Raw genomic sequence first — 72,089 nt, 5'->3', positions numbered from 1 at the left:
GAGGAGGTTTAAGGGGGATCTGAAGGGTAAATTATTTACACAAATAACAGTTGGTGTCTGGAATGAGCTGCAAGGAGGTGGCCAAGAGAGGGAGAATATATGTAAGATGCCTCTGAACTGCTACCTAAATGAGCAATATACAGAGGGATATAGAATTAATGTAGGCAAGTGGAATTCGTACATGCATTGTCATATGTGCTGAAAGACTTGCTTCTATGCTGCCCATTTCTGCGACTTAATCAATAAAAATCTGAGAGTGGGGTTAGCTGCACCCTATTAATTGTGGAAGACAGGTTTTTCTGATAAGGAAAAAAAAAATCTGAGAATGGAGATATAAAATTTGAGTAAGAGGAGTATCCCGTGACCTTCTCCTTACAGATTCAGGTTAAACAACACACATAAAATGCTGAAGGAATTCAGCAGGCCGGGCTGCATCTTGAGAAAGAGTACAGTCGACATTTCGGGCCGAAGCCCTTCAGCAGGACCCGAAGGCTCGGATTTTCGGATTTCCACATCTACAGATTTTCTCCTGTTTGTGGTTCATGTTGAAGGCCACTTTTTGCGGAGGAAGCATAAAATTTCAGCTAACTCCTATATATTCTGTGAGGTTTGGGATCACTATTCACCCAAGAGGCAGCAAAAGGGGCCTTAGCAATTCAAAAAATAAGCCTCTCATCATTCAATTATTCTTGCTGTTTCTCTCCACTTGTACCATTCACCCACTGAACTTGACCTGAAATGCACTGTGTTTCAGTACATTGCAGATAGGCCTCAACTACCCTTTAAAAGAATAGCTATTAATTATGAGAGTTCCAAAATATCCTTAGTCTCTTGCTGATTTTATTTCCATTAAAGGTTTAGTATTACATTACCTTCACTCTTTCCAGTTCATTCTCTGTCTTGCTTTCTTTCTGTAAAGTATTATTGGCAAGATTTCCTATCTTGGAATGGACACTATTCTATAATTTATCTCCCATTATTATGAATGACAAAAAAGAGTATTACAGAAAAAATAATGAATAAACAGAAAGAATAAAAAAAAATGACAAGAAACAAAATTAGATAGGCACTGTAGTTAAAGTCATTCATTTACTTTAGCTAACCATTTTTTTTGTCAAGCAAAACTCGCAGGAAGGAAACCATCAAAAACAAGAAGCTCCAAATGAAAGGGGGCAATAAAAGCATAAAAGGACTGAAAAACAAAAACAAAAAAATACTTAATATGCTGAAGCCCAACAATGAACTAAGCAGGCTGTTGTCCAAGACAGCTGCATTGTGGATTTCACAACAAATGTAGAATCCATTCTAGAATGAAGTTGCTCAGTAGCTGTAGAATATCATAATACCTTTAAAACTAAAATTAGTATGTTCTAGTGACTCATGAATAATTTACTGTATATGTAAATTAAACACTAAGACATTTGAGAAGATGTTTTAGGGTAATAATTGCCAAAATCTTTATGAGATATTTCTCTCTTATTTGATGCTTAAAAGTCTTTTTAGCAAGACCAAAAACGGGTGTTAGAAGGTTCATGCACATTGGGCACCATTCAGGTTTTTTCTCTACTGGCTTCGGCCCAATTTCATAAAAGCTTCTACAAAAATCCCTTTTATTTAAACATCTTGATTACTGCTTAGACTTGTGTACCAGCCACCCGGACATCCAGTGGAATTTGGCACCAATGCTCTACTGTTGTGAGATATGCAGAACAGAGGATAAAAAGTAAAACTGACTAGGTTCAGAACTGTAGTCATACCCAGGGAGAAAGACCCAGCTGTGGCTGTGGCTTGTGGCATATCACAGGAGAGGCTGATCGGATTAGAGTTACATACTGGATTGGTGGTGTAGTGGTTGTGGTGGCCCACTTCACTAGGGGACAGATAGTCAAGTAATCAACAGGTGGAGCTTATGGAGCAGGTGAGGGGCGAGGGTAAAGCTCGGCACTGTGCAAGGGGAGTGTTTGAAAGCCTGCTACAGAGCTGGGAAGCAGACAATTTAACTGAGGCCACCTGATTTGGGATCTGAATCAGCTGAGGCACTGTTAGTGCATGCTTCTACTGGAGAAAATCATAGATGGCACAAGCCTCTCTAATATGAAGGAAGTTGTACATCCAGATAGTAATTCCATTGAAACACGGTTAATGCAGGAAACTGGACATTACTGTGCATCAACAGGATCCTTAACTTTCAAAACAAATAAGGAAACACAAAATACACTCCAGACCTGTAGGTTTATCCAGGCCTAGAGCATTTGTTTATCAGCATTAAACATCAGCAGTGTTTCAATCATCACAAACAAAATGTGTTATAAAACAACTCACCAGATTAGGCAGTATCCATGAAAAGAGAAACAGACAGCAGTTCAGGTTTGCACCCTTCATTCTCTCATTCTGGAAATCATTCTTTGCCATAACAAATGCCTGCATACCATGAATTCGATGTCATAAACCTCAGTAAAAGTACATTTTGTAAGATGGGATCAATATACTTGTATACCTAGAGCAAGCATTTCTAAGAATAGCAGTAGCAATATGAAAAGAACAATGTAATGATCTTGGTCCTCTACCTCAAACCTACAGAAGAAAAATTCTATTGGTGACTGTATCCACGTTAATTAATTTTGTATCTTGCCCATTTTTTCAATGGTTGTTATGGGTACTTAAACAAAGTCTTTTCTACCATCTTACGTGCATCTTAGTTTGGCAGGGAAATTGTAATAAAATATTTTATGACAATTGTTTTGGTTCTGATGGAGGTATCACAGATATTGCCAAACATCGAAAGTGTCCCTTCATCAAAAGCAATTTCTGAAAAGTCCCTAGAAGTAAATTCATTGCCAACACTTCATTTGATGAGAGTTAAATAGCAGTAACAACTCAAGATAAGGTAAGTGCAGATATGTAAATATAGCAAGGTGGAGAAAAAATGGTAAACTTTCCAACAGAACCAGACGACGTCTTTCCATCCAGGTTTAACAATTTACAGTAAGTTGAGAAGAAAGTGCACCCATATTCTGCATGCAGCATCTTGGCAGGACTTACCATCAAGAAGACGGAGATGGCAAGAAGTGGGTCAGGCAGCATCCGTGGAGGGAATTGTACAGTCAATGTTTCCACAAGACCACAAGACAAAGGAGCAGAAGTCGGCCATTCGGCCCATTGAGTCTGCTCCGCCATTTTATCATGAGCTGATCCATTCTCCCATTTAGTCCCACTCCCCCACCTTCTCACCATAACCTTTGATGCCCTGGCTACTCAGATACCTATCAATCTCTGCCTTAAAGGTCGAGATCTTTCATCTTCACAACCAGTATTGGCTATTTCCCCTTGTTCTTTTAATCCAGATGAAGAGTCCTAACTAAAACTGTTGACTGTCCGTTTCCCACCACAGACTCTGGCCGATCTGCTGAATTCCTCCACCTTTTAGTTTGTGGCTTTAGATACCAACACCTGCAATCTCTTATGTATCCATCTTGTTAGGACAGAAGTTTAATATGCAGCATAGGCATGCAGCAGACAATTTCTATCTGGATGTACAACTTCCTTCATATTAGAGAGGCCTATGAGCTTCTCCAGTAGAAGCATGCACTAACTGTGCCTCAACTGATTCAGCCAAGCTCTCAGATCCCAAATCAGGTGGCCTCAGTTAAATTGTCTACAGAGGCAGCTGGAAGTGGCAGCAGAGCCTCCCCCGTCACTCGGCCCGACCTCGAGCGCCCGATGACGCGACCTGCCGATCGATCCCTGTGGGACACATCCACCAACCTCAAAGAGCTGCCAACAACACACTGCATCGATGGAAGCCAGGAAAGATGCACTATTTACCGAAGAAGTGTGGGAAAAGAGCTGGGATGCTGGTCAGATTAAGTTTTCAGACTAATAACTTTGCAATTCGCCTACCAGAGCAACAGGTCAATGGCAGATGCCATCTCTCTGGCCCTACATTCCTCCTTAGAACACCTGGAGAATAAAGACGCATACGTAAAGCTCCTTTTCATTGACTACAGCTCTGCCTTTAATACCATCATTCCAAATAAACAGATTCCTAAGCTCCGGATCCTGGGCCTTAGCACTCAGATCTGCAGCTGGATCTTCAACTTCCTCACAGACAGGACCCAGGCTGTAAAAATAGGGGACAAGCTCTTCTCTACAATCACTCTGAGTACCGGTGCCCCACAAGGCCATGTACTCAGCCCTCTGTTGTACTCACTGTACACCCATGATTGTGTAGCCAAGTTTCCATCAAACTCAATATATTAGTTTGCTGATGACACAACAATTATAGGCCATATCTCGAGTAATGATGAGTTTGAGTACAGAGAGGAAATTAAGAACCTGGTGGCATGGTGCGAAGACAATAACCTATCCCTCAACGTCAGCAAGACGAAGGAATTGGTTGTTGACTTCAGAAGGAGTAATGGAACGCATGACCCAATTTACATTGGTGGTGTGCAAGTGGAACAGGTCAAAAGCTTTAAGTTCCTCAGGGTCAATATCACAAATGACCTAACTGGGTCCAACCAAGCAGAGTCCACTGCCAAGGAAGGCCCACCAGTGCCTTTACTTCCTGAGAAAACTAAAGAAATTTGGCCTGTCCCCTAAAACCCTCACTAATTTTTATAAATGCACCGTAGAAAGCATTCTTCTAGGGTGCATCACAACCTGGTATGGAAGTTGTCCTGTCCAAGAGCAGCAGAAGCTGCATAAGATCGTGAACACGGCGAAGCACGTCACACAAGCCAATCTTCCGTCCGTGGACTCACTTTACACCGCACGCTGTTGGAGCAGTGCTGCCAGGATAATCAAGGACACGACCCACCCAGCCAACACACTTTTCGCCCCTCTTCCCTCCAGAAGAAGGCTCAGGAGCTTGAAGACTCGTACAGCCAGATTTGGAAACAGTTTCTTTCCAACTGTGATAAGACTGCTGAACAGATCCTGACCCGGATCTGAGCCGTACCCTCCAAATATCTGGACCTGCCTGTCGGTTTTTTTTGCACCACCTTACTTTCCATTTTTCTATTTTCTATTTATGACTTATAATTTAAATTTTTATTATTTACTATCAATTTGTAATCCAGGGAGTGGGAAGCGCAGAATCAAATATCGCTATGATGATCGTACGCTCTAGTATCAATTGTTTGGCGACAATAAAGTATAAAGTATATGTGGAAAATGGCACTATCTAGACATAAAAATTGAAAATAGGAATATTCAAGGATGGAGGCAATGGAGTGGAAGCAGGATGAAAGACATTGCTTGGCTCTGTGCCTGTGATTGGACAGATAAGTGACTGCAGTCCCACCCAGCTGTAGAAGAAAGAGGTGCTAAAAGAAGTTAGTACAGTTAGTGTGTTATTAAAGATGCAGAGATACCAGCACAATTTATCATTGTCACAACTCTTGAAGACATATGACTGATTAAAGCAGATTCAATATTGTGAAAGAGGAGAAACCAATTAGAGTAATTCAAACCCCAGATTTAAAGAACTGCAAAATTGCTGAGCAAATTGACAGAGTTTGGACATAATGAGGGTTTCAGCAGCCTCAGATATAATCACTAAAGGAACCATTGACTGAATCATCATCAGCAAAAAGGCAGTAGTTGTTAATTTTATTGAAAATTTAAATACTGCAAATGCTGGTAAACTAAAAAAAACTGTAGATATCACTGGAAACCAAATCACAAACAGGAGAAAATCTGCAGATGCTGGAGGAACTCAGCACGCCGGGCAGCATCTATGGAAGAAAGTACAGTCGACGTCTCGAGTCAAGACCCATCAGCAGGGCTGGAGAAAAAAAGAGTCCAAGTCCTGTTGAAGGATAAAGCTGGAAGCGGATTTTTTAACTGCTAAGGACTAGCTGGTATTGGCAGAGCCCCAAGCCCTGAGTTACAGACTTCTGATTTCCTGTAGCAAGGATGGTGTGGCACAGTAGCACAGCAGTTAGCGTAGAGATAGATAGAGCTCTTAAAGATAGCGGAATCAAAGGTTATGAGGATAAGACAGGAACTGGATACTGATTGTGGATGATCAGCCATGATCACAGTGAATGGTGGTGCTGGCTCAAAGGGCTGAATGGCCTACTCCTGCACCTATTGTCTATTGTCTATTGCTATTGTGGTGCCAGTAACCCAGATTCAATTCCGTAAATATCTGTGAGGAGTTTGCACGTTCGCTCCAGGACCTCTTCTGGGTGCTCCGGTTTCATCCCACATTCCAAAGGCCTGCAGTTTAGCAGGTTAATTGGTCACATGGGTACAATTAGGCAGCCAGAGCTTATTGAAGGGCTTGTTACCATGCTGTATCTCTAAATTTAAAAAAAACTAAATTAGGTCCAATTGGGAGCTGGCTACAAGGCAATATGTTCAACCTATTCATCTCACAACAGAAATTGGCACAAACTGAACTTCTCCCCATCAGTGTATAGATGAAACCTGTTTTAAGCAGCATTTTTTGCAGCTCTGTTAAAAGCAGGAGTCCTATTTTGTTCCACAGCCTTTGCAGAACAGTAGCAGAACCACCAGTAATTAATGATGAAAGGTTTATATTGTTCATTGCTGCTTTGTGTCCAGTGGAGCAGCAAAAGACTATCAAATCTGACATAAACAATGCTGTGGAAGCTAATGAAACAGCCAGCAGCCTTATTATATTGTTGGAGGGCTCACATCCAGTGTTTGTTTTTGAACCCAATCCAGCACTTGTCCAGAAAGGTTGCCGAGAAAAGACTGACGGCTTTCAGTGCGATGTCAATTCTTTCAGAAGAATAATTACCACATAACCTAGTCAGTAACACTGAAAATCTTTCATGTCGATTAGGATAGAAAGTGTCCGAATGTCTTTAACAAAACTCAAGGTTGTGAAAGAACTTATGGTGTTCATTCTAGGACACAAAGGACAGAAATGAGAAAAAAAGGTCATCAACATTAAACATTGGGGAAATTTTAACCCAACCAACCCATGAGGATTCTGATGAAGAGTCTTTGACCTGAAAAATTAACCCCTTCCACAGCGGCTGCCTGAGCTGCTGAGTTTTTAATAGCAATGGTACTCACCTCAGCTCCCTGACACTCTCAGAACTCTGGCACACAGTTAGTGTCTTCCATAGTGAAGGCAGATGCAAAGTACCCATGAAGTTCATCTGCCATTTCTTTGTCCCCCATTAATACCTCAACAGCAGCATTTTCCAGTGGTCCAATATCAACTCTCACCTCCCTTTTGTTTATATAACTGAAAAAACGTTTGGTATCCTGCTTTATATTGTTATAAGAATCACCCCTTGTAATAATGGTCAGTGAAGCACAGAGAATCTGTATATACTGACAAGTAACTTTTATTATTTCAACTAAAAAAAACAGGAGGGTTCACACTCTTATCTACCTACGTGCTCTCTACTAGAACCCCTGACGCTCCATGAACAATCAATGAAGAAAAAGGGATATTACCCGGGAAAGGAATCTACGCTGGCCAGGCATTCCTCATGATCCTGATCTCCACATGTCCGTGGGGTCCTCCTTATCCACGATGGTTGGTCTCTGGCTGCTGGAGAGTATTCACCCCTGCATATCTGGAGCTCCGTAATCTTACACTGCTCCTCATCAATTGAACCATTGGATCTCCATCTCATTGGCTCAAGGTCATCTGACCTACCTGGGTCACCCTCTTACTGGTCACTGTACAGGGCTACAGCCAACATTGTTCCATGGCTCTGCCCACCCCAGCCTTGTGTATTTGTGTCTTTACACTCTGACTGGTCCAAACCAGTTAATTGAGGCAACCCAGACAGAGTCTAACGAGATTACCGATTGCAGGTCTGGCATTTTACATAACAAGTAGCTACTCCTCTGAGAATGGTCTCAGGTATATTGCTCTGATGAGATTGTCCTAGAGCAAGAATCAGTTCAGAGTCCAGGCCCTTTACATAACAAATGGCTACTCGTTTGAGAATGGTCTCAGGTTTAGCAGATCTTTACCCGAAGCTTCACCGTCGTTTTGGGAGATTTTAACAAGGCCAGTCTGAAAAAATCACTAAGCAATCACCATCAACAGATAACTTGCAATACCAGAGGAAACAACACACCGGACCATTGTTACACCACCATCAAGAATGCCTACCGTGCTATTCCACGTTCTCACTTCGGGAAGTCTGATCACCTAACTGTACTTCTACTCCCTGAGTATAGGCAGAGACTGAAGACTGCAGCACCAATACTGAGGACCAAGAAGGTTTGGACAAGGGAAGCACAGGAGCGCCTACAGGACTGCTTTGAATCGGTGGACTGGACTGTATTCAGGGACTCATCTTTGAATCTGGATGAGTATGCTGCAGTTGTTACCGACTTCATTAAAACCTGTGTAGATGAGTGTGTGCCTACAAAGATTTACTGTACATTCTCAAACCAAAAGCCGTGGATGAACCAGGAGGTAGGTCGTCTGCTGAAGGCCAGATCTGTGGCATTCAAAGCAACACTCACAACACGCTGGAGGAACTCAGCAGGTCGGGCAGCATCCGTGGAAATGATCAGTCAACATTTTGGGCCGGAACCCTTCATCAGGATGCTGCCCGACCTACTGAGTTCCTCCAGCGTGTTGTGAGTGTTGCTTTGACCCCAGCATCTGCAGAGTGTTTTGTGTTTCTGTGGCATTCAAGTCTGGCAACCCAGGCCTGTACTAGAAAACCAGGTATGATTTGCGGAGGGCTATTTCAAGGGCAAAGGGAGAAATTCGAATGAGGTTGGAGATGATATCAGATGCACATCAACTCTGGCAGGGTCTGCAAGACATTACTTTCTACAAAACGAAGCTTAATAACATGAATGGCAGCGATGCTTCACCATCTCAACGCCTTCTATGCACTCTTTGAAAGGGAGAACACAACGACAGCTGTGAAGATCCCTGCTGCACCTGATGATCCTGTGATCTCTGTCTCAGAGGCCAATGTTAGACTGTCTTTAGAGAGAGTGAACCCTCGCAAGGCAGAAGGTCCCAGTGGAGTACCTGGTAAGGCTCTGAAAACTTGTGCCAACCAACTAGCGGAAATATTCAAGGACATTTTCAGCCTCTCACTGCTATGGGCAGAAGTTCCCACTTGCTTCAAAAAGGCAATAATTATACCAGTGCCAAAGAAGAATAATGTGGGCTGCCTTAATGACTATTGCCCAGTGGCACTCACATCGACAGTGATGAAATGCTTTGAGAGGTTGGTCATGACTAGACTGAACTCCTGCCTCAGCAAGGACCTGGACCCATTGCGATTTGCCTATCGTCACAATAGGTCAACGGCAGACGCAATCTTCACATGGCCTTAGACAACATAGACAACACAAACACCTACGTCAGGATTCTGTTCATCAACTATAGCTCAGCATTTAATACCATCATTCCCACAATCCTGATTGAGAAGTTGCTGCACCTAGGCCTCTGTCAGTCAGTGGGTGCCGTCCCAAATCTGGGGTTGGTGGCTATGCACCTCCACCTCCTTGGGAATTGTAGGTCTGTTGGGAATGAAGGCAGCACACCAAATCCAAAAGGACGTGTGGTACTGGCTAATGACAGACTGAAAACTAGGGGAAGTATCTTACGGATAGGGACATGGACTGTTTGAACCATGTATCAAGCGGGGAAGCTTGATAATACAATTCTTGAGATATCTCGAATGAAACTGGATGTTGTGAGATTAAGCAAAAGCCGTTGGACAGAGGCTGGAGCAGTTGACAAGAATGATTTTGTGATGATATACTCTGGAGGAGAGAGCCATGCCAATGGCATTGGAATTATTATGAAGAAGAAAATCTACAATGCAATGGATGTGTTTTGGACCATATCTGATAGAGTCGTAGTGGTAAAATTAAAAGAAAAGCCTTTCGATGTTACGATAGTCCGTCCAAGTGTATGCGCCAACAGGTGAGTATGAGGATGAAGAGGTGGAATGGTTTTATGAGGAGGTAGAATCTGCTTTAAAAAATGCAAAGAGCTCTGATGTACTTTTTGTTATGGGAGATCTGAATGCTAGAGTAGGCAACGTGAAATACAAGGATATCATTGGTCAGTATGACTTAGAGGAGACAAATGAAAGAGGGGGAAGATTTACACAATTTTGTGAACAGTGCGAGCTGATGGTAGCAAACACATGCTTCAGATTACCCAAATGAAAATTATACACTTGGAAGAAGCCTGTGGATACTGGAAGAAGCCAAAGTGACTATATTGCAGTGAGGAAACGCTTCAGGAGAAGTATTAGGATGGCCAAGACTTATCCAGGTGCCGATATGGGCCTCTGTGCCTCCCTCTGTAATTGAATCCTCGACTTCCTAACCAGAAGACCAGTTTGTGTGGATTGGTGATAACATATCCTCTTCGCTGATGATCAACGCTGATGCACCTCAGGGGTGTGTGCTTAGCCCACTGCTCTGCTCTCTGTATACACATGACCGTGTGGCGAGGCATAGCTCAAATAGCATCTAAAAATTTGCTGATGATACAACCATTGTTGGTAGAATCTCAGGTGGTAACGAGAGGGCGTAGAGGAGTGAGATATGCCAACTAGTGGAGTGTTGCCACAGCAACAAGCTGGCACTCAACGTCAATAAGCTGAAAGAGCTGATTGTGGACTTCAGGAAGGGTAAGACAAAGGAGTACATACCAATCCTCACACAGGGATCAGAAGTGGAGAGAGTGAGGAGTTTCAAGTTCCTGGGTGTCAAGGTCTCTGAGGATCTAACCTGGTCCCAACACATTGATGCAGTAATAAAGAAGGCAAGACAGCAGTCATACTTCATTAGGAGTTTGAAGTGATTTAGCATATCAACAACTACACTCAAAAACTTCTATAGTTGTACCGTGGAGAGCATTCTGACAGGCTGCATCGCTGTCTGGTATGGAGGGGCTATTGCACAGGACCGAACGAAGCTGCAGTAGGTTGTAAATCTAGTGAGCTCCTTCTTGGGCACTTGTCTATAAAGCACTCAAGACATCTTTCGGGAGCGGTGTCTCAGAAAGGCAGCGTCCATTATTAAGGACCTCCAGTACCCAGGGCATGTCCTTTTCTCACTGTTACCATCAGGTAGGAGATACAGAAGCCTGAAGGCATACACTCAGTGATTCAGGAACAGCCATCCGATTCCTGAATGGACTTTGAAGCTTTGGACACTACCTCATTTTTTTAATATACAGTATTTCTGTATTTGCACATTTTTAATAATCTATTCAATATGTGTAATTTACTTATTTATTATGTTTTATTTTATTTATTATTTCTATTTTTTTACTGTCTCTGATAGATTATGCATTGCATTAAACTACAGCTGCTCAGTTAACAAATTTCATGTCACGTGCCGGTGATAATAAACCTGATTCTGATTCTGAGCTTCTTATGTCCACAGTCCGTTGCTCTGATTAGATTACCCAAGAGCAAAAAAACTGTTCAGAGTCCACAAAATGGGGGTGTGTGGGGGGGAGGGGAACAAAGACAACTGGCTTGTCTGCTTCCCCTGTCCTTGATCAGACTGAAGTTTCTTCTGGCCAACAACATTATCGGCTAGTTTGCTCTCGTATTTCATCTTTTCCCTTCTTATAGCTTTTTTAGTTGTCTTTGGTTGGATTTTAAAAGTTTAGCAATCATCCAACTTCCCAGTCACTTTTGCTACCTTATATGCCCTTTCCTTGACTTTTATGCGGCCTTAACTTCCCTTCTCAGCCACAGTTGCCTCGCCCTGCCATTTTAGAACTCCTTCTTCTGTGGACATATCTATCCTGCACCTTGTGAACTATTCTCAGAAACTTCAGCGACCTCTGTTCTGACGTCCTCCCACTCCAATCCACCTGGCAAACTCCTCTCCAATGCCTCTGTACTTCCCTTTAACCCATTGCATTACTGATACATGTGACTTATGTTTCTCCCTCTAATTCCATTTCTTTCCTGCACTTTTTTTTTATTCTACCTATCAAGGAATCCATGGGACTGATTTTACTCTGTCAAAGTAGAGAGTTGAGTAATACAGAACAGCAATTCTGCTCAGTGCTTCCATCTGTTATGTTAATTTAGAATAATTCTGATTATCACCCTTTCTCTTTACCATTTTAACATGCATCTGGACCGCTACTTGAATGAGGAAGACATAGAGGGATATGGAATTATTGCAGGCAAGTGGAATTAGTACAGATAGGTTTGCATAATTATGTGTGTTGAAGGACCTGTTTCCATGCTGCACATTTCTGTGAATCAATGAGTAGATATTTCAGAGTGGAGATAACCGTATCCCATGAAATGAGGGAAGAAAGGTTCTCAAGGGAAGGAAAGAAAGAAATTTGAGACTGGGGTTATAAAATTAGGAAAGAAGAGAATTCCAGAACCATTTCCTTAACCTGCACTGAGAAATCATTGTACCTCTTTTTGGGGAGAAAACACCCCAATTTCAGGCCACTCCTCTATGTTCCATGAGGTTTACATAGAAACATAGAAACATAGAAAATAGGTGCAGGAGTAGGCCATTCGGCCCTTCGAGCCTGCACCGCCATTTATTATGATCATGGCTGATCATCCAACTCAGAACCCCGCCCCAGCCTTCCCTCCATACCCCCTGACCCCCGTAGCCACAAGGGCCATATCTAACTCCCTCTTATATAGCCAATGAACTGGCCTCAGCTGTTTCCTGTGGCAAAGAATTCCACAGATTCACCACTCTCTGTGTGAAGAAGTTTTTCCTAATCTCGGTCCTAAAAGGCTTCCCCTCTATCCTCAAACTGTGGCCCCTCGTTCTGGACTTCCCCAACATCAGGAACAATCTTCCTGCATCTAGCCTGTCCAATCCCTTTAGGATCTTATACGTTTCAATCAGATCCCCCCTCAATCTTCTAAATTCCAACGAGTACAAGCCCAGTTCATCCAGTCTTTCTTCATATGAAAGTCCTGCCATCCCAGGAATCAATCTGGTGAACCTTCTTTGTACTCCCTCTATGGCAAGGGTGTCTTTCCTCGGATTAGGGGACCAAAACTGCACACAATACTCCAGGTGTGGTCTCACCAAGGCCTTGTACAACTGCAGTAGTACCTCCCTGCTCCTGTACTCGAATCCTCTCGCTATAAATTCCAGCATACCATTCGCCTTTTTCACCGCCTGCTGTACCTGCATGCCAACTTTCAATGACTGGTGTATAATGACACCCAGGTCTCGTTGCACCTCCCCTTTTCCTAATCGGCCACCATTCAGATAATAATCTGTTTTCCTATTTTTGCCACCAAAGTGGATAACTTCACATTTATCCACATTAAATTGCATCTGCCATGAATTTGCCCACTCACCCAACCTATCCAAGTCACCCTGCATCCTCTTAGCATCCTCCTCACAGCTAACACTGCCACCCAGCTTCGTGTCATCCGCAAACTTGGAGATGCTGCATTTAATTCCCTCATCCAAGTCATTAATATATATTGTAAACAACTGGGGTCCCAGCACTGAGCCTTGCGGTACCCCACTAGTCACCGCCTGCCATTCTGAAAAGGTCCCGTTTATTCCCACTCTTTGCTTCCTGTCTGCTAACCAATTCTCCACCCACACCAATACCTTACCTCCAATACCATGTGCTTTAAGATTGCACACTAATCTCCTGTGTGGGACCTTGTCAAAAGCCTTTTGAAAATCCAAATATACCACATCCACTGGTTCTCCCCTATCCACTCTACAAGTTACATCCTCAAAAAATTCTATGAGATTCGTCAGCCATGATTTTCCTTTCACAAATCCATGCTGACTTTGTCCGATCATTTCACCGCTTTCCAAATGTGCTGTTATCACATCCTTGATAACTGACTCCAGCAGTTTCCCCACCACCGACGTTAGGCTAACTGGTCTATAATTCCCCGGTTTCTCTCTCCCTCCTTTTTTAAAAAGTGGAGTTACATTAGCCACCCTCCAATCCTCAGGAACTAGTCCAGAATCTAACGAGTTTTGAAAAATTATCACTAATGCATCCACTATTTCTTGGGCTACTTCCTTAAGCACTCTAGGATGCAGACCATCTGGCCCTGGGGATTTATCTGCCTTCAATCCCTTCAATTTACCTAACACCACTTCCCTACTAACATGTATTCCGCTCAGTTCCTCCACCTCACTGGACCCTCTGTCCCCTACTATTTCTGGAAGATTATTTATGTCCTCCTTAGCGAAGACAGAACCAAAGTAATTATTCAATTGGTCTGCCATGTCCTTGCTCCCCATAATCAATTCACCTGTTTCTGTCTGCAGGGGACCTACATTTGTCTTTACCAGTCTTTTCCTTTTTACATATCTATAAAAGCTTTTACGGTCCGTTTTTATGTTCCCTGCCAGTTTTCTCTCATAATCTTTTTTCCCCTTCCTAATTAAGCCCTTTGTCCTCCTCTGCTGAACTCTGAATTTCTCCCAGTCCTCAGGTGAGCCACTTTCTCTGGCTAATTTGTATGCTTCTTTGGAATTGATACTATCCCTAATTTCTCTTGTCAGCCACGGGTGCACTACCTTCCTTGATTTATTCTTTTGCCAAACTGGGATGAACAATTGTTGTAGTTCATCCATGCAACCTTTAAATGCTTGCCATTGCATATCCACCGTCAATCCCTTAAGTGTCATTTGCCAGTCTATCTTAGCTAATTCACGTTTGTGATCACTATTCAGCCAAGAGATTACAAAAATCTGAATAAGACATTCTATATATATTTCAAGAAGTTACCAATGATTGCTGATAGGACTGCTCCAACAAGTATTAACTCTAACTACTCCACTATTAGAAACATAGAAACATAGAAAACCTACAGCACAATACAGGCCCTTCGGCCCACAAAGCTGAGCCGAACATGTCCTTACCTCTGAAATTACCTAGGGTTACCCATAGCCCTCTATTTTTCTGAGCTCCATGTACCTTTTCCAGGACCCTAAAAGACCCTATTATATTAAGACCCTATCATATCCACCTCCACCACTGTCGCCGGCAGCCCATTGCACGCACTCACCACTCTCTATGTAAAAAACTTACCCTGACATCTCCTCTGTACCTACCTGTATCCCCTCATGTTAGCCATTCTAGCCCAAGGTAAAAGCCTCTGACTGTCAACACAGTCAATGCCTCTCATTATCTTATACACCTCTATCAGGTCACCTTTCATCCTCCATCGCTCCAAGGAGAAAAGGCCAAGTTCACTCAACCTGTTTTCATAAGACGTGCTCCCCAATCCAGGCAACATTCTTGTAAATCTGCTCTTCACCCTTTTTATGGTTTCTACATCCTTCATATAGTGAGGCGACCAGAACTGAGCACAGTGCTCCAAGTGGGGTCTGACCAGAGTCCTATATAGCTGCAACATTACCTCTTGGTTCCTAAACTCAATCCCACAATTGATGAAGGCCAATGCACCGTATGCTTTCTTAGTCACAGAGTCAACCTGCGCAGCAGCTTTGAGGGTCCTATGGACTCGGACCCCAAGATCCCTCTGATCCTCCACACTGCCAAGAGTTTTACCATTAATACTATATTCTGCCATCATATTTGACCTACCAAAATGAACCACCTCACACTTATCTGGGTTGAATTCCATCTGCCACTTCTCAGCCCAGTTTTGCATGCTATCAATGTCCCGCTGTAACCTCTGACAGCCCTCAACACTATCCACAACACCCCCAACCTTTGTGTCATCAGCAAATTTACTAACCCATCCCTCCACTTCTTCATCCAGGTCATTTATAAAAATCATGAAGAGCAGGGGTCCCAGAACAGATCCCTGAGGCACACCACCGGTCACTGACCTCCACGCAGAATATGACCCGTCTACAACCACTCTCTACCTTCTGTGGGCAAGCCAGTTCTGGATCCACAAAGCAATGTCCCCTTGGATCCCATGCCTCCTTACTTTCTCAATAAGCCTTGTACGGGGTACCTTGTCTAATGTTTTCTGTTTGCCTCATAATAGGAAGAATGTGGAAACTATAGAAAGGGTGCAGAGGAGATTTACAAGGATGTTGCCAATACTGAACCCACATCCAGTGTTAGAGATTATAATTAAAGATCTCTGTTAAAGCAGATCAATTTCTCTTGGACCATAAGACATAGGAGCAGAATTAGGCCATTTGGCCCATCGAGCCTGCTCCACCATTTCATCATGGCTGATCCATTTCCCACTCCATAAGACATAGGAGCAGAATTAGGCTGGACGAGATTTGCATCTGAAATAGCAATTACATGTAGATCCATAAGAAAGAACTTGAAAAGAATTTAGCCTGTATAAAATGTGAAATATTTTGCAATATAATCATCCTAATAGCACAGCAAATGTTATTTCTTTTGGGAGAAATTTGAACTATTGAACAGGAATTCCCATTTTTCTTGCCACTGACTCTTTTGTCATTTCTGATTTCCAGCATCCACTATCTTCAATATCTCGAAGTGAAAGAGTTTTCATTATATGTTGTTGCTTGCATCTCTTCCTGATGTATTACTGTATCTGTTATTAATAACACTTTACAATTCTCTCTTAGTTGCCACCAATCTGTCTTCTATATTCTTGAATCATGCTCCTTTGACAATATTCTCACTCTCTAACTGCTTCCATTCATTTCTTGACAGGATAACATTGTTTACAGCTTATCCAATGGTCATCCTGGCTTTATCCTATCAGAAAATCACCCTCACCCTGTCACAACCACGGACTCTACTGCAGAGCCTGGGCAACCTCACAGGTGAGCAACTGAAAGGGGTCAGCAATCATGCCCGTGTGAATACACATTCCAGCAAATTAAGGTTTGTTGTGGTTGTATATATCTCCCTTCCTTTCATTTCAGTTTTGTTGAGTCTTGACCGAAGCACGGTGAAGGCAATGTTCCCTGCTTAACTTAGTACACATTCCAGGAAAGATTCAATTTAGATTGACACTGTAAAGGAACGGTATTAATTTAGCATTTAGTAACTATTTCACAGCCACAGTGCCAGCATTAGATTTTTAGTCTGATAGTTTTAGTTATGCTCCTGTTAGCCTCGAGTTTATTATTTTCCTTTTTGTAACACCTGTCTTATCTCATATGACTGGCCACCACACTCTTATGAAAAAATCAAATTTCATAGTAATACACTAGGCGCTAGTAGGCCATCAGAAGCTCTATGTATCAAAAGGAGGCAGTGAATAAAACACACACACTTCTGGAGGTAAGTTTTGTTTATAAAATAACAATATATACAAAATACTTACATGGGTAAGAACAATTCAAAATTCCAACATTCTGTTTAGGTTCCAAATCTCAGAAATCAAAAAAAAACAAATTTCTGTTTAGTTAGAATAAGTGATATTCATTAGGATAACCTTTGTTACTCCAATTTCTCTGACTGATTAGATCTAGTGTAATTCCCTAGTTAAAGGTTTACAGACTAACGTTACCATTTTTTTTTATCATTTTTTATTAGTTAGAAAACTAATTGAATTCCGATTCTTAAGTATTATGGTTAACTTCAGTTTCAGTTCCAATCAGTATGTCTACAAATTCAAATGCAAAAATTATATATATACAGCTTAAATCCTTTCACAACAAATTCTCCAACATCACAATTTTTTAAAAAGGTAACCATCGTTCAATTACTTAGCAAAGTCTTTGCAAAAATGATCGGTTCTTGCAGAAAATCAGATGCAGATCCTTCAAATGAAAATAAACATATATCCAACTATATTAAATCCTCTATGTCATTAAACATTTTGTTCCTGTGCTGGTTCTTTGAGCTTGGTTGGCTTGCCCTCTTGTTTCTTGGTTCGTTGGATGAAATAGTTGATCATGCATGGAAAGTAGATTCACAAACTTATACAAAGAAAAACTGACCAAATCCCTTGGTGTGATTTCACAGAACTAATTCCCAGTTACATAGTTGAGATCTTGGACCTCCATCTCTGCCGATATCATCTTGATATAGCTGTAGCTTCGATAGATCTTTTATCGCTATTGTCTCTCCACCAAGTGTTTCATCCTGAGGTTTTCAAGTAAGGTTGAGATATTCACTACTAATTCCACCTTTAACAGCTTATATCTTTAGTTTCTAATAGTTTGCTATGTTTCTCTCGCTTGTCTGTGTCTGCATCTCCCACGCCTTGTTCTTGCATAGTTTTTTCCCCCAAGTTTTTTTTAAACTCAGTAAACCTCATCTTCATCCTTTCACAGGTGGAGCTTTCTAACATTACATCTTTGGATTTAATTAAACTGGGAAACATTTAAAATTAAAATTCAGTGAACTGTTTATTCCACTTCAGTGCCTCTCCCTCTGCACTTGAGCATCACTGAAACTTGTGTCAGCAAGACTTGACCATCAAAATGGACCGAGCTAAGAGAGAATAGATGACCATGGCCAGGAAGGAGAGAAGTTAAAGTCAGTGAGTTCCTATTTGACAGAAGTGGCTCATGCAGTGCAGCAACTGCTCACCGTACAGCAAGCCTAGCTCAGACTGAAGTTTATGGAGGAGAAGTTAAAGTCACTGGGGGCTGGGTTCGAAGACATGCCTCCCATAGGCAACAACTACTTTCAGAGCTGCAGGCCCAGTCCAAGCAGGGAGAAGAGGTTTCAACACACAGCCAACAATTCAACAACTCGGATTGCCAGAATCACGTGGTAGCCACTACTGCTCTTGCTACCACTATTCAGCAGCTTCCTGCCAGGATGGTCCCACTCCCAGCATCAGCATCTCCCACATCCTTCTCGACAACAGCCTCATCTGCTTTAGCCACTATTGCCCTGATTCCCTTGGCTGCTTCTGGTCCTGAACCAAATATTCCTCCACCAGGCAGATACTCCAGTGACCCTGACAGCTGCCGGAACTTTATTATCTAGTATGAGCTGACTTCCCAAGGCCAGCCAGGTTGGTTTGGTGATGATGTGAACAAACTCTCTTACATGGTATGTCTCTTAGAATCTACAAGAACAAGGTTCCCAGCAGCCCAGTCTTGGCAGCAATTTGTAGTCGAGTTCAAGACAGTGTTTGATCTATCAGTATGGGGTCAGGAGGCTGCTCACCGACTCCTGGATCTGTACCAAGACAAAGGGACAATGAGAGACTTTGCAGTTAACATCCATTCTGCTGCATTTGAGACAGGGTGGAATGAGAGATCCCTCACCACTGCTTTCCAGCATGAACTGAGCGCAGGGGTGTGACGTGAGATTGCTGTGGACAGCCTTTGTGATCTGATAAATCAGGCTATTCAGATAGACAGCCAGGCAACCAAATGGTGCAAAGAGAGAATGCCTTTAGAAAACTATCTGCCTCTCCATCTCTTTCATCATCCAGTACACAGTCTGTGGTGAGGCCTTGGAGGTGAGAAGCCTACAGCTACCTTAGGAGGATCAAGATTGGTGCATGAAAACAGATTTTTGCCTCTACTGTGGTACGCCAGGACACTTCCAGCAGCATGTCTCAGGAACCCAGCAATAGGGGATAACCATCAGCAAGAAGAGGAATTCTGATGGGTCAATTCTATCTGCAAGGAGCCTAGAAGGGTTAATGGCACCTAATAGCAACATCATAAACCAGCGGGTTGTTGTTATTTCTCCCGCTCGCTGTAAAAATGGGGGACACCTCCCTCTCCCTTGCCAGGGAGAGAGAGAACCTGTGGTTTGTTGAATGTCAGATGAAATGCGAAGACTTTGGGTAACTTTGGTCTGTGTCTTTGCTCGGTGACAGTACAGATGTGCTTTTTTTTGCTGGTGGGAGGAGGGGGATCGTTGCTTGCTGACGCTTACGTGTGTGGGGGGGGAGCTAGGGGGGACTTTGGGGTTGTCACATTTAACTGTCGTTCATTCTCTGGGGCACTTCTCTGTTTCCGTGGATGTTTGCAAAGAAAAAGCATTTCAGGATATATATTGTATACATTTCTCTGACATTAAATTGGTGTTAATTATTTTCCTTTTCTTCTGTACAGTACTCATTAAAATTCACTGAATTGTTCATTTCACTTTAGTGTCTCTCCCTGTGGCCATCACCAAAACCTATGTCACTCACAAGCTTTCTACAGTTTAACAAGCTTCTTTTGACTCCTCCCCAGGTCTGACAAAGGGTCTCCAATCCCAAACATTAAACTCTGTTTCTCATCTCACAGATGCCGCCTGACTCACTGAGTATTCCAGCATTTCCTGTTTTTTAAAAAAAATTTCTATGGAATGCATCTGAAGTTTATACTCTCTAGGTCTCAATCAATTACAAATATTCCCTTTATTCTTCCTTCTCCTCTACTTCTCTGTAATTTAAATATATTTCATTTCTAATTTTTCGTAGTGTAGGTGAAAGATCAGAAATCAGAAATGTTAATTCTGCTCATCTTTCCATAGGTGCTGCCCAAACTTGCTGAGAAGTTTTCTTCATTTAACAGATTACTATTTTACTTATTATGTACATTCCCCTTCTTGGCTGCAGCGACTGCACTTGAAGACACTGATCTCCAATGTTGCCTTGGTGCTGTTTTTCTGATGAGTGCGCTTTTCTTCAGCAGCAAGCCTCAACTTCTCTTCTCCTCTTTTTAGACCTCTGTGTAGTCCCAGCCTCCAGTGAGAGCAATCGCTTGCGATGTCCTCCCACCTCTCCACATTCATTTTCAGTGACTTCATGTCTCTCTTGCAAATGTCTATGAGGCAAAGATGGGGCCGCCCTTGTGCTCTGCAGCCGAGACCGTCACTCCCGTGTGGGACGCTACAGCCACAACAGACGCTACTTCTAATACAGACTGAAGCAAGACTTTCCAGGCGCAGATCCATGGTCTCGCGAGACTAACGGATGCCACCACCAGCACATTTCCCCTATTTTGGAGGTAGGGGAAGAGCCAGATGCAATCTGAGACAAATATTCCATTCTCTCCAGAGGTCTCACTTGTCCAGATGCTCCCACCTTTCAGTAGTGCTGACATGCAGTAAGGCCACAGTTTAAGAATAAGGGGTAGGCCATTTAGAACGGAGTTGAGGAAAAACTTTTTCACCCAGAGAGTGGTGGATATATGGAATGCTCTGCCCCAGAAGGCTGTGGAGGCCAAGTCTCTGGATGCTTTCAAAAAAGAGATGGATAGAGCTCTTAAAGATAGTGGAATCAAAGGTTATGGGGATAGGACAGGAACTGGATACTGATAGTGGATGATCAGCCATGATCACAGGGAATGGCAGTGCTGGCCCGAAGGGCCGAATGGCCTACTCCTGCACCTATTGTCTATTGTCTATTGGCTTAAGTACTAAGATTCAAGCCTCCCTGGGGACCCTGTGACACAGTGAAGGATTGTTTTAACTGTCCTTGAGATGATTGAAAGGATGGAAGATTGTTGAGAATAAATGCCCCACCTAACCTACCACCATGAAAATCTAAATTCCAACAGTTAGCCCCGTGGTCATTTTGCAAGTTGGTTGATACAGACTAATCAAAATTGATTAATGAGAAACTCTAGTTCCACAGCCCTTCTTGCTCATTGGTCTGCTATCCCTTCCAATTGATGACAGTGAGGGAGTATTAATGTGATTATGGGTGACAGAGGAAAAGAATAGTCAGCATCAGGTTAGCTATCCAACATATATCTCTCTTGATCTTTAATTCTGTTCACTTTCCTTAAGACCATAAGACATAGGAGCAGAATCAGGCTATTTGCCCCATTGAGACAATAATGCTGTTTAATCACGGCTGATTTACATTTTCAATCTAATTTTCATGCCTTCTCCTAATAACACTTAACCACTTTACTAATTAAGACCCTATCCTACACTGCCTTAAATACACCCCAATGGATTGGCCTACACAGCTCTCTATCACAGAGTCACCACTCTCTGAATGAAGAAATTCTCCTCATCTCGTTTGGCTCTGTGACTCAGAGAGGAATGGGGTGGGGGGTAGAGATGAGCTGTAGTGATAGGGGATTCAGTGGTCAGGGATACAGACAGGAGATTCTTTGGATGAGAACAAGATTTCCGGATGGTAACTTGCCTCCCAGGTGCCAGGGTCAGGGACATGTTGGATCAAGTTCAAAGCATTCCTAAGTGAGAGGTTGAGCAGCCAGAGGCCATGGTCCATGTTGGTACCAATTAATGGTTAGAAAGGGTGACGAGATCCTACAAAGTAAGTTTAGGGTGTTAGGTGCAAAGTTAAATGACAAGACCTCCAGGTTTCTGGTCCTAGGATTCCTATCCATGCCACGTGCTAGTGAGGCCCGAAATAGGAAGATAATAAATTTTAACACATTACTAAGGAGAGAGGCCTTCAGATTTGTGGATCACGGAACTCTCTTCTAGAGAACTTAGACCTGGACACATGAACTGGAGGGGGCTAATATCTTTGTAGGAAGGTTTGTTGGTGCTGCACTGGGAGGGAGGGGCTGGGGGGGCTTGTATTAGATGGAAACTGGAGAGTCAGAGTAGAGAGTAGAGTAGGTGTGGGGAAAGATGTTAAACCTACATACAAAAGTCAGGAATCAAAAAATTGAGCATAGTAGGGCAGTTCAAAATTGTTCAGAGTTGTGTATATTTTCAATGCAAGTATTGTAGGAAAGGCGATTGAGCTTAAAGCATGGATCAACATGTAAAATTATGTCGTTGTAGTCATTAGTGAGACTTGGTTGCAGAAGGGGCAGAACTGGCATTATGCACCACTCAATAGCCTACAAATTTGTAGAGAGATGGCTGACTGTTGCAAGAAACATAAGGTTGTGCTAGTAGGTGATTTTAACTTTCCACATATTGACAGGGACTCCATACTGTAAAAGAGATGAATGGGGTAGAGTTTGTCAAATGTGTTCAGGAAACTTTTCTTAATCAATACATAGAGGTCCCACCTACAAGGAGTGTGATAGTAGATCTCTTATTAGGGAATGAAACAGGGCACACAACAGAAGTATGCATCTGGTGATCACAATGCCATTAGAACATAGAACGTAGAACAGTACAGCACAGTACAGGCCCTTTGGCCCACAATGTTGTGCCGACCCTCAAACCCTGCCTCCCATATAAGCCCCGACCTTAAATTCCTCCATATACCTGTCTAGTAGTCTCTTAAACTTCACTAGTGTATCTGCCTCCACCACTGACTCACGCAGTGCATTCCACGCACCAACCACTCTCTGAGTAAAAAACCTTCCTCTAATATCCCTCTTGAACTTCCCACCCCTTACCTTAAAGCCATGTCCTCTTGTATTGAGCAGTGGTGCCCTGGGGAAGAGGCACTGGCTATCCACTCTATCTATTCCTCTTATTATCTTGCACACCTCTATCATGCCTCCTCTCATCCTCCTTCTCTCCAAAGAGTAAAGCCCTAGCTCCCTTAAGCTCTGATCATAATGCATACTTTCTAAACCAGGCAGCATCCTGGTAAATCTCCTCTGTACCCTTTCCAATGCTTCCACATCCTTCCTATAGTGAGGTGTCCAGAACTGGACACAGTACTCCAAGTGTGGCCTAACCAGAGTTTTATAGAGCTGTATCATTACATCACGACTCTTAAACTCTATCCCTCAACTTATGAAAGCTAACACCCCATAAGCTTTCTTAACTACCCTATCCACCTGTGAGGCAACTTTCAGGGATCTGTGGACATGTAGCCCGAGATCCTTCTGCTCCTCCACACTACCAAGTATCCTGCCATTTACTTTGTACTCTGCCTTGGAGTTTGTCCTTCCAAAGTGTACCACCTCACACTTCTCTTGGTTGAACTCCATCTGCCACTTCTCAGCCCACTTCTGCATCCTATCAATGTCTCTCTGCAATCTTTGACAATCCCCTACACTATCTACAACACCACCAACCTTTGTGTCGTCTGCAAATTTGCCGACCCAGCCTTCTACCCCGACATCCAGGTCGTTAATAAAAAATCACGAAAAGTAGAGGTCCCAGAACAGATCCTTGTGGGACACCACTAGTCACAATCCTCCAATCTGAATGTACTCCCTCCACCACCACCCTCTGCCTTCTGCAGGCAAGCCAATTCTGAATCCACCTGGCCAAACTTCCCTGGATCCCATGCCTTCTAACTTTCTGTATAAGCCTACCGTAGTTTCAAGATATTTATGGAAGATAGGCCTGGTCCTCAGGTTGAGGTTCTAAATTGGAGAAAGGCCAATTCTGATGGTGTCAGAATGGATCTGGTAAGTGTAGATTGGGACAAGTTATTTGGTGGCAAAGATGTGCTTGGTAAAGATGTAATGCATTTTGAGAGTGCAGTGTTTGTATGTTAGAATAAAAGACAAGGATACCAGTTTTAGGGAATCCTGGTTTCTGAAAGGTATTGAGGCTCCAGTTAGAAGAAAATAGAGGTGTATAGCAGATTTAGGCAGGAATCAACAAAAGAGGTACTTTAAGATTGTAAGAAATTCAGGAGATCACTTAAGAAGGAAATCATGAAGTTGTTCTAGCAGACAATGTAAAATAGCATCCCAAGGGCTTCTACTGATTCTGTATATTAAGAGCAAAAGGATAGCAAGCGATAAAATTAGTCCCCCTGAAGATCAGAATGATTATCTATGCATGGAGCCAAAAGAGATGGGGGAGACTTTAAAAAGATTTTTTGCACCTGTAATTATTTGGGTGAAGAACATAGAGTTTATAGAAGTGAGGCAAAAGTCATGAGGCAAATTAGAGTGACTAAATACCCAGACTCTGACAAGGTGTTCCTTTAGACCTTATGAGGGGCTAGTGCAGATATTGCAGGGAATCTAGCAGAGATATTTAAAATATTCTTACCCACAGGTGAGGATCTGGAGGATTGAAGGATAGCTAATGTTGTTCCATCGTTTTAGTCATAGTCATACTTTATTGATCCCGGGGGAAATTGGTTTTCGTTACAGTTGCTCCATAAATAATAAATAGTAATAAAACCATAAATAGTTAAATAGTAATATGTAAATTATGCCGGGAAATAAGTCCAGGACCAGCCTATTTGCTCAAGGTGTCTGACCCTCCAAGGGAGGAATTGTAAAGTTTGATGGCCACAGGCAGGAATGACTTCCTATGACGCTCTGTGTTGCATCTCGGTGGAATGAGTCTCTGGCTGAATGTACTCCTGTGCCCAACCAGTGCATTATGTAGTGGAGGGGAGACATTGTCCAAGATGGCATGCAACTTGGACAGCACCCTCTTTTCAGACACCACCATCAGAGAGTCCAGTTCCATCCCCACAACATCACTGGGCTTACGGATGAGTTTGTTGATTCTGTTGGCGTCTGCTACCCTCAGCCTGCTGTCCCAGCACATAACAGCAAACATGATAGCACTGGCCACCACAGACTCGTAGAACATCCTCAGCATCGTCCGGCAGATGATAAAGGACCTTAGTCTCCTCAGGAAATAGAGACGGCTCTGACCCTTCTTGTAGACAGCCTCAGTGTTCTTTGACCAGTCCAGTTTATTGTCAATTTGTATCCCCAGGTACTTGTAATCCTCCACCATGTCCACACTGACCCCCTGGATGGAAACAGGGGTCACCAGTGCCTTAGCCCGCCTCAGGTCTATCACCAGCTCCTTAGTTTTTTTCACATTAAGCTGCAGATAATTCTGCTCACACCATGTGACAAAGTTTCCTACTGTAGCCCTGTACTCAGCCTCATCTCCCTTGCTGATGCATCCAACTATGGCAGAGTCATCAGAAAACTTCTGAAGATGACAAGACTCTGTGCAGTAGTTGAAGTCCGAGGTGTAAATGGTGAAGAGAAAGGGAGACAAGACAATCCCCTGTGGAGCCCCAGTGCTGCTGATCACTCTGTCAGACACACAGTGTTGCAAGCACATGTACTGTGGTCTGCCAGTCAGGTAATCAAGAATCGATGATACCAGGGAAGCATCCACCTGCATCACTGTCAGCTTCTCCCCCAGCAGAGCAGGGCGGATGGTGTTGAGCGCACTGGAGAAATCAAAAAACATGACCCTCACAGTGCTCGCTGGCTTGTCCAGGTGGGCGTAGACACGGTTCAACAGGTAGACAATGGCATCCTTTAGAAAGGCTATAAGAATAAACTGGGATATTATCAGTTAGTAAGTCTGACACCAGTAGTGGGTAAGTTATTGGAAGGTATTCTAAGAGACATGATATATAATTACTTGGATAGACATAGGCTAATCTGAGATAGTCACCATGGCTTTATGCGTGGTAGGTCTTGTCTAACCAATTTTATAGAGTTTTTTGAGGAAGTTACCAGGAAAGTTGATAAAGTCAAGGCAGTGGATGTTGCTTACATTGACTTTAGCGAGGCATTTCACAAGGTCCCGCATGGGAGGTAGGTCAAGAAGCTTCAGTTGCTTGGTATACAAGATGAAGTAGTAAATTGTATATGACATTGGCTTTGTGGGAGAAGCCAGAGAGTGGTAGTAAATGGTTGCCTCTCTGACTCAAGGCCTGTGACTAGTGATGTGTCACAGGGATTGGTGCTGGGTCTGTTGTTTGTCATTTGTATCAATGATCTGGTTGATAATGCAGGAAACTGGATCAGCAAATTTGTTGTTAACACCAAGACTGAGTGTGTGGTGGACAGTGAGAAAGTCTGTCACAGCTTGCAGAAGGATCTGGACTAGATGGAAAAATGACAAATGGAATTTAATGCAGACAATGTGTGAGGTGTGCACTTTGGGAGGGTAAACTAGGGTAGGTCTTACACAGTGAGAGGTAGGGTTAAAGAGTGTAGTCGAACAGAGGGATCTGGGAATACAGACCCATAATTCCTAGAAAATGGTGTCACAGGTACATGGAGTCGTAAAGGGGGCTTTTGACATATAAATCAAATTATTGAGTACAGGATTTGAGATGTTATGTTAAAGTTGTATAAGGCATTGGTGAAGCCAAATTTGGGATACGGTGTGCAGTTCTGGTCCCCTACCTATGGGAAAGATATTAATAAGATTGAAAGAGTGCACAGAAAATTTATAAGGATGTTGCCAGGTCTTAAGGACTTGAGCTATAAGAAAAATTTGATTTTGTTAGGACTTTATTCCCTGTAGTGTAGGATCTGAAAGGAGATTTGTTTAGGGAACAGCATAGATGGGGCAAATACAAACACTGTTGTTGGGTGAGACTAGATGTTGGGTCAAAGGTAAATGTTTCAAGGGAACATGAAGGGGTTCTTCTTCACTCAGAAGGTGGTAAAAATGTGGAATAAGGTGCCAGAAGAAGTGGTGGATGTGGGTTTGATTTTTAACATTTAAGAGAAACTTGGGTAAGTACATAAATGGGAGGAGTTTGGAGGCTTTGGTCCAGGTTCAGGTCAATGGAACAAGGCAGATTAATCATTCAGCAAGGACTAGATGGTCCAAAGGGCCTGTTTCTGTGCTGTAGTGTTCTATAACTCTATAGTACTAATAATATTGATATTAATAACTTTATTTATAGAGCACTTTTCACACAGATGATGTACAATATCCCATTGTAGTGCATTACAATGGGATAAAGTGCAAACATGAAAATAAAAGACAAAGACATGTTAGTTAAAAGCAAGGTTAAATGAAAAGATTTTGAGCTGGTGTTTAAAAGTGTTTACAGAGTCTGCATCCTTTATCGTTCTAAGTAATGAATTTAGGAGCGTTTAGGAGCTCCTAAGTACTGAGCTTAGGAGCATAGTTCAAAAATACTGACCCGTCAATCTCTACTTGAGGGAGATTGTTTAAATTTAAGAGAACAGCCAGGGAAGAGCTGAGAGCTCGAGCAGGATTATAAAACAAAACAATGATTCTGCGACATACTCCAGTCCCAAAACATTAAGAGCTTTAAAAACATGTAAGAGGACCTTAAAATCAATTCTAAAAGATACAGAAAGCCAACACAGGGAGCTAGTATGGGAGTGATATGTTCCTTCAACCTGGTTTTAGTTAAAAATCTAGCAGTGGCATTCTGTATGAGTTGAAGTTTGTCAATAGATTGCTTTGCATGGTCAATAAAAAGTGCATTTCAGCAATCTAGTCTTCAATATAAAGGCATATTTTTCAGAACCATTATGTGACAGAAACAAAGATACCTTTATAAAATATTCCTTAAGTGTAGAAATGCTGCTCTGGTCACTTTCCTTATGTGGGATTTAACATTCAAATCCGAATCAACGATAACACCCAGGCTAGTTACTTCTGATTTTACAAGTTCCCTGGTTTATCAAGATGTTTGTCTTTTCTGCCTTTTGGACCAACCAAAAGTACTGTAGGTTCATCTTTATTTACTTTTAGGGAATTATTGCTTATCCATTTGTTCACTGCAGCCAGACAAGATAGAGTGTTATCATCATCAGGGTCAATCAAGATATTCAATTGTGTATTAAGGAAAATTGGTCTCCAAGCAGACAAAAAATTTCTCTCTAAGATACAGTGGCATGCAAAAGTTTGGGCACCCATAGTCAAAATTTCTGTTACTGTGAATAGCTAAGCAAGTAAAGGATGACCTGATTTCCGAACGGCATAAAGTTAAAGATGACACATTTAGAACCATAGAACATTACAGCACAGAAACAGGCCTTTTGGCCCTTCCTGGCTGTGCCGAACCACTTTTCTGCCTAGTCCCACTGACCTGCACCTGGACCATATCCCTCCATACACCTCTCATCCATGTTCCTATCCAAGATTTCTTAAACATTATAAGTGAGCCCACACTTACCACTTCATCTGGCAGCTCACTGCACACTCCCACCACTCTCTGTGTGAAGAAGCCCCCTCTAAAATTCACTTTATACTTTTCCCTCGTCACCCTTAACCCATGTCCTCTGGTTTTATTCTCCCCTAGCCTCAGTGGAAAAAGCCTGCTTGCATTCATTCTATCTATACCCATCATAATTTTATATACCTCTATCAAATCTCCCCTTATTCTTCTACACTCCAGGGGATAAAGTCCTAACCTATTCAACCTTTCTCTGTAACTCACTTTCCCAAGTCCCAGCAACATCTTTGTAAACCTTCTCTGCACTCTTTCAACCTTATTAATATCCTTCCTGTAATTCCTGCACCCTTTTTTCTTTAATATTTCTTTAATATTTTAAGCAAGATTTCTTTTTTATTTCCATCTTTTACAGTTTCAAAATAACAAAGAAGGAAAAGGGCCCGAAGCAAAAGTTTGGGCACCCTGTATGGTCAATACTTAGGAACACCCCCTTTGGCAAGTATCACAGCTTGTAAACACTTTCTGTAGCCAGCTAAGAGTCTTTCAATTCTTGTTTGGGGGATTTTCACCTATTCTTCCTTGCAAAAGGCTTCTAGTTCTGTGAGATTCTTGGGCCGTCTTGCATGCACTGCTCTTTTGAGGTCTATCCACAGATTTTCAATGATGTTTGGGTCAAGGGACTGTGAGGGCCATGGTAAAACCTTCAGCTTGCACCTCTTGAAGTAGTCCATTGTGGATTTTGAGGTGTGTTTAGGATCATTACCCCATTGTAGAAGCCATCTTCTTTTCATCTTCAGTTTTTATACAGATGGTGTGATGCCTCCAGATCACACTGGTATTTAATTGAATTCATTCTTCCCTCTACCCATGAAATGTTCCCCATGCCACTGGCTGCAACACAAGCCCAAAGCATGATCGATCCACCTCCATACTTAACAGTTGGATAGGTGTTCATTTCATGAAACCCTGCACCCTTTTTTCTCCAAACATACCTTTACTTATTGCAGCCAAAAAGTTCTATTTTAATTTCATCAGTCCACAGGACTTCTTTCCAAAATGCATCAGGCTTGTTTAGATGTTCCTTTGCAAACTTCTGACACTGAATTTTGTGGTGAGGATGCAGGAAAGATTTTCTTCTGATGACTCTTCCATGAAAGTCATATTCGTGCAGGTGTCTCTGCATAGTAGAACAGTGCACCACCACTCCAGAGTCTGCTAAGTCTTCCTGAAGGTCTTTTGCAGTCAAACTGGGGTTTTGATTTGCCTTTCTAGCAATCCTACGGGCAGTTCTTTCGGAAAGTTTTCTTGTCAACTTGACTTCCACCGTTCCTGTTAACTGCCATTTCTTAATTACATTACAAACTGAGGAAACAGTTACTGAAAACACTTTGCTATCTTCTTGTAACCTTCTCCTGCTTTGTGGGCATCGTTTATTTTAATTTTCAGAGTGCTAGGCAGCCGCTTAGAGGAGCTCATGGCTGCTGATTGTTGGGACAAGGTTTGAGGAGTCAAGGTATTTATAAAGCTTTGAAATTTGCATCACCTGGCCTTTCCTAACAATGACTGTGAACAAGCCATAGCCCTAACAAGCTAATTAAGGTCTGAGACCTTGGTAAAAGTTATCTGAGAGCTCAAATCTCTTGGGGTGTCCAAACTTTTGCATGGTGCTCCTTTCCTTTTTTTCACTCTAAAATTGTACAAAACAAAAATAATATACTAACCTTGCTTAAAATGTTGAAAAGAATGTTTCATCTTTAACTTTATGACTTTTGGAGATCAGTTCATCTTCTACTCACTTAACTATTCACAGTAACAGAAATTTTGACTGGGGTGCTCCAACTTTTGCATGCCACTGTATATGAACAAAACCAATTAAGGGCACTACCAAGGACACTCTAAAGAGACATCACTTTACCCTGAGGCTGTGCCCTCAGATCCTAGACTTTCCTACTGATGGAAACAACCTGAGTATGTCCACTCCACCCAGGCCTTTTAGTATTTGGTAGGTTTCAATGAGATCCCTTTCTGAACTCCACCAGTGCAGGTACCAAACCATCAGCAACAGCAAGTTTTCAACTGATCATTTTTCCAAGGGTGTGTTGAATGGGATTTATTGTCTCTGCTTTCAAAGTTGAGAGCACCCTCCACCACAATCCCCCACAATCTAAAAGGCTGTGTCAGAAGAAAGAGAGTCAGAATTAAAAGAAATAGTTTTTAATTAGAATGGAGCAATGAAGGAGTGGAAATCCAAATTTCTGTAGGTGGGCTATTGTGAGGAGGTTTGGGAATTTTGGACTTAGTCTGTGCATATGAGGTATTTTTAGAACAATAAAACAGAGGAACAGGCCCTTCGGACCATGATGATATGTTGAACTAATTAAGCTAATGACATCTAATTAACTATTCCCTTCTGCCTGTTCATGGCCCACATCCCTCCATTCTCCACATATTCTTGTGCCAGTGTAACAGCTTCTTAAATGCCCTTGACATCCTTAATGAATAATTTACTTCAGTATTCACCGTCGAGAAGGACGTTGATGAATGTGAGGACGACACAGAACAGGCTGATGAGCTGCAGCTTGTCAATGTTAAGAGAGAGGATGTACGGGGACTGGCCACAAGAGTAGTACCAGAAGATAGGATGTTTGCAAATGTCACAACTTTGTTCAAGAAAACTAACAGGGTTAACTCTGGAAATGAAACACCAGTGAGTCCAACATCAGTGATGTGCAAACCATTGGAGAGGATGTTTACAGACAGGATTTATGAGCATTTGGAAAAGTATTGTCTGATTAGAGATTGCCAGCATGGCTTTGTGAGGAGTACGTTCTGAATGAATTCTTTGTGTTAGTGGCAAAACAATTTGATGCAGTGAATGTGGTGTACAGTATATGGATTTTAGTAAAGTGTTCAACAAGGTTCCCCATGGTAGAGTCATTCAGAAAGTCAGGAGGCATGGGATTCACAGAAACCTAACTGTAGAGATTCAGAATTGACTCACCACAGAATGCAGAGGAGTGGTAGTAGATGGAACATGTCTGGCTTGGAGGTCAGTGAGCAGTGATGTTTTACAGGAATCTCTTCTGGGATCCCTGCTCTTTGTTTTTATAAACGTCTTGAGGTGCGCTCCATAGATCTCTCAAAGTTGCCGTGCAAGTTGATGGGGTGGTTAAGGAAGTCTATGACATGTTGGCCTTCTTTATTCAGAGTATTGAATTCAAGAGTCATGGGGTACTGTTGCAGCTCTATTAAACTCTGGTTAAACCACACTTGCAGTTCAGTTGTGATTACCTCATTGTTGGAAGAATGTGGAAACTTTAGAGTGAGTGCAGAGACGATTTAGAGAACATTGCCTGTTTTAAAGAGCGTGTCTTATCAGGATAGTTGAGTGAGCAAGAGTTCTTTTTCTTTGCAGTGAAGGATGAGAGGCATCTTATCCCTGGGTAGAAATGGCTAATACAAGTGGACATAATTTTAAGGTAATTGTAGAAAAAAGTAGAGGGTTTGTCAGAGGAAGGTTGGTTTGTTTGTTTGTTGGTTTGTTTGTTTGTTTGTTTGTTTATTTATTTAGCACAGAGCGTGGTAGTACATGGGACACACTGCCGTTGGTGGCAATAGAGGAAGATACATTGGGGAGATTTAAGATGCTCTTAGATAAACACATGGTATAAAAAAATGAGGCTTTTGTGGGAGGGGAACATGAGATTGATCTTGGAGGAGGTTAACCCATCACTCTCTCTGTAGAAAAAAAACCTTCCTTAAACATCTATTTTGAACTTTACACTCTCACCTTAAATACATGCTCTATAGCGTTAGATATTTTGACACTGGGAGAAAGATGCTGGCCTTCTAATCTACCTTTGACTCTCGTAAACTTTAACCAGGTCTCGATCCCTTGTTCATTTGTCCCTCCCTACTGATCTCCCTCCTGGCACTTATCCTTGCAAGCAGAACAAGTGCTATACCTGTCCTGAGGTTTCCTCCCTCACTACCACTCAGGGCCCTAAGCAGTCCTTCCAGATGAGGCGACACTTCACCTGTGAGTCTATTGGGGTTATATACTGTGTTTGGTCTCCTGTCTATCAGTGAGACCCAATGTAGATTGGGAGATCGCTTTGCCAAGCACCTATGCTCCATCCTCCAGAAAAACGGGATATCCCAGTGTCCATCTATTTTAATTCCACTTCCCATTCCCATTCCCATTCTGATATGTCCATTAATGACTTCCTCCACTGCCGTGATGAGACCACACTTAGGTTGAAGGAACAATACCTTATATTCCGTTTGGGTAGCTTCCAACCTGATGGCATGAACATCAATTTCTCAAACTTCCGGTAATGCCCCCCACCCCTCTCCTTCACCATTCCCCAACCCCTTTTCCCTCTCTCACCTGATCTCCTTTCTCGTCCATCACCTCCCCCGGAGTTCCTTCATTCCCCCCCTCCCCTTACTTTCTTCCATGGCCTTCTGGGCCTTCTGTCTCTTTCACCAATCAACTTCCCCGCTCTTTATTTCATCCTTCCCCCTCCAGGTTTCACCTATCACCTTGTGTTTCTCTCTCTCCTCCCCTCACCTTTTAAATCTGCTCCTCAGCTTTTTTCTCCAGTCCTGCCAAAGGGTCTCAGCCTGAAACATCGACTGTACTCTTTTCCTAGTTGCTGCCTGGCCTGCTGAGCTACTCCACCATTTTTGTGTGTGTTGCTGTCCCCAGCCTCTGCTGCTCCAGAGAAAACACTAGTTTAATTTCACAGGAGAAATGAACGATGCTCAGGGAAATTTTTACTATCTGTTTCAGTTGGCAAGGCATATAGATCATGAAGTTATTTTGTTTAAAATATAGAGGGGCTGTAGGGCAAGTAAAGAGCTGATTTGGGGGGGGGGGGGTGAGGAACCTCCAGGAACATCTATGCCCCAACACATGAAAGTGAAACAATGCTGAAGCACTCCTTGCTGTGTTCAGCCTGAAGACTTGAGTAAGTGATCCACTCAATCATCAGCAAAGTGTTGGAAGGTGTTATTGACAGTGTGATAAAGTAGCACCTACACACTAATCGTGTCTTACTGGTTTGGGTTTTGCCAGGCCCACTCAGATCAGTTCCTCAGCACAGCTTTGGTTTTTGTCCATCAGCATTTGACACAGCGTAGCTTCAAAGAGCCCAGGTAAGACAAAGGAGAATATTCTGGGGGATGGAATCATATGTTGCATGATAGATGTATTTAAAACAGGTTAATCAGCTCAGGCTAGGAATTCACTGCAGGAGTTCCTCAGGAGAGTGTCATGGGCCCAGCTATCATCCACTGCTTCTAAGTCAGTGCCTTTCCTGTCATCATCAGAGTAGAAGTGCAAGTTAATTCACAATGCCTCAGCAAATGAAGAAGTTCTTGTGTGCAGCACGGCCTAGAAAACACTGAGGCTGATAAGTGTCAGGTAACATTCCCACCACAAAGGTGCCAGGGAATCACCACTTCCAAGGGGAGGAGGTCACAGTTCACGTTCACTGGCATTACCATTGCCCAGTCCTACCATCAGCAACCTGGGAATCACCATGGACAAGAAATACAGCTGGACCAGCACATAAATGCTATGACTATGGGACCAGTTCAGAGATTGGGTATTCCATTAGTGAGTGACTCTCCTTCAAATACCCCATAACCATTCAGTCATCTATAAGACCTGAGTCTGGAGCTTGATAGACCAAACCACACGTTTTTTCAGGATTAACTTCGTCTTTCTGCCCATTTTACTAAACACTCATTACTACTGCAGGCAAAGATTACCCTGCTCACTATCAACACCACCGTCTCATTGTAATATTCACTAATATCATCTTTGCCTTTCCCTACCATTCATTCAGAGGTTGTTAGTCTGGCCCTAACCACTAAGAATCCAAACTCTGGAGGCCTTTCTCACAGAGCCTTCGCACATCTACTCTTTTTTTTGGTCTAATTATGTTCTTCCCTGCATAGTTTTGTATAATTTATGTTCAAGTTATGTCCTTCTTGCGAATGTTGTATCTCTAACTCCATGTGCCTGTGATACTACTGCAAGTCAATTTTTCATTGCCTGTGTATATGACAATAAACTCCATTTTGACGTTGACCTGCACAAATTTCAGTAAAAATGAAAGTGAGCTCCATGAACATTTCTCATTCTATCTTCACTTGCCTCCTATCTTCACTAATGTGGGGATCGGAAATTTAAAACATGGCAGGCTTATACGAAGCATTGTCGCAGGAAAGCTGCATCCATTATCAGGGTTCCCCATTGCCCAGTACATGCTTTTTCCTTGCTGCCGCCGTCAGGAAGAAGGTACAGGAGCCTCAGGATTCACACCACCCCGTTCAGGAACAGTTATTACCCTTCAATCATCAAGCTCTTGAACCAAAGGGGATAATTTCATTCAACTTCACTTGTCCTATCATTGAAATTCCCACAACTCACTTTAAAGAACTCTTCACCTCATGATCACGATATTTATTGTTTATTTATTTCTTCCTATTATTATAACTTTCTTTTTGTATTTACGTAGTTTGTTTTCTTTTGCACACTGGTTGAACACCCAAGTTGGTGCAGTCTTTAACTGAGTCTATGATGGTTACTATTCTATTGTGGATTTATTGAGTATGCCCACAAGCAAATGAATCTCAGAGTTGTATATGGTGACATATATGCACTTTGAGAATAAATTTACTTAGAACATAAAATCATAAGAACATAAGAAATAGGAGCAGGAGTAGGCCATTTGGCCTGTTGAGCCTCCTCTGCCATTCAATAAGATCATGGCTGATCTGACCATAGACTCATCTCCACCTGCCTGTCTTTTCCCCACAACCTTTAATTGCCCTCCTTCATTGTTGAGCTGGAATTCTGCCCACTGCCATTTCCAAGATGCAGGCAACTTTAACAAAAGGAACAGATTGGCCATAACTTTATAATCCCAAATTTAGGCAGAGTTTTCTGAGCATCTTCATATCTGTGAATTGACCTTGTCAGGTTAATGAAATGGGCCATTATTTTGCAATTACTTCTCATATGAACAAGTCAGATTCTATCAATAGACCATTTGTGAAGAGGAATTCCTTATATTACACAGGTCTTACTTTCAAGATGCGATCTTCATTAGAATGCCAGAGAAAAAGATGAAAAGTGATCATTGATGCATCAGGAAAACTGTATTACCCTGCTGTGAATGATTTGCATACACTGATAAACCAAAAGAATATCAAAGAAGCTGCAGCAGTTTTAAGATATGGATCAGGCATAGATACAGATTATATCAAACACAATTAAAAATTCACAATTGCAGTAATTTGATAATGTATATACATAAAAATTCTGTTGTTCCCAAATGGAAGTGCTCATCTAACAGTGGACAGTTTAACATGTCAGTCGGCCATATCCTAATTTTATCAGAATCCTTGTTTAAAAGTGCAGGCACCTTCTTAGATGTAAAGCAGCACAAGTCCTAAAAAAAACACAATGCTGAACTTTGATATCTGGCAGAACTTTTTAATGCTGTGATATCAGTAATCTATCTGTCCAATAGTGCTCTCCTATAAGGCCAAAGCACAGTTGCAGGTATGGTACACTGCTCTATCTTTGGCTGCATCGCAGGTACAGAGAGGTTGGAGGGAAAAGCACATGTCCTTATTTCTCAGACCATAACCTCTATATGCTACTGGACGGATGGAGAGGAGAGGAGAGATCTTTAGTGTCAAAGAGGCCAGGTGACAGCCCAGGGCTTCACTGAAGAGGTGCTGGTGAGAGATAATCACTGAGCTAAGTCCAGAACATGGCTTAGCCAGAATATTAGCCATTGTTTTCAAAAGATATTTCAAAATCCTTGAGTTTAAGAACATTTTCCTTGCCTTCTGCTTCAACACTCAATCTCTTTAATTTGCCTTCATCCTTACCAACTGTCAGGAGAAAAACACAGTCAACTGCCTGCCAGAACACTGATGGTGGAGTAGATATTCTCATTGTACTTGGGCAACAGCTCAGATGGCAATACTGCGAGGGGTAAAGAGGCTGAAGTAATTGAATAACTTCACCTTGAGAAACACCTGGCACCAGCAGGCTGGAATTGTTCACTAGAGAGCGAAGTCATTCATTTACACTGACCTGAACTACAACATGCATGAGAAGGATAGTGCAAATGCCTCACCAGATGTTCAGTGCATTGTCCAGACTGCCTGTCAGATTGCAAAATTTGACAAAAAGATGAGGAAATTCTTCTCCAACCTCCCACAAGTGTTTATTCAAAGCCATGAACAGTCGCTGTAAACAAGGTTTACAGTCTCTCAGAAAAAGAATTACATTGTTTAAGACTGAGTTGAAGAGAGATTTCTTCATGCACGCAGTTGTGTGTATTCGGAATTATCTGCTATGGAGGAATGATGAGACAATCATTGAGTTCATTCAGAGTAAACATCCAAAGATTTCTGGTTATTAAGGCAATCAAGGGATATTGGGGTGGTGCAATTAAGAGGAGTTGAAGTATAAGATCTGCTATGATCTTAATAAATGGTGGAGCAGAGTTTGAAATACCAGATAATCTACTCTCATAACTTTTTGATTTTAGTTGCAAGATGGGAATAGATTTGCCTTCATTAGAAATGTATTCTCTTCTGCATGAATAGAGAAAATTCAGCAAAGAAAACTTGCCCTCCTTCATGGAAAAGACCTTAGTATATCAAGATCTGGGCGTTGATATTAACATAGATCTGGAGGCTCTATTGGTAATGGAGATATTTGGATCATAACAGGTCCAGTCTTATAGAGTTGCAAAGACATTAGGAAGTGTGAAGTTGTTGTACACCACATTGTTGCAGAGTACCACATTTAAGGATGGTAATTTTTGAATTATATCAAATGCAAAATTTTGGCATGAGAAATGAGGAAGTCTCATCTAAACAATGTTCTTAAACAAACATCCAGTCTTTTAAGGCAACAGCCTTCACAGTTCCTAATTGGTAATGAGTATTTTGAAAGTGAATTTAACAATAAAGCCACATATTAAGCCACATCGTGTCTAGCTAACAACTGCTGGTATTCATCTTATCTGTGGAAGTGATAAAAAAAATTGCCAGAGCATGCATTTTTGGAAACTTGATTCAGTTTTGTAATCAAGAAAACTGTAATGTATTGTGTGAGTATTCGGAGCGCCAGATTGCGTATGATGTCAGGACGTAGAGAGTTAAAAATGGAAGTCTGTTGAATAAATGTGGTTGTTCAATCCACAGCGGTGTCCGAGTCACATCAATATTACATGGTGTCAGAAGAAATCATGAAAAAAAAGGAAGAGAAGACAGGTAAAAGATATCACAGTTACAGCCAGCATCAAGTTTAAGCCTACAAGGTAATCTTGCTGAGAACTGGAAAATATGGATCCAGAAGTTTGAGCTGTTCTGCACCGCTAGCGGCCTAGCTGAAAAGACAGAGAAAGTGCAATGTGCTACATTTCTGCATGTGGCGGGGGAAGAGGCAATAAAAGTTTGCAACACATTTATCTTCCAAGATGATGAGCAAGATAAAATTGAAGTGTTGAAGAAAAAGTTTCAAGATTACTGCGAACCGAGAAAAAACCTACTGTACATCCAACACGTTTTTCACGAGGGCTCAAGGACCAATAGAGACCATAGACGCCTATGAAACCGATTTGAAGAACAAGGCAAAAGACTGTGAGTTCGGACAATTGCAAGACTCTTTAATACGTGACAGGATTGTATGCGGCATACGAGATGATCAAGTGAGAGGCAGGCTATTGAGAGAGGCAGATCTTACATTAGAAAAGGCTATTGATGTTTGCCGTGCCAGTGAGATCATGTCAAGTCAGGTTAAAGTGCTCAATGAAGAGATTGAAGTGCACAAAATAAAAACTGTGAAAACTGACAAGAGCCGTGCTTACCTCAAAGAGCAAAAGGAAGAGTTGCTAGGAAGAGAGCTGGAGGTCACCTGGGTTACACCTCAACTACCCATCTCTAAGGAGAAGTTGAACGTGTTCAGGAAAGCAACTGCAGATGATCCCGAAATGCAAATGCTAAGAGACATTATAATGGATGGATGGCCAACAGAAAGAAAAGATGTTCCAAAGGAAATGCAGAAATACTGGACATTTAAAGAGGAAATTAGCTATGCATCGGGACTAATGTTCAAAATGGCAAAACTCATCATACCAAACCAAATGAGACAGGAAATGCTCAACAGAATTCATGAGTCACACCTGGGGATAGTGAAATGTAAAGAAAGAGCAAGAGACATTCTCTATTGGCCAGGCATGTCAACTCAGATAGAGGACATTGTGTCTCAGTGTGCTGTCTGTAATGAAAACAAAAACAGCAATCCAAGAGAGCCTCTGCTTCCCCACCCACTACCAGGAAGACCATGGGAGAAGATTGGCACAGATCTTTTTCTCTACAATGGTGCACAATATCTGCTTTGTGTGGACTACTATTCAAAATATCTGGAGATCACCAAGTTAAGTGACACGTCCAGTCAAGGTGTCTTTACCGCAATGAAGTCGACATTCGCGAGACATGGTATTCCAGATTTTGTCGTTAATGACAATTGTCCACAATATACCAGTGGTGAGTTCAGAGGGTTCTCAGAAAGCTGGGAATTTCAACATGTTACTTCCAGTCTAGGGCACGCTCAGTCTAACGGACAAGCAGAGAGAACTGTACAAACTGTCAAGAACGTGCTCAAGAAGGCACATAACAGCAACGGTGACCCTTACATTGCTCTGCTTGAATACCGCAACACACCGATTGAGGGTGTGGAGTTCTCTCCTGCTCAGCTGTTGATGGGATGTCGTCTGAAGTCCAAACTGCCAACATCCACAACTCTACTGACTCCTGAAGGTAATGCTCAAGTACATGACAAGCTAAAGTACAAGCAAATAAAGCAAAAGAGATACAGAGATTAGACATACATACAGTCTCACACAGTTTGAGGCAAAGCCACACAAGTTATAAGTTCCAAGGTGTGAAATAAAAGGTTTATTAGTCTACAATAAACTTTAAAAGAAAATACACTGTTGTTAGTATTGTAAGATACAATGCAGAATACAGTACAAGAAGGTAAGTTTTTTTAGTTTATGTTATGGTTGTTGCACTGTAAGAAGGGCATATCTAGAGGCATTGTTTTGGTAATTCACAGTGTTGTAAAAAGAGAAAAAAATCTTGAGAAGGGGGATGTAATGTATTGTGTGAGTATTCGTAGCATTAGAGTGCATATGACGTCAGGACGTAGAGAGTTAAAAATGGAAGGCTGTTGAATAAACATGATTGTTCGATCTACAGTGGTGCACGAGTCACGTCAATATTACAAAAACATATGACAATAATCAATATCCTTCATTGTAAATGCAACAATTCAAAACCTATTTGCAGTACAATATTGATGCACAAAGCACTGAATGTCTGAATCCCCAATATCAATACAATACTCGTATAAGATCTGAAATATAACTGAAGAGCATACTTTACTTTCTGGTTTAAGTTAATGAAGATGTAGACAAAAGATGCAAGAGAAAACCATTAAAATATGGTAACAACATTTTCACTTTCATTACGAGTAAAAAAGGACATGTGACTGAATGAGTCCTAACAATTGTTTAGTCAACATGAACTAAGACACTTAATGATGGAAATGTACGTTTGTACATATTATGAGAGATACTGGCTTTTTTTAGAGCTAAGGTTACAGAACGATTGATGTTTTTGGAATAACAAAATATGGGAGAGAAGAGAAAAAAAAACTCTATCCACTAACTGATAGTTCTACATGAAGACAATTCTAGATTAAATTTTAAGAAGTTTAAATATTAACAGCAAGTTAAACAATCTAAGTCTTAACTTTATCAAACCCACCATGTGGTAACATTTGTGAAAATGATAAGACTCCTAATCCAACAGTTGTGGTTGGTGAAGTGGGGCCTACTGCCTCGCACATTGCTTAGATTACTTCTAAAGCTAATCAGCAATAACACCTTTGTATCTCACAAAGTGCTTCATTGAGTGTGCAAGCCAACATTAATCCAGAGATGTATAACTCCTAACTGATGCAAGTTCTTCCTATTTGAACAATTCCAATAACTATTGTAAATCTTAAATCTGATACGCACACTTAAAATCTACACAAGGTGTTTGTGAGAGCTCAAGGTCATTTTTTGGCCACCATAGGTGAGAAGTATTACACTGAAGTACTTTGCTCTGAACATATTTTGGAGCTGATTATTCTTTCTGCTGCTCTCGTAGCTTTCTACAATATAGACATGGCAGGAAGCTCAGCTGGAGAAACCTCAAGGAAATTTACACATATGATAGAGTCGATTGGTGTTAGGGCAACAAAACACTTTCCAATAAATTCTTTTTTATTGAACACAACACCAAGAAGACAAAATCATTTAAAAAGGGAAACATAATGATTATGCTGTAGCTGAAAGCATGTAACAAGTCTGTAGCTAGAATTCTACTTTTACTTTCCAAAAGATGTACTGCAGCTACTATGCACAATGTTAAATTTTATCTCTGCCGATTTTTAGCCTTGTCTAAATCACATAATTACATGCAAGTTAGGTAATTGGATGTATAATTGCATAATAACACAGAGGCTAAGTATTTGCACATTGCCAAGGTGCATCTTAGCAAGTATGGTTCCATCTTAAGGGAGTGCAGATGGAATCTGTACTGTATTACGGCACTCTGGGATAAAGTAGAAGCAATGTGGGCCATCTTGTTTGTCTGCGTGGGAGACAGGAAACAAATGCTGACAGAACATTACGAGCAAACTGCCTGTGACTTTCAATATGTACAGCTGGTGGGAGAGCTTCCCTGATGACTGTATATTCTCAGAATTACCTTCCTAATGTGGAATTAGGAATACGCACAACACAACAAAATGTTTGCAATGTTTAAAGCCTCCAGTTAAGATACTACGTTGTCATACCAGCCGATCATGCATTCAAATACTAATACAATAAACACCATTCAGTATCAGTCACTCTTTCAGTAAATAAAGAAAATTAACACTGAATAACATTTTTTTGATATTTAATAAAAACAACTTTCAATTTATTGTCTTATTCAATATTTTTGTTGATAATTCTAAAGCATTGAGCTCAGATCAATACATATCTATATTTGGAAGAAATACTAAGTTACACGTACTAGAGCTGGATTAAGGCTTTTATAATAAAGCAATTTATCTGTATTTTCACATATGCATCAATTCATACTGAAAGTTATTTTAAATTTAATAACATCTGGGCATTGTTCTGTAAATATTTATGGTGGATGCCAGTTAATTGGGACACATCAGACCAGTATGTTTTGGTCCAATTAGCAGCTGCCCCAATTAGCCGAAGTTTCATGGAAATAGTTTAAAAAAGACAAACTACTGTCTAACTGAGTAATAAATTATGTATTTAAATGAACTACAGAGTAAATTAGAACACTAACAATATTACTACAGTACTATAAAACTGCATATTAGTTCCAAATATTTATGGACAGTGAAATCATACATTGTATGTGGCTGAATTATTTTGATTGACTGCAGATGTACAAAATCTGTGCAGACACCTAGTGCAGATAATGGCCTACCTTCATTGCCATCTTGCATGAAGTAGTGTCAAAACTCACTGTTTTTAAATTCAGTATCGGTCGGACTAAATGAATAACATAATAGAAGCATACACAACACTCGTTATTTAAAAACTCCAAGCACGGTGGAATGTCCAACAACCACGCAAGTGCACATGCCTAATGCAAGTTAGGAACTGCTTCATCTTCCAAATCTTCATTTCCATTATATGTAACATTCAAGATGATTGTCAATATCTTCAAATTCTTCATTGTTCCTAACTTGCTGAGGAGGTGAAATAGTTTCATTTTCACTCTTGGCATCTCCAACCCTGATTGCTTAAAACCACAGTGAGCAAAACAGCTCCGAATTGTCTTGCTGCTTATTTCTCACCAACTGTCAGTGACAAGAGTCACTGTATTATGAACACAAACACATGTAAGTGAAGCTACTTAAAAACTGTTCACTCTAAGCATGATGTAGTGACTAATGGCGACAAAAATGCACGCGACATGATACTAGTTAGAAACTGTTCGGCAACAGTCTCCTGCCACAATTAAGCAGCATAGTGTCCCAAATAAATGAAGGGAATCCTGGCAATTTTCTTGATTCGTTTTTGTTCTTTAAGAGCTGCCCCAGATAAATAGCTGGCCCGTTTAACTGATGGCCCAATTAATCGCAATCCACTGTATGGAATTCAAATAAGGCAATATCACACAAAGAATCTTCAGAATAATAAACTCCTCTTGGGCTTGCAAATGGTTACTGGTATCAATTACAGCCGAAATTTCTATGACAAGTTCTTCCATCTTCTTCAGAGATGAAGAAGCTGGCAGAGTTGTCATTGAAATGTCAGTTATAATTGATACCTGTACCCAATTGGAAGCCCGAGAAGAGTTTAGTCGACAGATATTCCAGGAAAGCACCTTTTTCACAAACGTCAGATTTTCTGAAAGTGTCTTGTGATATGAGCCTAATACACATTTTAACTATTATGTCTTGCATCATGAATTCCATGTAATGGAAGAGAACGGGAAGTTATTCTGGCACATCAGAATTAGCTCTGAAAGAAATTGGGCTTCATATTCCCTTAACCATACTTTAGCTGCTTATTTTTCTTCATTTTGTTATTTATTGTAGTGCTTCTGTGGTAGTGCTCATTATGAAATATTTGAATACATTTCATTTTGTTTCGCCATGTGTGCAGTTTGATTCACATGCAGAAGTTCCTCCAAATATTCCTTTCTGCAGCAATTTTATGATTACGAATCCATGAATGATCTAAAAATTGCAATGCACCCAATTACAAGAAATATATCATTTTTATTCATTCTGGTTTTAATTGTTACCCCAGGCATTTATATATTTGATGTTTTATCTTCAGAGACCTTGAAATCTAATTCAATGAAAATGACCCAAAATATTTCAGCTTCATTAAGAAAGCTATTAAAGAATGTTCAGTCCATATAAATTGGATACCTCTCAGGCAGAGAGCCCCAGACTATAAACGAAAACAGGCTGAGAAGATACAGCAAGCACAAAAATCCTTTTTTAATAATTCACACTAATGAATGGTCTGCCCCTCTTTTCAGTGTTAAGGCTAGCAAAAAAAAAACCTGAAGAAAGGCTTTCAGTCACTGAATTTGGTGCAAAGCCTGTGACAGTCTCCACCAGCATTCTAAGCACTTTCAGGTCATGCTGCTAGTAGTAGAAAGAGTAAAAACAATTCAGTTATCATTGGCACAAACTCAAGAGATTCTGCAGAGGCTGGAAATCCAAACTAACACATACAAAATGCTGGAGGAACACAGTAGGTCAGGCAGCATCTACGAAGAGGAATAGAGAGTAGACATTTCAGGCTGAGTCCTGATGTCCTGAATCCAAAACGTTAACTAGTTATTCCTCTCCATAGATGCTGCCTCACCTGCTGAGTTCTTCTAGTCGTCACTAGATTGCCTTTCCCTGTAGAACATAACATTGAGAATTCTCTGTAATTAGCACCAATGGAGTACTTGTCTCCTTTCCTGAAGATGGTTACAATTTGGACATGAGACTTTCCTTTGCATGCTTTTGCTATCCCAACTAAGGAAGAATAGGAAGATAAATTCTTTCAGAAGAATTTACTTCCTATGTTTTAACTAAGGAAACAATAAGAGGCCTCTGCTGGATAACTTTCTGGGCTGGTGTGGTCCCATGACTGTGGCAGACAGCAGGCAGTGGAGTGAAGGACATTCATATTAAAGAAAGATTCTTGTTTGAGGAGAAATTTGATGAGTTATTGATCACCTCATTGTACAGGATGTATTATTTTCAGGCTGCGAGTGGTTGGAGCTTCAGATGTTCACAATTTACATCAATGGTTTTCATAAAGAGAACCATACGTAATATATCCAAGTTCCTGAACCCACAAAGCTGGATGGCAGTGGAGGCTGTGCAAAAGGAGCAGGATGATTTGGGCAGGATAAGTGACTAGGCAAGGACTTGGAAAGAAGAATATTATGTGGAAAAATGTAAGGTTATTCACTCTTTGATAGAAAACATATTAAGCTGATATTTTCAAAAGGTCATACCTCCTCTCTCATGGTTTCCTTTAGGGGAACTTTTGCCTGACATATCTGTTGGAATTCTTTGAGGAAATAACAGATAGGATAGACAAAGGAAATCAGTGGATGTTACTTACCTGGATTTACAAAAGGCCTCTGATAAGGTGTCACATATAAGTCTGGTTAACAAGATAAGATCTCGTAGTATTACAGGAAAGGTACAAGCATCGATAGAAGATTGGCTAATTAGCAGGACGCAAAGAGTGGGAATAATAGGGGTCACTTCCGGTTGGCTGTTGATGACTAATGGTGTTGCACAGGGATCGGTACTGGGATTGCTTCATTTCATATTACATGCCAACGATTTGAATGATGGAATTGATGGCTACGTGACCTAGCTTGCAGACAATACAAAGATGAGTGGAGGGGCAGGTAATGTTGAGGAAACAGGGAGTCTGCAGAAGGACTTAGACAGATTAGGAGAATGGGTAAAGAAGTGAGAGATGGAATACAGTATAGGAAAGTATATGATTGTGCATTTTGGTAAAAGGAATAAAGGGGTAGACTACTTCCTAAATGGGAAGAAAATTCAAAAGTCTGAGGTGCAAAGGGACTTTGGGGTCCTTCTGCAGAATTCCTAAAAGTTAACATGTGGGTTGAGTTGGAGATAAGGAAGGTAAATGCTATGTTAGCATTCATTTCAAGAGAACTAGAACATTAGAACAAAGATGTGATGCTGAGCTTTATAAGGCATTGGTCAGAACACAGTTGAAGTATTGTGAGCAGATTTCAGCCCCTTATCTAAGAAAGGATGTGCTGACATTGGAGAGAGTCCAGAGGTAGCTCACAAGAATGATTCTGGGAATGTAAGGGTTAACGTATGAGGAGCATTTGATGGTTTTGGGCTTATGCTCACTGGAGTTTAGAAGAATGAGGGGGGATCTCACTGAAACCCATCAAATATTAAAAGGCCTAGATAGAGTGGATGTGGAGGGGATGTTTCCTATAGTGGGTGAGTCTAGAACCAGAGGGCACAGCCTCAAAATAGAGGGATGTCCATTTAGAACAGAGATGATAAGGAATTTCTTTAGCCAGAGTGCAGTGAATCTGTGGAATTCAGTGCCTCGGATGGCTGTGGAGGCCAAGTCATTGAGTAAATTTAAAACAGAGATTGATAGGTTCTTGATTAGTCAGGGTTTCAAAAGTTATGGGGAGAAGGTAGTTAAATGGAGTTGAGAGAGATGATGGAATGGTAGAGCAGACTTGATGGGCTGAGTGGCTTAATTCTTCTCTTATAATGTATGGTGTTATGAAAGGCACTGGTGTTCAGAAGGATTTCATTATCCTTGTACATGAATCACCAAAAGGTAATGTGCAGGTACAGAAAGCAATTAGGAAGGCAAATGTTATGTTGACCTTTATTACAAGAGGATTTAAGTGCAAGAGTAAAGGCATCTTACTACAATTAAGTAAGGCCCTGGTGAGACTGCACCTGGTACACTCTGATCCTTCCCGTCATTAGTGTCTGGATTAGTGAAGTAATTTCTCTAGCATTGACTTGCATGCACATTTCTGTTTTAAAACAAATCTAAAAGAACAGAAACTGAGAAATGTTATAACAGTGGGTGTCATAGTTGATATTTAAAGAGTACAATGTCAAGGCAGTAGAACTTAAGTACTATTTTGAAGATATTTTTACTTCCTTATGTGTAGTGAATTTTAATGTTTAAGAAACATGTTGTTTATCTTTGTGGTGTTTGCCATACCCTCCTTGATGTCTTTCATGGTCTCATACTGGGCATGGTTTGAATGCATTTAGTGTATTTTTGTGTATACAATATAATCTTTGAACATTACAAAAATCTTCAAATGGATTTATTCCCTGTTTATTTAGGAAAGAAACTTGTTGCAGCTTCTCACTTCCATAATGTTGTTATGTCAGATCTCTCGGGAGCACTCTCAGACAAAAAGATACAAATTCAGCCATTATATAAGAACATAACTGTGAACTGGACCAGACTTGTATTATCAATCATCATATCATTCTTCATACGCCTTTTCCATAGTTAACAAAGTTCGTGGACTGGAAATTGGATCCATTGGTACATATACTTTATGCTCATCTGGAGTGTAATTCCCAAAGTTCTCTGTAAAAAGATGTCTCTAAACATGAGACCGACCTGTGATCCCTGTTGAGTTGCAGCTTAAGTGTAGTTGTTTTTAATTTTTTTTGGCTCGTAAGGATGATTTTGGAGTCAGAGAAGGAAGTGAAGGGTTAGGTTAGAGTTTAAGAATAGCGATGTGGGGAATTAGAGGTCAGGCCGGAGTCTAAATCTCCGCTCCACATTCAAAGTCCAGCGTCACAGATGTGGGACATATGTTGTCAGATGACAGACCGGTGGAGTTTGGATGAGGCTCTGAACCCCAGCTAGGTGAGACGTCAGCTGGTTCCAGAGTCAGAACTCTGTGCAGGCAGGTGAAGCAAGTTCCCAATGACTCCCTGGGTAGGGAATTGGTGAGACCAGAGCTTTAGGTCAAGTGGTCAGGATCCCATCATCAGCAAATCCGTAATTCAAGGCCTTGTCTTCAGTGATTTGTTTGTCCTGGATGCCGAGGGTCAAGAACCAGAGGTTGAATTGGAAGTCCAGAGATTGAGGCATGTTGTCCAGAACTGAGTCTGCTGAGGTTGAAACCCAGAGTCTGCAGGTCCAGGTCCAGGTCTATTGAAGACTGGAGGCTGGAAAACCTGTCCTAGGATTAAAGGACTGTGTATGTGCATGGCTGGAAGGGAGGAATGGGGCTTGTTTTTTCTGTTGTTGTCTTGCTGCTTGTTGTTCTGCCAAACTTTTGCTTGCCGGTGCCAAAATGTGTGACGACACTTGTGAGCTACCCACAGCACACCTTCAGATGTTTTGGTTGTTAACACAAACAACATATTTCACTGTGTGTTTCGATGTACACATGGCAAATTAACTTGAATCTTGAATCTTGAAGGAGTTTGTGCACACTCCGCATTAGTTTCCTCCAGGTGCCATGATTTCTTTCCACACTCCAAAGATGCTTGGGTTAGTGTTGTGGGCATGTTATACTGGCACCATACTGGCAGACTGCCCTGGCACATTCTTCGGACTGTGTTGGCCGTTGGCACAAAAGATGCATTTCACTGCAAGTTCCAATCTGTCAATGTACATGTGACCAATAAATTTAATCATTACCTTTATTCTTTTTTTTTTCATTTTAGCTTGAGCTGGGATTTTTGTGTGCAATTTGGTCTAGTTCAACAATAGTTAACAGATCAAAATCTCACAAGGATGGCCGGTAGCATAATGGCATCAGCACCAGACTTCAAGGCAGATGGTCCAGAGTTCAAAACTGGCCGGCTCCTTGCACGCTTTCCCTCCATGCTGGATAAAACTCATACTCGTAAAAAAGACAGTCAAGTACTATGGAAATGGCAAAAATGCCACCCAGTGTAGCACAAGGCATGAAAAGGGACAACAACAAAATGTCAAAGTCTCTCTCTCTTCATTGCCAATAGCATGGAAGACACTTGGGGCTGGGATGAAGTGGAGGGGAGAATCTATTATTTTTTCCTGCTCACTTACAAAAAGGCTAGAAGCACCTTTAGCACAGCACAAGAATGAGAAAGTAATTTAGGGGTTTGTATTACACACCACATCTAGCTTCCTCAGTGCTCTCTGGACAGCATTATGAAGAATTAATCACCTGTGCTTCTTTAACTGACAACAGTCGTACTTCTTAAATCAATGCTGACCGAGTTGTGTGTTGCAGCCAAGGGCTTATTGATCAATCTATACCTCACAGTGGCTTGGAGCTACTCCTGATGCAGGCGTCGATCAGGCCAACTTCATCAGTCGTGGGGACTGCCTAAGCAGAAAGGAGAGATCACTGAACCTTCATCACAATGATGGCAGCTTTTTCTATCATTGAGGAAAGTTTCTTTAGGCGACAACACACGCAAGATGTTGGAGGAACTCAGTAGACCAGGCAGCATTGATGGAAAAGAGTAAACAGTCAGCGTTTCAGGCCAAGATCTTTCATCAAGAGTCCTAACTGAAACGTTGATGTTGCATTACTAAGGATATTTAGTAATTTCTAGGCATAAGAATTGTATAGAAGTTGGTAATCAGTTCACCCAGGCTGCCATTTCATAAAGTTGTCCATTTAAATATATTCAATTTATGTTTCTGTGTAATTTTTATTTCCTTTTTACATTTCCATGTATATAATTTCCTTTTGAAGATTACCATTGAATCTGCTTTGGCCTTATTCCAGAAAATAGCAAGTGGCTGCTTTAAAAAAGTCTCCTATTCCCTTTCCTCTTCTTTTACCATCACTTTGCATCATCATTCCCATCATCCTCCAATATTGTCTTTCCATCCCACCTTATGGCTTACGCTGATTTGAGGAAGGGTCTCTGCCCAAAATGTCAACTGTACTCTTTTCCACAGATGATGCTGGGCCTGCTGAGTTCCTCCAGTATTTTGTGCGAATTGCTTGGATTTCTAGCATCTGCAGATTTTCTCTTGTTTGCCCTTCAGAATAAAAGTGGTAAAGGCCATCAAAGCAAGCTTTGCCAGTGCATCTAAATAGCTGACCCTTTTGGTTCACCCTGGTTTTATGGTAAAACCAAGCTTGTAATGATCTTTGGTAGCTTGACGTCAAGCATATTCAAGGACGATTATAAGGATGTAGGGTGCCAGAGTGTCTCCTTGTAGCACTCCAGTTACGCTCACAGATCTCGATTTTGCAGATGACATAGTCCTGCTCTCTGACCAGATGGAGAAAGCACAGCAGCTACTGACAAGAGTGGAAATTGAGTGCAATAAAGTTGGACTTCACTTAAACGCTAAAAAGACAGAGTACATGGCGTTTAACCGCGACGAAGGTACTCTCAAGACCGCAAAGAATGATACCATTAAGAAAGTCCTTGACTACAAGTACCTCAGGTCAAGAATGATGAATTCGGAGAAGGACATAAAGATACGGAAGGTGCTGGCGTGGAGGGCTATGAACAGCATGAAGGAAGTCTGGAAGTCGAACCTAACCAGAGGGCTTAAAAAGAGGATCTTCGTAGCAGTCATAGAGTCCATTCTCACGTACGGATGCGAGATGTGGACACTCAGCAAGACTATGCGAAAGTCTCTAGATGGTTGCTATACACGAATGCTCCGGATGGCTCTTGACGTGAGATGGCAACAGCACATGACGAACATTCACTGTAAGATGACCTACCGATGCTCACCACTAAAATCGAGGTGAGAAGACTGCAACTAGTGGGGCACTGTCTATGCCACCCCGAGCTACCTGCCAGCCTAGTCATCATATGGGAGCCCAAGCATGGGAGGTTGAACCCTGGGCACCCTCCCAAGACTATGGTCAACATGCTCCTAGAAGACAGCGGCGCGGCTAATGTAGGTGAACTGAACACACTGATGAGGGAGAGGGAGGAGTGGAGAGTCCGTCATCGTGCCCGATGCCGACCCCCTAGGCCTGAGTCGATGTAGTGGTAGTAGCAGTAGTAGTAGTAGTAAATAGCACTCAGAGATTCTTCATTTTATTCCAATGTCATAACAGACTTGATTTTGCTTTCACCCGTGGCCTTACTGTATTGGTGCCTTGTCACGGTGTCATTGATCACTGTACAAGAGATCTTTGGCTGTAAAGTGCCAATGTATTACCTGAGGAGTAATGTCTATCTGTATACAAACAATTTGCTGATAGGAAGACAAAGAAGGAACTCCAAAGTGCCTTTGGATTCTTGTAAATTTTCACTCCAAAATTCGATGCTGATCATACATAAAAGTTCTGTTCTTGTAGTAACGAGAGCCCAAACGAAATGAGGTTGCATTTTCTCAAAGCAGCTATGGGCTCGCAGCACAATTCTACTCATTACTAAATGCAATTTAGCAATTTCATTCAAGCAAGAGGTGTAAAACGCGAATATAAGACAGAGTTTCTCAGCTGGTACAATTCCATGAGTAAAATTGGGACATATTTCTGAGGAAGGAGATGTGCTATTTCTTAAAGCATATCATGGAAAGGCAGATCACTCCAGAGCACTCTATCCAAAATTCGACATTGTTTATCGTCATTCTTCAGCACACAAGTGTAAAGGTCAACGAAGTGATTGTTACTCCGGATCCAATGCAGCGTAAAATAAAACACCATCAGCTTAAGAAACACCATAAATAAAAACAGTAAATATGAAAGTAATCCTATGTACACATTACTGCTATACATGTAGACTAATTGAATGACATAAAGTGATACAAGGTGATGTGATGTGAATGTAGTTGTGGTGGAGGTGGTGGGTTAATAGGAGAAGGTCTTGATCAGCCTGATAGCTAATCCTTCAAGAGGGCTGGAAAATGGAAAGCGTCACTCCACTCTTCAAGAAGGGAGAGAGGCAGAAGAAAAAAAATTATAGGCCAGTTAGTCTGACCTCAGTGGTTGGGAAAATGTTGGAGTTGATTGTTAAGGATGTGGTTTGGGGCACTTGGAGGCACTTGATAAAATAGGCCAAAGTCAGCATGGTTTTCTTAATGGAAAATCTTGTTTGACAAGTATGTTGGAAATCTTTAAAGAAATAACAAGCAAGATAAACAAAAGAGAATTGCTGGATTTTGTGTACTTGGATTTTCAGAAGGCCATTGACAAAGTGCCACATATGAGACTGCTTAATAAGTTAAGAGTCCATCATATTACAAGAAAGATACTAACATGGATAGAACATTGGCTGATTGGCAGGAGGCAAAGAGTGGAAATAAAGAAAGTCTTTTCTAGTTGGTTGCCGGTGACTAGTGATGTTCCACAGGGATCTGTGTTGGAACCAATTCTTCTTACATTGTATGTCAATGTTCTGTAAGAATTAATTGATGGCTTTGTGGCCAAGTTTGTGGACAATATGAAGACAGGTGGAAGGGCAGCTAGTGTTGAAGAAGCAGAGTGGCTGCAGAAAGACTTAGACAGATTAGGAGAATGAGCAAGGAAGTGGCAAATGGAATACAGTGTCAGGAAGTGTATGGTCATGAACATGAACTTTGGTAGAATAAATTAAAGTGTAGAGGCCTCACTGGTGAGGCCTCACTTGGAGTATTGTGATCAGTTTTGGACCCCTTATCTAAGAAAGGATGTGCTGACATTGGAGAGGGTTCAAAGGAGGTTCATGAAAATGATTCTGGTATTGAAAGGCTTACCTTATGAGCAGCTTTGATGGCTCAGGGTCTGTACTGACTAGAATTCAGAAGAATAAGGGCTGACCTAATTGCAACCTATCGAATGTTGAGAGGCCTCAGTAGAGTGGATATGGAGAGGTTGTGATGGAGAGGATATGGTGATAGAGTCTAGCACCAGAGGGCACTGCCTCAGAATAGAGGGATATTCATTTAGAATGAAGATGAGGAATTTCTTTTGCCAGAGAGTGGTGAATCTGTGGAATTTGTTGCCAGAGAAGGCTGTGGAGACCGAGTCATTGGGTATATTTAAGGCAGAGATTGATAGATTTCGTGATTAGTCAGTGCATGAAGGGTTACAGGGAGTAGGCATCAGATTGGGACTGAAAGGGAAATAGATTAGCTATGATAAAATGGTGGAGCACACTCAATGGCCCAAATGGCCTAATTCTGCTCCTACATCTTATGGTCATATGACTTGGTAGAAATAACCATGGTCCTGGTGTGAAGTTGTGCAGCCTCTTCCCTGATGGAAGAGATTCCAAAAGGAGCTGGAAAAGGCATGTAATAAGGGTAATGACACAATTGTAATGAGGGACTTCAATATGCAAGGGGATTGGGAAAATTAGGTTGGTGTCAGATCACAAGAGAGGGAATTTGTTGAATGCCTACGAGATGGCTTTTTGGAGCAGCTTGTGTTTGGACCTACTGAAGGAAAGACTATCTTAGATTGGGTGTTGTGTAATAATCCAGATCTTATTAGGGAGCTTAAGGTAAAAGAACCCTTTGGAGGCAGTGATCATAATATGATTGAATTCATACTTCATTTTGAGAAGGAGAAGCATAAGTCACTTGTATCAGTATTGCGATGGAATAAAGAGAATTACAGAGGCATGAGAGAGGAGTTGGATGAATATACTGGTGGGGTTGACATCGGAGGCTGAAGGTTCTGGGAATACTTTATACTTTACAATAGTTCACAAGGCGCAAGATAGATATGTCCCACAGAGAAAGAAATTCCCAAATGGCAGGGCTAGGCAACTGTGGCTGACAAGGGAAGTTAAGGAATGCATAGAAGCCGAGGAAAGGGCACATAAGGTACCAAAAGTGAACGGGAAGCTAGATGATCGGGAATCTTTTAAAATCCAACAAAGGCAACTAAAAAAGCTACAAGAAGGGAAAAGATTAAATATAAAGCTGGCCAATAATATAAAGCAGGATTCCAAAAGTTTCTTCAGATACATAAAGAGTAAAAGGGAGGTGAGAGTTGATATTCGACCACTGGAAAATGATGCTGATGAGATAGAAATGGGGGACAAAGAAATAACAGATGAACTTAATGGGTACTTCACATCTGTCTTAACTGTAAAAGACACTAGCAGTGTGCCAGAGGTCTGTGAGTGTCAGGGAGCAGGAGTAAGTGCCATTGCCATTACAAAGGAAGAATTGTGAGGCAAATTCAAAGGTCTTAAGGTGGACCAGATGAACTACATCCCAGTGTCCTGACAAAGGTTGCTGAAGATAATGTATGCATTAGTCATAATCTTTCAAGTATCACTTTATTCTGGCATGGTGCTGGTGGATTGGAAGGATGCAAATGTCACACCACTCTTTAAGAAGTGAGAAAGGCAAAAGAAAGGAATTTATAGGCTAGTTAGCCAAACCTCAATGACTGGGAAACTGTTGGAGTCTATTTTTAAGGATGGGGTTTTGGGGTACTTGGAGACTAGTGATAAAATAAGTTTAATTTAGCAAGCTTTCTGTGAATGGAAATCTTGCCTGACAAATCTGTTTGTGTTCTTTGAGGAATTAACAAGCAGGATGGACAAAGGAGAGGCATTGGATTTCATTTCCTTGTGTAGCCCCCTGGTAAGCCTCAGGCTCGCTCAGCTTGCTTCTGTCTAGGGGGAGCAGCCTTCGGCCCCACCAAACTGGGTAATTAGTTTGTGTGGATGCTGTGTGATGTACCCCACCCCGCCCAAATAACAGACAGTACACCATATGCGAATAAATGATTACACTTTATAGATCTTACTGAAACTATGTAATTAATAAGACAAAATATAAAAGGAAAGTAAAAGACACCAAACTTATCAAAGTTCAACCATTTCATGCGCAACAGTTCGAGCTCAATTAACGGAGTCTTCTTTCCACCAACCAATCCCCTCCGATGACCTGGGACCAATCATAGTGGTTGACTAGACGCTCCACACTAGTCTGTCTTTGTCTCCTCTCCTCGCCGAACACCCTGGGCCTCGGACTCCTACTCGGGGTCTGTCCTGCCGCACAGCTTACAGCATCGTGTCTCCTCTCTCTGTCCCCATTGTCTTCTTCTGCCTCAAAGCCCGCGAAAAACAACAGCTTACAGACACACAGGAAAGAATAACATAGAAACATAGAAAATAGGTGCAGGAGTAGGCCATTCGGCCCTTCGAGCCTGCACCGCAATTTATTATGATCATGGCTGATCATCCAACTCAGAACCCCGCCCCAGCCTTCCCTCCATACCCCCTGACCCCCGTAGCCACAAGGGCCATATCTAACTCCCTCTTAAATATAGCCAATGAACTGGCCTCAGCTGTTTCCTGTGGCAGAGAATTCCACAGATTCACCACTCTCTGTGTGAAGAAGTTTTTCCTAATCTCGGTCCTAAAAGGCTTCCCCTCTATCCTCAAACTGTGGCCCCTCGTTCTGGACTTCCCCAACATCGGGAACAATCTTCCTGCATCTAGCCTGTCCAATCCCTTTAGGATCTTATACGTTTCAATCAGATCCCCCCTCAATCTTCTAAATTCCAACGAGTACAAGCCCAGTTCATCCAGTCTTTCTTCATATGAAAGTCCTGCCATCCCAGGAATCAATCTGGTGAACCTTCTTTGTACTCCCTCTATGGCAAGGGTGTCTTTCCTCAGATTAGGGGACCAAAACTGCACACAATACTCCAGGTGTGGTCTCACCAAGGCCTTGTACAACTGCAGTAGTACCTCCCTGCTCCTGTACTCGAATCCTCTCGCTATAAATGCCAGCATACCATTCGCCTTTTTCACCGCCTGCTGTACCTGCATGCCCACTTTCAATGACTGGTGTATAATGACACCCAGGTCTCGTTGCACCTCCCCTTTTCCTAATCGGCCACCATTCAGATAATAATCTGTTTTCCTATTTTTGCCACCAAAGTGGATAACTTCACATTTATCCACATTAAATTGCATCTGCCATGAATTTGCCCACTCACCCAACCTATCCAAGTCACCCTGCATCCTCTTAGCATCCTCCTCACAGCTAACACTGCCACCCAGCTTCGTGTCATCCGCAAACTTGGAGATGCTGCATTTAATTCCCTCATCCAAGTCATTAATATATATTGTAAACAACTGGGGTCCCAGCACTGAGCCTTGCGGTACCCCACTAGTCACCGCCTGCCATTCTGAAAAGGTCCCGTTTATTCCCACTCTTTGCTTCCTGTCTGCTAACCAACTCTCCACCCACACCAATACCTTACCCCCAATACCGTGTGCTTTAAGTTTGCACACTAATCTCCTGTGTGGGACCTTGTCAAAAGCCTTCTGAAAATCCAAATATACCACATCCACTGGTTCTCCCCTATCCACTCTACTAGTTACATCCTCAAAAAATTCTATGAGATTCGTCAGACATGATTTTCCTTTCACAATTCCATGCTGACTTTGTCCGATCATTTCACCGCTTTCCAAGTGTGCTGTTATCACATCCTTGATAACTGACTCCAGCAGTTTCCCCACCACCGGCGTTAGGCTAACCGGTCTATAATTCCCTGGTTTCTCTCTCCCTCCTTTTTTAAAAAGTGGAGTTACGTTAGCCACCCTCCAATCCTCAGGAACTAGTCCAGAATCTAACGAGTTTTGAAAAATTATCACTAATGCATCCACTATTTCTTGGGCTACTTCCTTAAGCACCCTGGGATGCAGACCATCTGGCCCTGGGGATTTATCTGCCTTCAATCCCTTCAATTTACCTAACACCACTTCCCTACTAACATGTATTTCGCTCAGTTCCTCCATCTCACTGGACCCTCTGTCCCCTACTATTTCTAGAAGATTATTTATGTCCTCCTTAGTGAAGACAGAACCAAAGTAATTATTCAATTGGTCTGCCATGTCCTTGCTCCCCATAATCAATTCACCTGTTTCTGTCTGCAGGGGACCTACATTTGTCTTTACCAGTCTTTTCCTTTTTACATATCTATAAAAGCTTTTACAGTCCGTTTTTATGTTCCCTGCCAGTTTTCTCTCATAATCTTTTTTCCCCTTCCTAATTAAGCCCTTTGTCCTCTTCTGCTGAACTCTGAATTTCTCCCAGTCCTCAGGTGAGCCACTTTCTCTGGCTAATTTGTATGCTTCTTCTTTGGAATTGATACTATCCCTAATTTCTCTTGTCAGCCACGGGTGCACTACCTTCCTTGATTTATTCTTTTGCCAAACTGGGATGAACAATTGTTGTAGTTCATCCATGCAACCTTTAAATGCTTGCCATTGCATATCCACCGTCAATCCCTTAAGTGTCATTTGCCAGTCTATCTTAGCTAATTCACGTCTCATACCTTCAAAGTTACCCCTCTTTAAGTTCAGAACCTTTGTTTCTGAATTAACTATGTCACTCTCCATCTTAATGAAGAATTCCACCATATTATGGTCACTCTTACCCAAGAGACCTCTCACGACAAGATTGCTAATTAACCCTTCCTCATTGCTCAAAACCCAGTCCAGAATAGCCTGCTCTCTAGTTGGTTCCTCAACATGTTGGTTCAAAAAACCATCCGCATACATTCCAAGAAATCCTCTTCCTTAGCACCTTTACCAATTTGGTTCACCCAATCTACATGTAGATTGAAGTCACCCATTATAACTGCTGTTCCTTTATTGCACACATTTCTAATTTCCTGTTTAATACCATCTCCGACCTCACTACTACTGTTAGGTGGCCTGTACACAACTCCCACCAGCGCCTTCTGCTCCTTAGTGTTACGCAGCTCTACCCATATCGATTCCACATCTTCCCGGCTTATGTCCTTCCTTTCTATTGCGTTAATCTCTTCTTTAACCAGCAACACCACTCCACCTCCCCCTCCTTCATGTCTATCCCTCCTGAATATTGAATATCCCTGAACGTTGAGCTCCCACCCCTGGTCACCCTGGAGCCATGTCTCTGTGATCCCAACTATATCATAATCATTAATAACAATCTGCACTTTCAATTCATCCACCTTATTACGAATGCTCCTTGCATTGACACACAAAGCCTTCAGGCGCTCTTTTACAACTCTCTTTGCTCTTATACAATTATGCTGAAAAGTGACCCTTTTTAATGCTTGCCCTGGATTTGTCGGCCTGCCACTTTTACTTTTCTCCATAGTACTTTTTGTTTCTACCCTCACTTTACACCCCTCTGTCTCTCTGCACTGGTTCCCATCCCCCTGTAGTGAACTAACCTCCTCACGCCTAGCCTCTTTAATTTGATTCCCACCCCCCAACCATTCTAGTTTAAAGTCACCTCAGTAGCCCCCGCTAATCTCCCTGCCAGGATATTGGTCCCCCTAGGATTCAAGTGCAACCCGTCCTTTTTGTACAGGTCACGCCTGCGCCTAAAGAGGTCCCAATGATCCAAAAACTTGAATCCCTGCCCCCTGCTCCAATCCCTCAGCCACACATTTATCCTCCACCTCATCGCATTCCTACTCTCACTGTCGCGTGGCACAGGCAGTAATCCCGAGATTACTACCTTTGCGGTCCTTTTTCTCAACTCCCTTCCTAGCTCCCTATATTATCCTTTCAGGACCTCATCCCTTTTCCTACCTATGTCATTGGTACCTATATGTACCACAACCTCTATCCCAATTGGTTCGTTCTTCCTCTTATCAATAATATAACCCAAACCCAAACAAGCTACAAGAAAGAAGCACTTTCTCAGCAGTTAACATAACAAGGAAGCCATTTTATTCTAACATAACAAAGAAGCCATTTTTATTAGCCTTAGCAGTAACATAAAAGAAGAAACCCCTTACACTCGGATGTTCAGAAGATGTTTGATAAGGTACCACATATGAGACTGCTTAACAAGATAAAATCCTGTGGTATTACGGGAAAGATATCAGCATGGATAGTTTGAGGATGATATGAGGTAGGTGGAGGGGTCTGTAGTGTTGAGGAACCAATGTGATTTCAGCAGGACTTAGATAAATTGGAAGAATGGGCAAAGAAGTGGCAGATGGAACACAGTGTTGGGAAATGTATGATAATGCATGTTGGTAAAAGGTAGAATAGTGCATATTATTATCTAAATGGGGAGAAGGTTCAAACATTGGAGGTGCAGAGGGACTTGGGAGTTCTCATGCAAGAATCCCAGAAGGTAAATTTGCAGGTTGAGTCTGTGGTAAAGAAGGCAAATGCAATGCTGGCATTTATTTCAAGGGGAATAGAATATAAAAGCAAAAAGATAATGCTGAACCTTTATAAGACACTAGTCAGGATGCACTTGGAGTATTGTCAACAGTTTGGGGCCCATATCTCAGAAAGGATGTGTTATCATTAGAGAGAGTCCAGAGGAGGTTTATGAGGATGATTCCAGGAATGAACGGGTTAACATATGAGGAGCGTTTGGCAGCTTTGGGCTGTACTCACTGGAATTTAGAAGAATACATGGGGATCTCATTGAAACCTACCAAATGTTGAAGGGGTGGATGTGGAGAGGATGTTTCCTCTGGTGGAGGTATCCAGAACTAGTGCGCACTGTCTCAAAATTGAGGTGTAATCCTCTAGAAAATAGATAAGAAGGAATTTTTTTTTTTTAGCCAGAGAGTAGTAAATCTGTGGAATGCTCTGGCACAGACTGCAGTGGAGGCCAAGTCCGTGCGTACATTTAAGGCGGAAGTTGATAGTTTCCTGATTGGTCAGGGCATCAAAGGATATGATGAGAAGGCACCTGTATGGGGTTGAGTGGGATCTGGGATCAGCCATGATGGATTGGCTGAGAAGTCTCGATGGGCTGAATGGCTTTATTCTGCTCCTATGTCTTATGGTCTTATGTTTTATGGCTTTATGGGAGATGAATAAACAGTCCATAAACAGGGTGGGTTGGATCCTTCATGATATTGCTGGCCTTTTTCTGGCTCTTATCTACATATCTGTCCTTTACTGGTGCCGTTGATGTGTTGGGTAGTTTTAACTACTTGTTACAGAGCCCTTCTGTTTACCACAGTGCACTTTCTCTACCACACGGGTGATGCAGCTTCGTAGGATGTTCTCCACTGCATATCTGCAGAACATCATTTCTCCAGTGCACCATCATTATACTTCAGTAACACTGATCCAAATCAAAATATAAGTGGAATATTATGAATGCTGCAAGTCTGAAATTAAAGCCGGAGCAATTCAGGCTATCACTGAAGGGATCCATGGAATTAATTTGAAGAATTCAAGTATCAAGGTGTGTGCAAGTTTAGGAACAGATGCGAAGTTAACTCGAAGAAATTCATAGCACATTGGAAACCTAGCCCCAAGCTACCATTTCCAAGTTTTGTTGAAACAAGATGAAGGGCAGGCAACTTATCCATTCCCAGGTAGCAAGCTGACATTTAAAATATATTAAATTGACTAGAAACTGCATTAGCATATGAAAATTGGGGAAGTTTGATGAATGGTATTAAGCACATTTAGAATATTTAGACAAGTGCAGAGGCACAAAGCAGTTCACAGTGAGTTATTTATGGATCGAACGAAATTGGGATTAACGGGTCAAAAAAGACTTTTCTACAAAATGATGAGACTTCAGGCAATACTAAGCATTAACTGTTGCTGTGAGTCTCCTTCATTTATAGTACAATATCAATCCCAGCACAAGATGTAAAGGACCAAGCAAGCTTTACAAAAAATTAGCATTTTGTCTTCTAGCCAATGCAAGGACATGGAAGCAGGAAGATACTTCAGAGATTTTTTATATTCTCAAAGAAACTCAAATGGATGATTGCTTCTGCAATTCATCTTTGTTAATAAACTTCCATCTTTATCTGTAGACGCTGGGGAAGTGCTATTTTGAATCATATGATTGTCAGCACAGGCCACATTTTTTTTACTAAATGGATAATGAATTATGGATATAACCAGGGATACTGGTACACTAAGACTTGAGGACATTCAAGTATCCAATTGATTACAACCCTGAAGGCCATTTTGATGATAAGAACATGTCGAATGCACAGAACATTCTTAGAAAACACACTGTTACACTCAGGGCAGTGGAGAGTATGGTGGCTTCAGAGAATAATTGGTGAAGAATTCCCGTGCAACAAGCTGATAACTTCCCAATAATACCAGATAAAACACCACACAGTGCATCAGCAATGCTGAAGTACTGGAATATTTTTACGCGAGGAAGCCCGCGTAGATAAACAGAATATTTGAAAATAATAAAATGTGAGATATAACCAGAAAATGCTGGAAATCAATATGGATGAGCATCAGCCTAAAAGATAAATTTGGTTGGAAGCGTTGTTCTGTAATTCAAAGGTATAAAATGAATATTACAAATCTTCCCTCTACATCAGATCCTACATTTGTTACATAAACTACTCATACATCACTAACCGTGTTATATCACTGCAACCACTTTGAAGCCAACAGTGCTGATGATCGGATTTTCCTGGATTTACTTCATTGTTGTTAGCCACATCTGTTTGTATAGGGCACAGCAGCTGACAGGATTAGCTGATGTTTGCTGAATTCCTGGCAGAAGAATCTGCAGAAGTAAAAGTATTTCTGAAAGTACACAGTATTGTTTGAGCTGTCTCCTTTTCAATACTAAGCCTGCAGACACATATTCATGCCACTCCGAAGCTCCTACTACTTGCGTATTGCTGGAAAATCCCATTCCTGCATCCACCATTTATATACATAATTAATACATGTGGTCAGAACCATTAAACTACCAAAATATTGCTGAAACCAATCTGGTTCTTAAATGAAACAAATCTTCCCATTATTACCTGCTCCCGGTTGTAAGTAACTTCACATGGCTGACTCTTTAACAGATTTTTGAATTGACCTTGCAGGCCTCTCAATTCGGTAGTTAATTATGGATGGCTAATAAATGTTAGCTTAGCCACCAATGTCTATATCTTTTGAGTGATTAAAAGAGTCAGCGTTTTTCAAGAGAAACACTGCCTTCTCAATGGATACCTTTGCTGTACATGTGCAACTTCACACAGGATGAAGTAAAGAGCATGAACTTAAGAAATAGTCTCCCTAACCCTGCTTTGTGTAAGCATGTGGCCAAGTGGTTAAGGCATTGGACTAGCCACCTGAAGGTCGTGAGTTCGAGCCCCAGCCGAGGCAACGTGATGTTTCCTTGAGCAAGGCACTTAATCACATATTGCTCTACAACGACACTGGTGCCAAGCTGTATGGGTCCTAATGCCCTTCCCTTGGACAACTGGTGTCGTGGAGAGGGGAGACTTGCAGCATGGGCAACTTCTGGTCTTCCATACAACCTTGCCCAGGCCTGCGCCCTGGAGAGTGAAGACTTTCCAGGCGCAGATCCATGGTCTCGCAAGACTAACGGATGCCTAAAAAAAAGGCCAGCTTTGTAATTCATTAAGACCACAACTAATTTAACTGTGGCCTTTTCCATTCTGATCCCTAAACTTTTGATTATTTCAAAGAAATATAAATACAGAAGATATTCAATACTGCAGCTCTCTGTGATAATAAGTGCCAAAGATTCATCATACTCTGACAGGTGAAGTTCCTTTAAGAAGGCAGCAATGACATAAGATAAAATATAGAACATTGAACAGTCAGCATAGCAGCATGTAATAAGGCCTTAGGACCTATGCAAGGAACTAGAGAGCGTTGGGATCTGAAGTTTTTGGAGCACCTAAATTGGTTAATTGTTTTTGTTAGTGATATGTTTCACACAGCACTTCAACAGCAAGACCATCAAATGGCTGTGGCCAATACTTGCAGGAAGAATGTTTACCAAATAGCCTAAGAACAGAAAGCTTAAGTATATCAGAGTGGGAAAAGTTCTCATAGTTTTCATGCTTTGAACAGTTGGAGAATTAGTCCAAGGTGTTGGGTACAGACTCCCTTAACCAAGGAGTAAGGTGAAAAGTTAGATCTAGAAATCCCACAGGTACAAATATTCATGGCAATAAGAGGTGAGGTGCCGATGCTGAAAATATAGAATCTCTTGCTGTGATGTTAAGAATTCCGAGGATGATGGAATTTATACTCATTGCCACTGCAGTAGTTCATCTTCTATCCAATTGTAATCAAAATCTTATTCAGATATGCAGCGAGGTCATTCAGAGAGGAATGAAAAGCCAAGCAGTGTATTTCTTTTACCTGCTGTGGTGAATAGTAGAGAGTGAACAGTAAATCAAAATGCTGCTGAGAAGCTGTCTGCTGATTAAATTATTAGAATGTGATTTCCACCAGTGCTTGCACCCATTGTAATGCAATGCATTGCCATAGAAATGCTATTTACCTCCATCTAGGGGCTAGTGAGGGTGCAACACTTCTTAGTAACACAAGATTCTGCAGATGTTGGAAATCCAGAGTAACACAAAATGCCGGAGGAACTCAGCAGGTCAGGCAACATCTTTGAAAAGGAACAAAGAGTTGATATGTCGGGCCAAGTCTTTGCTCAAAACTTCGTCTTTTTATTCCTTTCTATAGATGCTGCCTGATCTGATGAGTTCCTCCAGCACTTTTTGTGTCTAACACTTTCTCAGTATCTGCTGGAATAAATAATAAACTGGAAAACCTGACCCAAATTTGACTGGCAGATGTCTCATTGGTACAGATATTTTTAAAAGAAGGTAATGTCAATGGGATGATATTGAATTGCTGACTGCCAGTAATTCAACTGAAGCTGACATTTGAAGTGCAGCGGAAATGTTGTAAACACACAACAGGTCAAGCAGCATATGTGGAGAGAAAAACAGAGCTAACACTTCAGGACTAGCAGTTCAGACCTGAATTTTTGTGTGTGACACACATAAAGCCATCGATGTATTTACACAGACTAATGTTAAATGGTAGGCACAAAGGAGCTTTTCCAAGAATGGGTGTTATAAATTGAACGCTATGTGTCAGGCACACCATAGTATCATCGCAATTCACAGTCAAGTGGTGGCCCAGCACAATGGAATTTGACTCCCCTAGTTATGAGCATTCTTGAAGCATTGAGGTCCATGAGCTAGCTCTCATCTTCAAGTCTGAATGAGTACATCACAGTTGTCACTGACTTCATTAAGCCCTGTGTGGATGAGTGTGTGCCTATGAGAATGTACTGTACACACCCGAATCAAAAGTTACGGATGAACCAGGAGGTTCATAATCTGCTGAGGGCTAGATCTGTGGCTTTCAAGTCTGGCAACCCAGCGTTATACAAGGAAACCAGGTATGACTTATGTAGGGTTATCTCAAGAGCAAAGGAACAATTCTGAACAAGGTTGGGGGCGGAATCGGACACACATCAACCCTGGTGGGCCTGCAGGCCAACTACTAGGCAAAACCTAAAATCATAAATGGCAGTGATGCTACACTCCCAGATGAGCTCAATCCTTTTCACGCACGCTTTGAAAGGGAGAATAAACCTACAGCTTTGAGGATCCCTGCAGAACACAGGGATTCTAACACTTCTGTCTCAAGGAGGATGTGCAGGAACTGGAAGGCACACACTCAATAATTTAAGAACAGCTTCTTCCCCTCTGCCATCCAATTTCTGAATGGACATTACACCCATGAACACTATTCACTACTTTATTTTATTTTTATTTTTTGCAGTATTTATTTAACTATTTTATATATATATATATAAAACTTTTGGTATGTATTGCATTGTATTGCTCTGCAAAAACAACAAATTTCATGAACTATGTTGATAATTTTAAACCAAATTCTGATTCATTGGAGGATGAGAGGTGGAGGGGGTCAGCAATTTTAAATTCCTTGGTGTTACCATTTCAGAGGAACTATTCCGGGCCCAGCACATAAATGTAATTACAAAGAAAGTTAGAAGTTGGGGAAGGTTCAACATGAAATCTAAAACTTTGACAGCCTTCTAAAGATGTGTGGTGCAGAGCATATTGATCAGTACAGCCTGGTATGGAAACACCAATGCCTTTGAATAGAAAAATCGACAAAAAGTAGTGGAAACAGCCCAGTCCATCATAGGTAAAGCCCTCCCCACCAATGAGTACAGTCACTGGAAAGCAGCATCCGTCATCAGGGACCCCCACCACCTGGATCATACTCTCTTTCTCACTGATGCCATGAGGAAGAAGGTACAGGGGCCTCAGAACCCACACTACTAGGTTCAGGAGCAGTTATTACCCCTCAACCATCAGACTATTGAACCAGTGGGGATAACCTCATTCAACTTTACTTGCCCCATCACTGAACTGTTTCCACAGCTATGGATTCACTTTCAACGACTCTTGATCTCGTGTGCTTGATATTTATTGCTTATTTATTATTATTATTATTATTATACTTTTTCCATTTTTTTATCTGCACAGTTTGTTGTCTTTTGTACATTGGTTGCTTGTCTGCCCTGTTGGGTGCAGTCTTTCATCGATTCTGTTATGGTTCTTGGATTTACTGAGTATGCCCGCAAGAAAATGAATCTCAGGGTCATATATGGTGACATAGAATATATGTACTTTGATAATAACTTTATTTGGAACTTCAGAATTGGATGAAATATCATAATAATAAACATGCTGAAGGTATCACCTCTCATCACAAATTCTTCGGTTGTTTCTATGTGTGAAAAAGTTAATACTGTTGTTTTACTCATTAGCATAAATCTCACTGTTATGGAGTCATATATACTTTGATCCTTTTGGGTTGTTGTCATGCTTGCCAGTGTGTTATGTACTGAACGTAATGTGAGAGGGCGTTCTGGGTAAATGAGGACATTCTGAGGGCATTATAGCTAACACGAGAGGACACAGTTTTAAAGTGCTTGGAAGTAGGTACAGAGGAGATGTCAGGGGTAAGTTTTTTTTTACGCAGAGAGTGGTGAGTGCATGGAATGGGCTGCCAGCAATGGTGGTGGAAGCAGATACAATAGGGTCTTTTAAGAGACTCCTGGATAGGCATATGGAGCTTAGAAAAATAGAGGGCTACGGGTAACCCTAGGTAATTTCTAAAATAAGGACATGTTCAGCACAGCTTTGTGGGCCAAAGAGCCCGTATTGTGCTGTAGGTTTTCTATGTTTCTATGTTTATAAGTGACTTACAAGTAAAATACACACTTCCTCACTTCCCTGATTCACGTGCATGTTATTCACAGCCTCCTGGCTTTCCAGTAAAAAGTAAAGGCATCCGTTTGTCTTACGAGACCATGGATGTGTGCCTGGAAAGTCTTCACTCTCCAGGGCACAGGCCTGGGCAAGGTTGTATGGAAGACCAGCAGTTGCCCATGCTGCAAGTCTCCCCTCTCCACGACACCAGTGTTGTCCAAGGGAAGGGCATTAAGACCCATACCAACCAGTGTCGTCGCAGAGCAATATGTGATTAAGTGCCTTGCTCAAGGACACAACACGTTCCCTCGGCTGGGGATTGAACTCACAACCTTCAGGTAGCTAGTCCAATGCCTTAACCACTTGGCCTCCTGGCTTCCCAGTACCACAAACATAAAAACCGGCAATGAGGTGACAAATGCTCACACGATATTTATTGTTTTGTTCCCTTCAGTAAGAAAAGTCCGTGTGCCATACTGGTGGTATAACACTGTGTAACGTTGGTGAGCAAAAAGAAAATGGCACGAGAAAATGGCCACAGGAAGTGTGGTGAGTGAAGATTCCGAGGGGAAAGAACGAGAACCAGATAGTTAAATTGAACAATGAAGAGTGGGGGGTGGGGGGAGAGAGAGAGAGACAGATAAGACAAGTTAAATTTTCTGAAATGTGATTGTGTTTGAAAATGGGCAACAATGTTTGGAAATATGGGGCCATATGATGAAATGACACAGCAATGGAATTCATATATTGAATGATTTGAATACTTTACACTAGCAAATCAAATATCTGATGATACTCATGTTCCAACTTTCCCAATTGTGATGGGTGCAAAAAATGTTTAATTTATTACGCATTGTAGTGCAAACCGCTAAGCATGGTGATAAACCTTCTGAAGACACAAAGTCCTAAAGAACCACAATTCACCCAAACATTTGATAATTGCTGAGAGGTTTAGATTTCATAAAAGGAACTAAGAGGAGGGTGAACCTATTTCATAGTTTGTGGCACTGCTGAAGCAATTCTCTGAACGCTGTGATTTTGGGCAGTCGCTAAATGACACGTTACGTGATAGAGTTGTATTTGGTCTGCATAGTGAGGCAATTCAGAAACGTTTGTTTACAGAAGACAGACTAACATTGGAGAAGGCAATTGAGATTAGTACATCTATGGAGATGGTAACTAAAGAAGTATAGCTATTAAGAAAATTGCCCCAAGTTCATAAAGTTTCTACTGACTTTAAGAATAAGACACCACATACAATCCTGAAGATAAATCCAAAGAAGGCGACGGGCCCAGATAGCATCCCAGGACGGGTTCTCCGGGACTGTGCAACTGAGCTAGCTGGAGGGTTTGCTGACATCTTCAACTACTCCTTGCTTCAGTCTATGATCCCCTCATGTTTTAAGAAGGCAACAAATATCCCAGTGCTGAAGAAGAGCAAGGTGGCACGCCTGAATGACTATCGACCTGTAGCTCTGACATTAATTGCTATGAAGTGCTTCAAGTGATTGGATATGGCACACATCAATCACAGCCTACCAGTCAACCTTAATGCTTCGCTATTTGCCTACCAGAGCAACAGGTAGATGCCATCTCTCTGGCCCTACGTTCCTCCTTGGAACACCTGGAGAATAAAGACGCATATGTAAGGCTCCTTTTCATTGACTACAGCTCTGCCTTTAATACCATCATTCCAAATAAACTGATTCCTAAGCTCCGGAACCTGGGCCTTAGCACTCAGATCTGCAGCTGGATCTTCAACTTCCTCACAGACAGGACCCAGGCTGTAAAAATATGGGACAAGCTCTCCTCTACAATCACTCTGAGCACCAGTGCCACACAAGGCTCAGCCCCCTGCTGTACTCACTGTACATCCATGATTGTGTAGCCAAGTTTCCATCGAACTCAATATATAAGTTTACTCTTCCTTCAGTTAGTCCTGACGAAGGGTCGCGACCTGAAACATCGACTGTACCTCTTCCTAGAGATGCTGCCTGGCCTGCTGCGTTCACCAGCAACTCTGATGTGTGTTGCTTTAAAATATTGTTCAATTTATTCAGTATACATAATAGTTATCTGTTGTGCAATTGAATGTTTCTATCTTTCCATTCTGGACAGCTTTTTTTAAATTTGAAATTATTATCACTTGGTACTCATTGTTTATGAACCTGCAATTTTGTCTACTTTATACCTTTTTTAACTCAATCATCTCTGTACCTTCCTAAAGAAGTCTATACTGTGTGGATTTTTTTTAATCAGCCCTTTCTCACTGTGTTTTTTTTCTCCACTCGAACATCTTGTTATGCTTCAACTAATGGGTCTCAGGGTTAAAACATCCTCGACACCACTGTTATATTTTGCAACACCAAAATATAAAACTAATTGAAAGGAATAAAAGGAACCTGAGAGAAGCGTGTAAACTATGTTTTTACTTTAAGTGATATGCACACATATGACATGGTGGTGCGACAACATCTGCCATTCACGTACTTTTACGTATAATCTTTAATAAATTTTTAAACAAACAAGGAATGCTTAATCGAACAACATATTTACTTTATTTCTCATGTATGACTGAAGTATTAAATGCACAACAATTTCAAGTCACTTATGGAAGCAAACAGTATTCAGCACATCAAGTCAGGACCACATCATTCAGCCACTAATGGCCTTGTTGAATGATTCATACAAACAATGAAACAATCCCTCAAGGCTACAATGGGAAGTGGATCCCTCAACCAGCGTCTTAGCACTTTCTTGCTGACATACCGCGACATACCTCACATCACCACCAAAACGGCTCCAACCATTGCATTGATGAAAAGACGGCTTTGCACCGGACTTGACCTGCTCCAACCCTCAAATTCAAAACAAATTGTGCTAAATGAACAGAAAACCCAAGCAGAGAGATGTGTCAAAGTGAGGTATAGGAGTTTCACAGCAGAAGAGAATTTGCCCGAAACTACATCTCTGGAACATGGGGGATACCTCCGACAGCGGTGGCACAAACTGGTCCATGTGTTATACACGGTGGAAACTAGTAATCACAACATCTGGAGAAGGCATGTTGATTAGATGTCACCCACTTCTGTGAACCAATACAAACTGTCCAATCCGGGTCCAATTGTAGAAATGGGATAGGATTCTGAGAGAACAGCTGCTGAACCTCTGTTGAGAAGAAATGACACAGCCAGTATTCCCAAATCACCTATGCTTTCTGAGGTGCTCCCTACTGCCAATGCAGTTGAACTTGATAATTTCTTCATTGATTGTTAATTGCTCAGTAGCTGGTCTGGGAAGGGAGAGGAATATGCTGTGCATTCATCTTTATTTTAACCCTTACAGGTTGCTGTCAAGCTTCCCTGTGTGTTACGTACTGAACATAATATGAGAGGGCATGATTTAGTAATAGGCATCCATTAGTCTCGTGAAACCATGGATTTGCACCTTGGAAGGTTTCCAGGGCGCAGGCCTGGGCAATGTTGTATGGAAGACCAGCAGTTGCCCATGCTGTAAGTCTCTCCTCTCTGATGTTGTCCTAGGGAAAGGCATTAGGACCCATACAGCTTGGCAGCGGTGTCATTGCAGAGCAATGTGTGGTTAAGTGCCTTGCTCAAGGACACAACATGCTGCCTCAGCCAAGGCTCGAACTAGCGACCTTCAGATCACTAGACAAACACCTTAACCACTTGGCCACGCGCCAAGATGATTTACAAGCAAAATAAACAGCTACATATTTGTTCCTCACTTCTCCATCTCTGATGTGTGTTATTCATGGCCACCCAGCTTTCTAGCACCACAAACGTTACACTAATACAGTTGTTTGATTTTCACTTTCAGCTGATGACTGATTGGTTGTATGTATTTAATGAGCACTAAGTATATTGATCTTGTTCCAAAATGCAATTCATTCATTACTAAATTTCTAGTGCAGCAGGCAAAAAAAGAACATCAGTGTGAGTCTCAGACAGCACATCCAACATATCTTATGAATACTTGCAAAATTGATAGCTATAGAAATAATTGCCTGATCCTAATATTGCTCTAATTAGGGTACTTATGAGTGTTCTTTGTGAATGATTAGTACATTTAGAATGTCAGCAGGAAAACTGCAGATGCTGACAGAGGGTAGCAGGTCCTCTTTCATAGAGTCCATCTGACCCACTGTTTTTCCGGCATTTTCTGTTTTGATTTCGACTCTCTTCCTTTCTGTACAAAGATGTTTTCTAAGGTAAGCAGTTGGAATGATTGCAAATAAAACTAAGATGTGAAATTCTGCACAAATATGAGACACAATTGTTTATTTGTGGGCAAGCTATGTTGTCGCTAGAGGTGCGGTGACATTTGCAAGCTACCCAGCACAATCCTCACTGATTTGATTTGACACAAATGATACATTTCACTGTATGTTTCAAAGTACATATGACAAATAAAGTAAATCTTCCTTTTCTTTTTCTTTAATTTGCTTCTGATATAAACCCTGCTTATATCATCCATCATTTCCATATCTTGGTGCCGTGGCACTCAGAATTATTCATGGACATTATTTTAAAGGATTGCATCAGTCAGGTACCATTGAATACAAGATCTCAGGAAATTTTCTGTTTTCATGAAAAATATCCTTTTTATGTTCTTAACAGAAATTTGTGCTTATATAAGAAACCTCAGTGAATTTTAGCAAAGCATAAATATTCTGCTCATTCAAAAGATGTACAAACCTCATTCTGTGAACCATAAAATCACTTAATCTTGCTCTGAGGCATTTAATGAAATTAACATTGAAGAGCTCTGATTTCCTGCTACAAACTCTTTTGGGTTTCTTGCAATCAAGGGCACTTTAAGATAGGCTGCTGAATCAGCCCACACCTATGTGGACAATAGCTATATGGACAGGAAAGGAATGGAGGGTTATGGGCTGAGTGCAGGTCATGAGACTAGGTGAGAGTAAGAGTTCGGCATGAACTAGAAGGGCTGAGATGGCCTGTTTCCGTGCTGTAATTGTTTTATGGTTATATGTCATTTTTCTGAAGCCATGTAATAGGTTGATTGCCACTGTAATATAGTATATGCAGTGGTCTCTTTATTAGGTGGCTTCACCTTTATTAGGTGTGGGCACATGGCCAAGTGGTTAAGGCATTCGACTAGCGACCTGAAGGCAGCGTGTTGTGTCCTTGAGCAAGGCACTTAAGCACACAGTGCTCTGCGACGACACTGGTGCCAAGCTGTATCGGCCCCTCCCCTTCCCTTGGACAACATCAGTGTCGTGGAAAGGGGAGACTTGCAGCATGGGCAACTACCGGTCTTCCATACAACTTTGCCCAGGCCTGCGCCCTGGAGAGTGAAGACTTTCCAGGCACAGATCCATGGTCTCGCAAGACTAATGGATGCCTTTATTAGGTACACCTGTAGACCTGCTTTTTAATGCAAATACATAATCAACTAATCATGTGGCAGCAACTCAATGTATAAAAAAAATGCAGACATGGTTAAGAGGCTCAGTTGTCATTTACACCAAACATCAGAATGGTGAAGAAATGTGACCTATGTGACATTGACTGTGGAATGATTGTTGGTGCCAAACGAGCTTGTTTGAGTATCTCAGAAACTGCTGATCTCCCATGATTTTCACACCCAGCAGGCTCGAGAGTTTATGGAGAATGGTGCAAGAAAAATAATCTACCGAGTGGCAGTTCTGTGGGTGAAAACGCCTCACTAATTATAGAGGTTAGAGGAGAATGGCCAGGCTGGTTCAAGTTCAAATGAAGGCAACGGTAATTCAAATAACCATGTGTTACAACAGTGGGGTGCTGCAGATCATCGCCGAATGCACAACATGTCAAACTTCGAAATGGATGGACTACAGCAAAGGAAGACCATGAACATGCACTCAGTGGCCTCTTTATTTGGTCCAGGAAGTACCTAAAATATGGCCACTGAGTGTAGATCACCTGGCAAGAAGCAAGTTGTCTTTAGTTGAGAACACTAGTTGTGTGCAAGATTAACAACCACCAATTTTACTCTCAGTACTTTGTTCCATGTGTAACTGAATACCAAGTGGTGAATACGTTGTATTGCTGGTGCTCCCACGCCCATTTAGAACTAGCATCCTACAATAAATTTTCCCCCAGTGCTACATACAGTAATATGTCTGTCAATCCCCAGTAAAGATTTAGACTCCAATGTGTATACTTCTGTCAACAGCAGTATTTCAAATGAATCCTTTAGATTTGCTTAAAACCTATTAATGTGCAGTCTGCAGCTGAATAAACATAGACAGCAAATGGACTGTATAGTCATGACTGTTTTTCCTCATTATAGCTCATGTTCTCCCATACCATAGTGTCATTTAAGATGTTATGCTGAGGTCACTGTTACAGAAGACTCAAAATAAAAGGTGATGTTTTCTTCTGTTCAGCAAATTAAAAAATAAAGGGGACCGTAAATAGTTTCATACCAAGCACTGTTCAGAGAAATAACTTTCTTTTGCATCTGGAAATGTCACGAACAGGAAAATATAAGCATTCTTTCTGAGATTTTCTTGAGAGACTCTGACAAGGTTTCGCACAGGATTTGAGGGAAGACTGGATGTAAAACTTTAACTTAAATGTAGTACTTATCAACTGAAAGATAAGAATCATTCCAAATCACCTTCAAAAAGCTGATTGAACTGCAAAGAGTGGTTTGGGCAGGAAGTATGGGTGAGGTGGCCTTTGGTACCTAGCTCTTAGAATTTCAGAAGCAAAAGCGATGGCAGAACAGAGAGCTCGTTAGAGGCATGGGCATCACAAAGCAAGCAGCAATCAAAGCACATTAGGTTGGTAATCTGGACATAGTGCAAAGAAAATATAAAAATATAGTCAGGATTATCAGGAACCCAAGTGATTTCTCTTATGTTACAGAAGCATA

The sequence above is a fragment of the Mobula birostris genome, chromosome 2 (assembly GCF_030028105.1).
Source record: "Mobula birostris isolate sMobBir1 chromosome 2, sMobBir1.hap1, whole genome shotgun sequence".
Classification (NCBI taxonomy): Eukaryota; Metazoa; Chordata; class Chondrichthyes; order Myliobatiformes; family Myliobatidae; genus Mobula; species Mobula birostris.
This window is presented reverse-complemented; position numbering follows the sequence as displayed.